Source organism: Benincasa hispida, chromosome 3 (assembly GCF_027475165.1).
Source record: "Benincasa hispida cultivar pf3 chromosome 3, pf3_genome.v1.1, whole genome shotgun sequence".
Classification (NCBI taxonomy): domain Eukaryota; kingdom Viridiplantae; phylum Streptophyta; class Magnoliopsida; order Cucurbitales; family Cucurbitaceae; genus Benincasa; species Benincasa hispida.
In genome coordinates this window covers 66,856,936-66,929,024 of record NC_143480.1, presented here as the reverse complement: position 1 = coordinate 66,929,024, position 72,089 = coordinate 66,856,936, and the positions used below count along the sequence as shown (strand labels likewise).

The 72,089-nt window shown below is 31.8% G+C and overlaps 2 protein-coding genes and 1 non-coding gene across 4 annotated transcripts; 1 reads left to right on the top strand and 2 right to left on the bottom strand.

Annotated features, from left to right (window-relative positions):
- Window positions 1-22,199: 22,199 nt before the first annotated feature.
- On the top strand, window positions 22,200-22,307 carry LOC120074868 (small nucleolar RNA R71). Its single transcript, XR_005481146.1, has one exon. It is a non-coding gene; the product is annotated as a small nucleolar RNA R71 (small nucleolar RNA).
- Window positions 22,308-26,052: 3,745 nt separating this feature from the next.
- Window positions 26,053-30,135, bottom strand: LOC120072815 (E3 ubiquitin-protein ligase At4g11680-like). The gene is made up of 4 exons (XM_039025327.2): window positions 29,416-30,135; window positions 28,229-28,348; window positions 27,380-27,674; window positions 26,053-26,587 (listed from the first exon to the last, which is right to left on the bottom strand). The coding sequence occupies exons 1-4, from the start codon at window positions 29,880-29,882 to the stop codon at window positions 26,426-26,428; spliced, it is 1,044 nt and encodes a 347-aa protein (XP_038881255.1). The 5' UTR covers window positions 29,883-30,135; the 3' UTR covers window positions 26,053-26,425.
- Window positions 30,136-38,529: 8,394 nt separating this feature from the next.
- PSRP5 (plastid-specific 50S ribosomal protein 5) lies at window positions 38,530-40,937 on the bottom strand. 2 transcript variants are annotated; one of them, XM_039025205.2, is made up of 3 exons: window positions 40,805-40,937; window positions 39,372-39,774; window positions 38,530-38,980 (listed from the first exon to the last, which is right to left on the bottom strand). In XM_039025205.2, exons 1-2 carry the CDS (start codon window positions 40,917-40,919, stop codon window positions 39,413-39,415), a joined length of 477 nt encoding a protein of 158 aa, XP_038881133.1. In that variant the 5' UTR covers window positions 40,920-40,937; the 3' UTR covers window positions 38,530-38,980; window positions 39,372-39,412. The 2 variants fall into 2 exon arrangements, with proteins under 2 accessions (XP_038881133.1, XP_038881134.1); XM_039025206.2 differs by having other exon boundaries at window positions 38,530-38,912.
- Between the last annotated feature and the right edge of the window lie 31,152 nt (window positions 40,938-72,089).

Genomic DNA, 72,089 nt, shown 5'->3' with positions numbered 1-72,089 from the left:
AATCCCACCTTAGGATAAATATTATTCATGCATCATTGTTGAGTTATATGTCTTTAAACTCGTAGTTTATAATATTAAACATGTTCTATTTGAAATAAAGATGTTATTGAAGTTTATTCAATAAATATGTTATTGAATATGTAAATTGCACTTCTAAAAGTCTAAATCCAAGAAACTAAGATCCATGGCTATTACATAAGTACGTGGACTTTATGTGGAGACATAAAGATGGATCAAGTTCGAGTAAATAGCCAAAATGGTCTATAGTATACGAATAAGATTGGGTACCTTATTCTGGTAATACTATAGGATGCGGCCCACTTTGTATTTAGTACAAACAATATGATCCTAAATCGTTCATGTGGAGGCGTCCTAGGCGAAGAGTTTGTATAAGACCGAACCAAGAAACAAGTCACTTTTACTTTATATCGTTGTTTACTGTTAAGAATGATTTTTTTCAAATCAATGACCTAGATAACTCGACCTTAATCCTAGTCTAACTATGAACTCCTGTTTATTCGAGATTATCCTTAGATTTGCATAGGTGAGAGTTGGCTCAACAGTGCCGGCTCAATAAACTTTCCATTTCGAGGATAAGACTAGGTAGATAGCTAGGGACATAGAGTGCAAGATGGAATTCGCTCATATCCGCTTTTAAGGATAGTGAAGAGGTTGTTCCCTTAAATGCTGACTCTAGGTCTTGAACAATGGGCCCCATCCTCTCATTGGTCCGAGAGAGACTCGGTTTGATATTTGAATCTCAAACTAATTGTTAGAGGATTAGTGGAACATAAGAAACAAGATGTAATCTCAGGGGTAAAACAGTTATTGACCCAATCGTTATTACGAACAACCTGTGAAGGATTAACTTACTAATTATGGTTATATCAAGTAGACACAATTATATCTACAGTGAGGAGAGTGCAACTATTGGGCTTTGGTGGAGTGACCTGGTAGTTAACGAATGTTAATTTGTTCAGTTTAAAGAGTTTAGCCGATTAATTTTGAGTCGTTGGAGCCAATGATCTTAGGTCCATTAGGTTCTCCTACTAGCTCACAAATGGAATAAACTTTAGAATAGAGTGATGAGTTTAATTTGAAACATTCAAATTTGATTTCAGGTAATTAGTAATTATATGTGATATAATTACACGTTTAATTATTGAATTAAATGAGATTGTAGAATCGGATAATATTTAAATATGATTTAAATATTAATTACATGAATGGGGATTCATGGTTGTGAAATTGGTATTTAATTAATTTAATATTTGATATTAAATTAATAAAATTATTTAATTAATTATTAATTTTATTTGAAAAATTATTTATTGAATTGATTAATGAACTTTCAATTTAATTAAAGAATTAAAAACTGAAATTTAATGTTAATTTTGAAAAACAAATTCAAAATTAATAAGAAAATGGATTTTGGAGAAATCCACTAAAAGTGGGATTTCCCCCTTACATGAACACCAAAATACCACTCACAATTCAAGTAGGAGCAGTCTATTTGAGATGCAATCAGATTGCATGAGGTGTGCGTACAAGATTCAAGCTTTAATGTTGAGAATGGAGGCCATGCAAAGTGGAATTAGGCTAAGATTTTAGTTGAAGAAGGGTTCTTCATCATGAGGAAAAAAGCCAGCGAGCTTCTCCTTTCAAAATTCTCTCAATTCAATTCATTTTGAGTCCCACAACTCAATCTAAGATCAAAAGAGAATAGTAGGGAAGATATATTGGTGGTCTACACCTTGTGCAGAGGAGATTAAGGCTGGATTTGAAGTTCTAAGTCTTCAAAGGTGAGTTTTTTTTTTATGAAACCCTCTTTTCTGATATGAACATGCTTACTTTGATGCTAAAAATGATGAATTAGAGTGCTTAATGATCCTGAGTTCTTCTGCTAATTGCTTGCTAGCTCTTTCATGATTATATTACAAATGCATGTTTAATATAGCTTCTTATTATATAACTGTTATATTATTAACGAAAAGCATGTCCATACCTCATTTATATAATAGTTATATAATGTGATAGCATCATTAGTAATATATCGATGCAACATTTATATTATAAATATTATAATATATAGTTTAGATGAATGGATGTTATTTAATTTTCATTACCTAATTATATAATTGTTATGTATGTTGTAATGAAAATGGAATGCATGTAACATGACACCACTTTAGTAAAAAATATAATTGTTATAATTTTAAAGTATGTTATTAGATGCATGTGTAGGTTTTAATTGTTTCGCTAAACTTTGTAGTTGTTATAAGTTAAATGAAATTAGAATTAAAATCTATAATAAAGAGTTACATGCTAACATAGTTTAAATAATTTTAAATAGTTTAAAATTGATTTCACCATTAGACCTATGTTAATAAATTTCTAATATGGTTAGAAATAAGTATAATCTTTTAATTCCATTTAATAGGATTAAATTAGGCTTGAATAAAAGATTAAAGTTATAACAAATTTACCTATAAGGAACCTTTGTCTTAGGATGGTTCTGTCTAGAGTGGGGTTTTTAATCTGACGGAAACGAAACACCCCTACGTGGAAACTGACCAGGAAGCTGAATTAGATAAATTTATCATAAGCGTGTAATGAATGATTAAGGTTTATTGATAGCTTGTAGAAATACAAGCCATTGCAACCTTTTACTTAGAATTATGAGGGTTGATGAGCAAAATATGCGTTAATATGACTAAGGATTCATGTGGAAAAATGAGCTTGCATCGTCGGCACTGAAAATTTTCGCTAACCCTATATCGTGCATTATTTTGCGTCAAAATATCTTTTTGTAGCTATGCAAGAATCGATCGCATGCGTTGATCCCAAACCATCACAAAGTTGATCGCATGCGTTAATCTTCATGAAGACTAGTTCGTCGCATGGAATGTTGCAACTATAGAGTAATAACTGTGATAGAAGGTTGATCGCAAGGTGGGTGGAATGCGTTGATACTTTAGAAGAAACAATCATGAACGCATACCTTGGGAGTATCAAAGAGATAAGATGATGCTGACATTTCACCTACTGCATCAGAAATGGCATTGATTCAGAGTGGGATTACCAATGATGTTAGGAATTTGAGCTCTATAAATAGAGCCTTGGAGCCCAAATTCAAAGTATCCGAGACTTCTGCCTTAGGCAGATTCCTATGATAAAAAACGAGAGTATGAGCAAGACATTCTTTGAGAGTTTTTCACTTCCACAACTTCCTCTGAGTGACGACCGGAGCTTTGTTAAAGATAGATCTCGAGAGAGACTACTCCACCGCCCATCTATTGCACCACCGACAGCCTTGACACACATCTGATGGAAGCAAGAGATTACGTATATCTAGCCCTCCACCTCTCCCCTTATCTCTATATTGTATTACATTTTGGCTTAAGACATTAATACATTTTATAATCAATGCATCTCTTTAGTTTCTTCAACGCCATTTTCATCATCTTCTTTTTTTTTTATCATCTTTTACTTTCATCGCAATGAGTTATGTGTAGATTACAAGAGTTATTACATACTCAATCATGCGGCATAAGGATGTGACACATGTAGCAAACCATCGAGAGGTGTGCGTTGCACGAGTATAGTGAGTCAATCCTCTTTGCCTAGTGCGAAGCTATCGCAATGCTTATCTATGAGCTGAGTAGCTATAACCAACTACTCGAGAGAATAAGTAGTGAAACTCACTAAGTAAAGTAAGCAGTGTTTCTAGAGATAGGAATAATCTTATGCTCAACGCAACCATGCATTGTATAGATATAAGCATGTGGCTGACCACCGAGAGGTGTGCGATGCGTTTGTGTGGTGAGCTGGGATTACCCTTACAAACAAACTTAAGGACTCGGTGAATTTTCTTTTCTCCACAACTCTACTTCTCTATGCATCTTATTACGTGTTAACAGTTGCCGCATCTTTATCAATTCTCATAGTCAAACTTCAATTGTTCAGTCTGTTTAGCTAGGAGTAGGAATAGCACATAGCTAGTCAACTTCTTTATTTTTTATTTTTATTCACCGCCTAAAACACATGACTCTACAAACATCATTTAGTTGCAAGTCCCCATGTTCGACCTCGGATCATCCCGAGAAACTTGTGATCTCAATATACTTGGTGAGAGAGCAAGAAAACTTGTGATAGGGACACATGGTCATCGCATACAAGGTTAACGCATAATGCATATTCTTCATATTAACGCATGACCATCAACGCATATCATATAAGAACAATTTATCCCCAACATTTATTAAAGTGTTTAATAAACAAAAATCATTATTATTCCACTATCCAATGTACAAGTTATATTGGGCAAAGTAAATAATCACTTAGATAAATTAATTAGTTGAACTTACCTAAGAAACCTTAAGTTTTAAAATACTCAGTGGGAGGAAAAAGATGTATATGATATGTCAATTTTTTACTCACATTCTCCCTTAAAATTCACATTGTGAGACTCATTCTTGGCCTTGAAGCACTCTAGGAGCGTCCCCCTTCGGATGGTATTTGCATGGGTTAATATCAAGGTGAATGGAAAGAGTATTTATAGTAAATAGGAAAGGGATATGTGTTAACATGTCCTACAATCACCTTCATTGGTTTGCATCATGAGACCTTCTTGTATGGCCTTGAGGCACCCAGGAACGTCTCTTTTTGGATGGTTTATGCATTAGGTCAATATTAGGATGAACTCTAGAAATGGATAGAATCGCTTTAGTTTTTGTCCTAATTGGTTTTTCCCTTCAATTGGCTCATTAGGGCAGAAGTCTAGGGTCTAAAATAGAGGATCATACTTATAAGAAATTGTTAAGCAATTAATGATTTCTTGACCAAATCAATGGTGACTAATTGTTATAAGAATAAAAATTATTCTAGTGTAATGATTGCTTAAGAGTGTCTTAGTTCAACGAAAGGGTGAATGACCACCCTTAGGTGGCTTTTGGCTTTTGTCCTAAATCATTGAAGTATCATTACAAAATTAGATGTTAAATGGGGTTCATTAAAATTTTGCTAAAATTGATTGGATTTATTAGAGTTATGCTAAAATCTAATATAGATCAATTTGTTTCATTTCAGCAATATGTCAAATATTATTTTTCCAATGTTTGCCTCTACCAACTTGACCAAAGCTAAATATACAAATTGGAAAATTTTAATTAAAACTTGTGGCTGACAACCTTAACTTCGTCTTGACTGAGGAATATCCTCTAGTCTCTGATGGACTCGAATCCCGAACAGAAGCATATGAACGCCTTACATCCCACAAATCGATTTTTACATAAACAAAATCAGTGTACTAAAATAGAATATGTGTATAATAAACATGTGAAACAACATGCTTTAGAGAAAGGAAAGAACCATTCTTACTTTTGTTCATTGCCAAGCTCCTAGAACGATCCTCTCAATATTCCAACAAACGACTCCTCCAACGATCTTGAAGACGAATGTCTCCTCGAACAATCTTGAACACGACCACGAGAATAACCTTATTATTCTCAATGATTCCAATAGAAGGATAGGTGGTATCCAACTATTGGAAGAGGGTGAGGAGGAAAAAACTTTTGGAGAGTAGAAAGGATTTCTTGGCTTAGGGAAAAATTTGCACAATGAATCCTTTTTCCAAAAGGGTCATAAGGAAAACTTTATATAGAGAATGGTCAACCCTCTTCTCCAAGTCTTTTTCCAATTTTTCCTTGTGCACAATTAATTAAATAACACTTATTTAATTAATTAGAACATTAATTAAATAACTATTTATACATTAAATTCAATTTAAAGTATATATATTTAATTATTATAAACATCATATGTCTATGTGCAACACCTCTCTATTTATTAATTAATTTTTTGTGAATCTAATTCACTTGAATTAATTATTTGAATCTCAATCAAATGTTTCTTTCCAACTTAATTTGAATTATAGATCACATCCTTAATCAATTACATATTAATCATATTAATATACAATTTTCTCAAATTGATTTGAACAATTCAAATCATTCCTCTTTAATATCCTTTAGTGAGCTAACAAGGGGACTTGGTGGACCTATAGATCAGAAGCTTCAACGATATGAGATTAATTGGTTAAATTCATTAACCAAGTTAATTAATATTCGTTAATTGTAGGTACACTTCACTAAAGATGCACAGCTGTACTCTTTTCACTACAAATATATTTATGTGTCCACGGATGTAGATCATTAACAGCAAGTTAATCCTTTACGAATGTTCGTAACTCCAACTAGGTTAAATTACCATTTTACCCTTGGGTTACCTCTAACTCCTTAAGTATCAATGCTCCTCTAATGAACAACTTGTTTATGGTCCAACTAATAAACAGAAACTCCTCTCAAGCCAATGAGAGGGTAGGCTCTTTGTTCAAGTCCTGAAGACACCACTTAAGGAAACACTCATCTACTTACATTGAAGACGGGAAGGAGTGAACTTCATCTTGTATTATTATGGTCTCAACTCTCCACTCGATCTTATCCCCAAAATGATAGGCTTATTGAGTCGAAAAACTGGCCACTCTCACCCATACAAATCAAAGGACAATCTCTCGTGATCAGAAGTTCATAATATACTCAGGATAAAGACTAAGTTGCCTAGGTCATCCTAGTGAAATAGAAACCTAACTAGTCAATGGTGTTACATCTAGTGGTTACTATTTCGCGGTCCGGTCTTATGCAAACTCATTACAAGGATACCCCCACTCACATGTCACCTACACAAACACATCAGATTATTGCATTTGTATCAAATACAAAAAGGGTCGTATACATTGTGTTACCAAGATGAAGTACCTATCCTTATACCTATACTATAGACCCTTTAGGTTGTATCTTGAACATTGATTCTTGTATGTCTCCACATACAATTCAAGACTCATAAGGCAGCTTTGGATGTTAGTTTATTGGATTTAGGGTTATTAAGATAAAATAGAAAACAATACAATAACATTTATTGAATTAACATCTATAACTCTTTATTGATGACTTAATTAATAACACTTACTATCTACGAGTTTTAGGGCATAAAACCCAATAGTCCTAACCCTTGATGCAACACGAAATGTTTGTGATGCATACGTTAGGTGGACAAAAGCCAATCATAAGGCCTAAGTTTACATTTTGGCTACCATACCTGATGTCTTAGCCAAAATATTTAAGAGCATGGTCACTGCACTTCAAATCATGCAATCAATGCATAAATTGTTTGAGCAAGAGTCCTCACAATTCAAGTAGGATGTGGTAGATTTTGACAAAACCAATAATGTCAGCTCCTTAAATGAACTCCAGTCCATATTGAATGTCAAGGGACTGATAGAGAAGGAAAATTTTGCCCATTCTAGTGAAGTTTATCAAAGAGGTTCGACCTCTGAGATAAAACTTGGAGTTTATGATAAGAGGTATCAAGTTGATCCCACTACTCTCCAGAAAAGGAAGAAATCCAATGATAGTAAATCTGATTTACTTGTCTTGGAGACGTGCTTAGTAGAGAATGATGATTCTGCTTGGAAAGTTGATTCAGGGGCTACTAATCACGTATGTTCTTCCTATCAGGAATTTAATTCTTGTAGGCAATTGGAAGCTAGAGAGATGACTCTTCGAGTTAGTATTGGTGAGGTCATTTCAACTATTGCCATAGACAGACTCAAGTTATTTTTGGACAAAAAACTATATATGTTATTAGATGGCATATATGTAGTTCATAATATAAAGAGGAATCTAATCTCTATTTCTTGGTTGATTAAACAAGTATTCTCTTTCCTTTTCTGAAAATAAAGTGTTTATTTTTAAGAATAGAATGAGATAGGTTTTGTTTCAGTAGAAAGTAACCTGTATGTACTAAGGTTGTTAGTTACAAAGGTTGTCTTTAATACTGAAATGTTCAGAATGGCAAAAAACTACTAAGAGACCAAGAGTTTCACCTAAAGAAAATGTCCACCTTTGCCATCTAAGGTTAGGTCACATTAATCTCAATAGGATTGAGAAATTGGTTAAAAGTGGAATTCTAAATGGTTTCGAAGAAAACTCCTTACTTGTATGTGAGTTATACTTGAAGGCAAAATGACAAAATGACCTTTTACTAGAAAAGGTTATAGAGCCAAAGAGACCTTGGAGCTTATACATTCAGACCTTTGTAGTCCGATGAATGTAAAAGAAAAAGGAGGGTATAAATATTTCATCTCTTTCATTGATAATTATTCAAGATATGGGTATTTATACCTAATACAATACAAGTCTGAAGCACTTGAAAAGTTCGAGTACAAGACTGAGGTTGAAAACTTGTTAGGTAAAAAGATAAAAACACTATGATCTGATCATGGTGGAGAGTATATGGAAGATACCAGAACTATTTAATAAAACATGGAATTACATTCTAACTCTCAGCCCCTAGTACACCTCAATAGAATGGTGTATCAGAAAGGAGAAATAGAACCCTATTAGACATGGTTCCGTCTAGGATGAGCTATGCTCAACTTTCTGACTTGTTCCGAGGATATGCAGTGAAAATTGTAGTTTATATCTTGAACAATGTTCCCTCAAAGAGTGTTTCTAAAACACCTTTTGAGTTTTTGGGGAGGTCGTAAAGGTAGTTTACGCCATTTCAGGATTTGAGGATGTCTAGCTCATGTGCTAGTGACAATCCTAAAAAGTTGGAACCTCGTTCGAAAGTATGCTTGTTTATAGGCTACCATAAGGAAATGAGAAGTGGGTACTTCTTTGATCCAAATGAAAATAAAGTGTTTGTATCGATAAACACTACTTTTTTTTAAGAAGATCACATGAGGGACCACAAACCACGAAGCAAAATAAATTTAGGTGAGATTTCTAATGATTCTATTGAGACTTCGACAAGGGTTGTTGAAGAGGCTAGTACATCAACAAGGGTTGTTAATGTCGGTTCATCTAATCAAGCACATCCACATCCATCTCAAGAGTTGAGATTGTCTCGACATAGTGGGAGGGTTATGAACCCATCTATTCGCTACATAGGTTTAACATAAGCCCATAACATCATATCTGATGATGAAGTTAAGGCTCCATTAGCTTGTAAGCAAGCAATGGATGATTTTGACAAGGATGAATAGACTAAAGCCATGAATCAAGAAATGAAGTCTATGTACTTCAATTATGTCTGGGAGCTTGTAGATCAACCTAATGCGGTAAAACCTATAGGTTTCAAGTGGATCTACAAAAAAAAAAAAAAAAAAAAAAAAGGTGTACATGGAAAAGTACAAATCTTTACAGCTAGACTAGTGGCAAAACGTTACCTAGGTTAAGGGAGTGGACTATGAAGAAATTTTATCACCTGTTGTCATGTTAAAGTCTATTTGAATTCTCTTGTTCATATCCACATATTATGACTATAAGATATGGCAAATAGATGTCAAGATTGCCTTTTTGAATGGTAATCTTGAAGAGGCCATCTACATGAATCAACCAGAGGGATTCATTAAGCAAGATTAAGAGAAAAAGACTTGCAAGCTTAATTAGTCCATTTATGGACTGAAACAAGTATCTCAATTTTGAAATATAAGATTTGATATTGCAATCAAATCTTATGGCTTTGATCAAAACGTTGATAAACCTTGCGTTTACAAAAAAAAAAAATCATCAACAATGCAGTAGCTTTCCTTGTGTTGTATGTGGATGATATCCTAGTCATTGGGAATGATGTAGGCTTTCTGACAGGCGTAAAGAAATGACTAGCCATCCAAGTCCAAATGAAAGATTTGGGTGAGGCGCAGTTTGTTCTAAGGATCCAAATTCTCAAGGATCGTAAGAACAAAATGTTGGCCTTGTCTCAAGCATTCTATATTGACAAAATGCTTGTCAAATAATTGATGCACAATTCCAAGAAGGGTTTATTACCTTTCAGGCATGGAATTTTTTTGTCTAAGAAATAGTGTTCTAAGACTCCTCAAGAGGTTGAGGAAATGAGACGAATTCCCTATGCATCGACTATTAGCAGCCTTACGTATGCAATGTTATGTACCAGACTTGACATTTACTATGCAGTAGAGATTGTCAGTAGATATCAATCCAATCCAGGATTAGGTCAATGGACAACGGTAAAAGCAATCCTCAAGTATATATAAAGAATGAATGATTATATGCTTGTGTATGGACCTAAGGATTTGATTCTTATAGGATACATGGACTCTGACTTTTAGACTGATCGAGATTCTAGGAAATCCACATCAGGGTCAGTGTTTACTTTGAATAAAGAATCTATAGTTTGGCGAAGTATCAAGCAAGGATGCATCGCGAACTCTAATATGGAAGCTAAATATGTAGTTGCTTCTGGAGCTGCTAAAGAGGCTATTTGGCTAGAAGTTCCTTACTGATTTGGAAGTCATTCCAAATATGTCTTTGCCAATCACACTCTATTGTGATAATAGTGGTGTTGTGGAAAATTCTAAGAAATCTAGGAGTCATAAAATAGGCAAGCACATTGAAAAAAAATATCACTTGATTTGAGAGATTGTGCAACGAGGTGACGTGATTGTCATGACGATTGCTCCGGAGCACAACGTTGCTGATCCATTTACAAAGTTTGTCACAGTTAAAGTATTCAAGGGCCATCTCTGGGTCTACGGGATATGCTACATATTGTTTAGGACAAGTGGGAGATATTAATAGGGTATAGTCTATGCCTTAGTTTATTGTATTTTTTGTACTTTATTTGTATTATACACTTCACTTGCTTAGCTTTAGGTAGGACAAGTAGGAGACTATTGGGATTGGTGTCCTAATCTTTTATATTCTCATAGTTTGTAAACTTTTGTAAACAATTTGTTGTTAATAAAATAATTGTTATTTTATGTGCATTCACTAATTGAATAAAAATCCTAGATTATTTTATCTAATTTAAATATGTATATAGAGACATATAGGTAGATCATGTCTAAATGATAACCTAAATGGTCTAAAGTAGATGGACAAGGCTGGGTACCTTATCCTGGTGCCACTACAGATACGATCTACTTTGTAGTTATTACAAATGTTGTAAAGTGTTACAAATGACCTGATCCTGATCATTCATGTGGAGGCATGTGAGTGGAGGTATCCTATACAAAAAGTTGGTATAAGACTAGACCATGAAATGAATAGTCTCTCTTTATAACACCGTTGCTAAAAGAGACTTACATTTCACTAGGATAACCATAGGTGACTTGATCTGAATCATGAGTGAGTTGTGAACTTCCTGCCTATGAGGGTGGTCATTTGATTTTCATGGATAAGAGTGGCCAATTTTACCGACTTAATATGCCTACCATTTTGGGGATTCATCTAATTGGAGAGCTAGGAACGTAGCTACACCAGAAGAAATTCAATCTTTCCCTATCGATAGGGTAAATAGAGAAATTGCTCCCTTAAAGGCTGATTCTGAGGCTTGTACAATGTGGCACCACACCCTCTCTTTATCAGAGAGGGGTTCAATTATATGGAATTAATTGTTCATTAGATAGATCAGTGGTACTTAAAAAGTTAGAAATAACTACAGGGGCAAAATGGTAATTTGGCCCAGTTATACTTACGAGCAATTTGTGAAGGGTCAATGTACTATTGATTGGTTATATCCAATGAACACAAAAGTATATCTATAGTGAGAATAGTGTAGTTGTTGGTCTTTAGTAGAATGATCGGTTGTCAATGGTGGTTGATTATTTAATTAAAGAGTTTAATTATTTAATCAAGTACCATTAATGCTTCAATCCATAGGTCCATAAGGTCCCCTCATTAGCTCAATTAGGATTAATGAAAATTGAATTAATTTTGAATTAGTTTGATTTTTTCAAATTAATTAATTATATAAGATATAATCAATATAGTACATATGATACATTATAAGTTCAATCTGAATTGTTCAAATTAATTAAAGGGAATTAATTATATAATATATAATTAATATAATGTATATGATTCATTATAAGTTTTAATGAGAAAAATAAATATTTGAAAATGATTCAAATATTAATTATATGAAAATGATTCATACAAAAACTATAGGTTAAAACTAATATGAATGTTATTCCTATTAATTTTATAGGTTATATGAGAGATTAATAAACTATAATAATCGTAAGTTTTCTCTTAATTTTCTCCTATTTAAGCATGCTAAATTTTATGAATTTATCTTGTAAAATAGTTTTCTTTCTTCTCTGCATTTTAGGTTTTGTATCGAATTGGAATTTCAATCGTGTCGTTTACACACTTCCGCATAGGGTTCCATCACTTCGGTATATTACTTTGAACAAGCTCTTGGGTATGAAAAATTTCAAATGGCGTTGTTAGCAATGAATTAATTAATTGTTAATGAACTAAGTATATATATATTCAAATTATGTATACATATACATACCAATATTCCCGATGAGAATGTCGTGAACTTATGGGCGCATATCACGAGCTGAGCAAGTAGTTTTCTCCACAAGAAGATGAATATGCTCTCAAGCACCTAAAATGAGAGTTGAACACACTAGTAACCAAAACGTACTACATGTGACGATATAAAACTTGTATAACCAAATTAGTCCTTACATCACACTCGACTTATTCACTATCCTTCGTTAACTCACAAAACAGTTCTTTTGTAGTTTTTCCTGTCCTTAACAAAGTCCCCATGTCGGGTACGTGAGGACCCACAGCCTTGCTCGTTAGCCATTGTAAGAAGGTGTTGAACATTACCTCTAGCACTAGACGGGCTGCATCGTAGCTAACCAATCAACTTTTCCAGAAGAATAAGCACCTGGATCGTAGTACTTTCTTTTCAACTTCAATCATTTCACTTCAATCGGAGGGGTATAGGGCTTAACCTCTTTCCTCTTCCTATCTATATGTCTTGGAACTTCAATGACCTTCTCGAGTTTTTTCTCCAACTTAATCTTCAACTTTTTTTTAGGCAGGATCAAATGTAACTAGATATGATCATTGGTAAAGGATGGATATGGTATTGGTGGCTGAATGGTTTTCACACCTAAGTGTCCTGTGTGGACTAGGTTGTTGTGACCTCAATGGTAGGCTCGATGAGAGTGGTGGTGTGAGTGTGGCATCGGCGGTAATAGGCTCAATGAGAGTGGTGACGGTGGGAGTCGTGGTGGTTATAGCCACGATATAGCCACAATGGCAGTGGTGGTGATTTGCTCAGATGTATGCTCAATTGGAGTGGTGCTAGTAAGGGTGACATCGATGATAGGGTCAATGGGAGCGGTGGTGGTGAGGGTGAGAGTTGTAGTGGTTATAGGCAGGATGGCAGTGGTGATGATCGACTCAGAGGTAGGCTTGATAGGAGTGGTGTTGGTGAAGATGGCCTTGGTAATAGGGTCGATGGGAGTGGTGCTAGAGAGGATGGCATAGTGGTAATAGACTCAATAGTAGGATTCTTCTTGACATGTTGTTCATCCACACCATTGTGCCCATCACATGGCTCATCCTTTCATGATTATCACGTTGTTTGTGACCGCCACCATGATCGTATTTTTTGAACAACATCTTATTCTTCATAATTAGACCATTTCATTAATATGAAATGCATAAGATACACAGACTAAGTGACTCATTCATAAATCGTGAAATATTTTAGTGATTGCCTGAAGTTGTACCTTTACCTCCCCCAAATCAGACTTTATATCCTCTAATGTAGTCTCCACTATTGAGACCCTCTCGTCTAAGATTTGCAAGTAGTTTCTACCTTGAACTCTCGTCCTGTTTGAGTTGATAGTTTGCTCTGGTACATTGTGATCTGATTTATGTGTCTAGAACTCCTCTTCGTAGCAAGACTTATGCTTGAATTGGAAAGGAATATGGTCCCCCTCATGAGGCTCATGTTTCTCAAAGACCTCATCATGGCCAATGTTTTCTCATTCTCTTTCTGAGCTTCATAACATTGAAAACATCAAACCTTCCTCGTCGAGCTTGAAATGCAATTGTTGTTCGTTAACTCGAGTGTCCCTAAACTACCTCTCCGCGTCAAACATTGTAAGAGATGAGGTGATCGCCAACGACATGTCAAACATATTTTAAATACTGTTAAACAATTTTAAGTACTAAATCTATTGCCTACAATGTAAAGAGGTGTTTGCTACTCACCGCACGGGAGTTGAAGACATCTTTCTGCAATAGCTTTTTGGATAATGAAAGAGAGCATGACCACCTTAGAAATCGAGGCACTGCATTATTGTTAAGTTGGACTGCAACTCTCCCATAAATAATGGATATAATCCCATGCCCAAATCTATAGAACTATTTTAGTTTAGTAGAAAATAATGAGAATTCATTAGACATTTTATGATAAAAAAATGTAAAAATTGATATTTGGAATGCGTGAGGAAATTCTGGTAGATTGTACTTTAACACATAATTTTTATTTGTCCCGTCTTCTCCTTGTACGAGCTGACCTTGTCCTTTATGCTTTTTTTTTTCCAGACCATTGAAGGTTCTCCCCCTTAAAATATGTACCCAATTTAAGTTGTTGAAATATTTGAGGTCCTCCACATCATCCAACAACGATTTATCAATGCTACTTTTTGTCATGTCTTTTCCTATCAATCTCAACTCATAATAATACACAAGACTAACTTTCGCTGCGTCCAAGTCATTTTTGAACTCTAACGCCTTATAATATTCTTCAAACTTGGTGGGATGCACTATGATGTGCAATGGTTACGTGCAAGCGAACGCGATCAAGTTATAATATATTAAAATAGCTTAAGAGGTTGAGTATCGTCCTCAGGGATCAAACAAACAGTAATTACTTAACTATTAAGAATCGTATCAATTTTAGCTAGGAAATTGGAAAGTCAAATTGAGTTATGTTTTGAGTAAATAACAGTAAAACAAGACAAAAAAATGTAATTTCAGAACTAAGAGTGTTCTAGGGTGTCGGTTTTCATTACATATTTCATGAACAATACTTAGGTCAATCATGATATTAAGCATACCATTTATCTAAGTATAGAAGCTAAATTTTGAATCATTGTCTTTCGAAAATAATTCTTTCTTATGCGATCCTAAACGATAACTAACGTCGTGATATCAAATTAAAACTCATGGCATTAAACATTGTCGTCGTCAACTTTTATTACTCCCCTAACTATGTACGTGATAGGTTAATAACGATTTAATATTACAAGTCCGATTAAACATACAATCTATCGAATTGAACATTCAATCTAACATTTATTGATGGCCAATCAAAATCAATTAAAACAGTAACATTAAAAGATAAATAGCTATGAAATTCTATGAAATTCCTAAATATTAACTCAAATCCATAAGTAAATCCAACAACACCCTAAAACAAAGAGTCTAGCCACTCATGGTTCTCACAAACATACTCTCATATAAAATTAATAGCATTTAAGTAGAGAAAAAGAAAGAATCAAAGAAAACCTCGTCCAGATGATTCTCTGTTGGTAGAAATCGCCACTCTTCTTTTCATTAGCATGTCGGAAAGTTGAACGGTCTCATATTCAGTCTTCACTCTCTACTCTAGGGCAAGAACTATCTCTTTTTGGTCTCAAAATTATGTTTGAATGTCTTCCAGTTAGGTCAGACAAGTATCATCATGGATCAACATCAACAACATGCAACAAAGAAATCATAAAAACTCTCTAAGCTTAATCAAAATTTTTAAAATTTTCTTCAAATTTTCAATATAGCATGCATAGCAGGATAAGCCCAAATAAACATGTATAGTAGGATAAACAAACAAATACAAAAGTATGAAAAACACCTCTCACCTCAAACTTACAAATTTGCATGGCCCTCAATGCAAGAAATGAATAAAGTACAGAGAAACAAGCCTAGGAGCATGTGGGAGTCCACCAAGCAGGCTAGTGGAACGAGTACTTTGAGTTGCAAATACACCCTGAAAAATAAAATATGAGAACAAATGAATGACTCTGATTTAAAAAAAAAAAAAAAACAAAAACAAAAACAAAAAAAAAAAACAAAAGCAAAAACAGAAAAATAAATAAAAGCTACAAAAAGATTGGCTAGCCTCCCAACAAGCACTTGGTTTAACATCTCTTAGCTAGATAAAACCCATTTAATCACGTCGGATCCCATGGCGGTTTAAATCTCTCATTCATGCTTCCACATCCTAAGATCAAAGTATCATATTCATGCCTAAAAGAAAACTTACAATAACAACCAACTGGAGGGTCAACAATTATATTATCATTGCCACAAAATTCAACAAATTTATCATTTCTACTCATATGATATGACATAGGAGGTAATAATAAATCATGCTTAATAAGATTCTCAACTTTGCTATCTATCCTATGGCATGTACTTACCTCATTAGAGCTCTTGAGTGATGGATAAATGCCAAAAGTTACCTTGTTCTTATTGACTCTAAAAGTCAACTTACCTTCCTCAACATCATTTTTTTGCTCTCCCTATGGCTAAGAAAGATCTCCCCAAAATGATGGAATCTCATAGTCCTCCTCCATTTCCAGAACCACAAAGTCTGTAGGAAAAATAAATTGGCCCACTTTGACAAGCACATCTTCAACAATACCTCGTGGATATGCCAAAGATCTATCAGTCATTTGTAAGGAAATTTTGGTAGGCTTCACCTCCTTCAGTCTAAATTTCTCGTAAACAAACAAAGGCATAAGATTAATAGAAGCACCTAAATCACATAATGCTTTCTTAACAGATAGAGAGTCAATAGTGCAAGGGATAGTAAAACTCCTTGGATCTTTTAATTTTGGAGGAAGCTTCTTTTGTAAGATGGCACTACATTCCTCGGTCAAACTAATCATCTCATACTATTCAAATTTCTTTTTCTTTGACAAAATATCCTTCGTGAATTTGGCATAATTAGGTATGTGCTAAAGCTTCAATGAATGGAATGTTAATATGAAATTTCTTAAAAATATCTAGAAAATTACTCATCTAACTTCTTTTTTTGGAACCTCTGAGGATAAGGAATATTATTAGGCACAAAAGGTATAGGTGTAGAAGACTTATCTAAAGATGATTCTGGTTCACTTACTTTTTCCTTTGATTGCTCTTCCTTAGCAATTTCCTCAAGTTCTTGCAATTCACTAGATTCATCATTAAGCTCTTCCACTTCTTTTTCAAGCGATTCATAATCACCGTTATCTATCAAACGAGTGACCAGCATTTTTCCACTCCTTAATGTCAAGGCTTTACATCTTTTTTTTTTTTTTTTTTTTTTTTTGGATTCTTCTTAGGACAAGTGAAGAATTTACCTTTTTGCATTGTCTGAAGGAAAATGGCAATTTGACTAAGATGCACTTCCATGTTCTGAATTGCCTTCCTATGAGCTTGAATTGTGGTCTCTAAATTTGTAGTTATTTCTCTAGATTCCTTTACAAACTCCAACATTGCCTCCTCTACAGAATATTTTCTCTCTATATTTTATGGCCCTGCACCAGAGAATCCAAGTGGTGCTTGCAAAACATTTTTATTGTTAACATAAGAAAAATTTTCATGATTTCTTAAACTAGGATGATAGTGAGTAGGAATTTGTTGATGGCTCCTATAATGTCCTTTGTCAATATAATTGACCATCTCACTCTCCTGTCTACCCTAAACTTGTTGAGATTATGCTGCCATGGCTGCTTAAGAAGCTATTAGTGGTGAATTTAATGATTGTCCTCCTGCAACAAATTTAGACAAAGTGTGTAATTGGGTCGATTGGGCCTGAATAGCACTTACCTCATCAATTCTATACACTCTGGTGGTTTTGGTGGTGGAATCTCTGTCAGTTGGCCAATTATAACTCGTGGTGGTCATATCCTCCAGGATAGCATAAGCTTTGTTGATTATTTTCTTTATTATGAAATTTTGTATTGTACTTATTTTATTATATTTGTTGTATTTTATTCTTTCTTTATTTGTAATTATTTTATTCTTTCCTTATTTGTAATTGGGTATTTCTTCTATTTAAGAAACTTTTTCCTCCTAAGATTAATAAGAGAAAAAATAATGTTTTTTTTTATATGGTATCAGAGCAACAAAATTTTTGAAACCCTAAAAACCCAAAAAAAAACCCTATTTTTTTTCTTTTTGAAACCCTGGAGAAAACCCAGCCTTCTGTCGTCGCGATTTCGCAGTCTGCAATGTTACCGTGTCTGCACCGTCGACCGCCATTTCCACTGCCGACCGGTTGCCACTCAGTTATAATTTTCCTAGGGAAGAAATCTTGCAAAAATGTTATGATTTGCAAAAAAAACCTATTGACTCAGTTGAATGCTCCGCGTTGGTGACTGAAAATACTGCAATGAAGGCTTCTAATCAATCCAATAAGCCACATGAAAAGCCTCGTGTCTAGTGCAACCATTGCAATAAACCTCGACATACACGTGAAACTTGTTGGAAACTTCATGGAAAACCTGCGAATTGGAAAAGTTCTAAGCAACATGCCTCTAATGCTAATGTTGTTGACTCCAACCCATTTAATAAAGAGCAAATTGTCAAATTCTAAAGCTGCTACGGACCAATTCATCATCTAGTAATCTTAGTGTTTCCTTGGCACAATCAGGTACTTGTCCTCAAGCTCTCTCTTGCCTTAATTCATCTTCATGGATTATAGACTTTGGAGCTTCTGATCATATAACTAGCTCCTCTTGTTTATTTGAATCATATTCTCCTATGTATTGCAATGAAAAATTCTTGTCGATGGCAACTTCACCTCTATTGCATGAAAAGGAACTATTCCTTTGACTACAAAACCTATATTATGTTCTGTCCTTCATGTTCCAAAATTAGCTTGTAACTTGTTGTATGTTAGTAAACTCTCTAAGGATGCTAATTGTCGTGTTATCTTTTGTGAAACTCATTGTATCTTTCAGAATCAGGAATCGAGGGGGACGATTAGAAGTGCTAGGATGATTGATGGTCTCTATTACTTTGATGAAGTTTCTGCTAGTCATAAAAAAGTTCAAAGCTTGAGTAGTGTTTGTTCTTCTCCTGTTAAAGAAACCATCATACTTTGGTATCGTAGATTAAGGCATCCAAATTTCTCTTATTTAAAGTATCTGTTTCCCGATTTATTTAAAGGATTTGATTGTTCAGTTTTTCAATGTGAAAGTTTCATTTTTGCCAAACATCATCGATCCACCTATTTGCCTAAACCGTACAAGGATCCATCACCTTTTTCCTTAATTTATACTGATGTTTGGGGTCCGTCTAAAGTCTTAATTCATAGTGGTAAGCGTTGGTTTTTTACCTTTATAGATGACCATACTCGTTTAACTTAGCTTTATTTGTTAACAAAAAAATCAGAGGTAAAAGAGGTTTTTGTTCGGTTTTACAATATGATAGAGACTCAATTTCAAACTAAAATTTGAATTCTTCATTCTGATAACGACACTTAATATTTCAATGAGCAATTAACCAATGTTTTGCCAAAAAAAATGGCATTTTTCATCAAGCTACGTGTAGTAACACACCTCGGTAGAATGACATTGCTGAGTGAAAGAATAGACACTTACTTGAAGTTGCTCGTGCCCTTATGTTCTTTATGAATGTTCCAAAATATTTGTGGGGTGATATCGTTCTTACAGCTGCATATCTGATCAATCGAATGTCGTCTAAGGTTTTGAATTTTAAAACTCCTCTTAATCACTTCAATGAGTTTTTTCCTAATAATCGGTTGTCTTCTGATTTACCAATTAAATTGTTTGGGTGTACTGCTTATGTCCATACTTCCCCTCTTACTCGAACTAAGCTTGATCCTCAAGTCACTAAATGCATTTTTGTAGGCTATGTTTCTCATAAGAAAGCTTACAAATGTTTTGACCCTTTGACCCACAAGTATTTTGAGAGTATGGATGTGTCTTTTTTGGAAAATCAATCTTTTTTTGGCCCAAATTTTTTTCAGGGGGAGATATCTAACCTTGAAGATAATTTTTGGGATACTTTATCTCTCCCAAACATCAGTGGTCCTACAATTATGAGCTCTAGTCCTTTGATACCAAGTATGGAGAGTTCTTCTTTAGGGGGAGAAACACTACAAAATAACTCTACAAGTCGAAATCCTAAACTTCGGGTTTATACTAGAAGAAACTTGACTCAAAGAGTTCGAGATTAGACAATTGACTTATCACAGGACCAATCAAATACTCTAATGAATGATCCTGAAGATCAAGGTATTAGACACTCTACTCCTATTTATTCTAGTTCTTCATCTCTTTCTAATCCTTTACCTGATGTTTCTGATCTTGATATTCCAATTGCCCATAGGAAAGGTACTCTAAATGCACCAAATATCCCATTGAAAACTATCTTTCTTATCATATATTGTTCGACTGTCATAAAGCCTTCACATCCAAAATAACCAACCATTTGTTCCAAGGAATATATAAGAAGCCCTAAATGATTTGAATTGAAAATTAGCAGTGATGGAAGAGTTCAATGCACTGAAATAAAATTGCACATGAGACATAGTCGAACTACCAAAAGATAAGAAGACGGTGGGATGCAAATGGGTGTTCACTGTAAAATGTAAAGCTGATGGTAGTATTGAAAGGTACAAGGCCAGATTGGTTGCCAAGGAGTTCACTCAGACCTATGGCATTGATTATCAAGAAACATTTGCTCCAGTAGCTAAAATTAATTAAAATCTTGTTGTCTGTGGCAGTTAATATTGGTTGGCCTCTTTATCAACTTGATGTGAAGAATGCTTTTCTCAATGGGGATCTTAAAGAAGAGGTTTTTATGGACTTGCCACCTAATTTTTAGGTGGATCTCGGGATTAACAAAGTATGCAAGTTAAAGAAATCATTATATGGGCTTAAACAGTCTCCCAGAGCATGGTTTGAATGGTTTGGAAAGGCCGTCACAAGCTATGTATTCAGTTAAAATCAAGCTGACCATATTATGTTCTATAAACATACTGGAACTGGTAAGTTGGTTTTGTTATTTTGATAGTGTATGTTGATGATATCATTCTTACAGGTAATGATGAGATAGGACTGAATATCTTGAAGAAAAATCTTGCTAATGATTTTCAAATCAAGGACCTGGGAACCTCAAAGTATTTCCTAGGAATGAAGTTTGCCAGATCCAAAAATGGCATTCTTGTCAACCAGAGGAGGTATATTCTTGACCTACTAAATGAGATAGGTTTACTTGGTTGCAAGATAGCATAAACTCCCATTGAGCAAAATTTAAAATTGGTTGTTGCAATTGAAAAATAAGTAAAAGAAAAGGAAAAGTACCAGAGGCTTGTAGGGAGACTCATATACCTCTCTCACACACGTCCTGACATTGCTTTCGCAATTAGTGTAGTAAGTCAATTCATGCATGCTCCCTGGTCAGTTCACTTTGAAGCAGTTTATAGAATTTTGAGATATTTGAAAGGTACTTCAGGAAAAGGTATATTATTCACGAAGCATGACCACCTAAACATTAAGGTTTACACTAATGCTGATTGGGAAGGAAGCACGACTGATAGAAGATCTACTTCGGGGTGTCGCTCTTTTGTTGGAGGAAATCTAGTAACTTGGCGAAGTAAAAAACAAAGTGTAGTTGCAAGAAGTAGTGTTGAAGTAGAATTTAGGGCATTAGCCCATGGTATTTGTGAGGGTATATGGATAAGAAGACTATTGGAAGAATTGAATTCCTCTCAAACAATGCCCATACGCAACTATTGTGATAACAAGTCAGCAATTTTCATTGCCCACAATCCAGTCCTTCATGATAGAACCAAACATATTGAAGTTGATAAACACTTCATAAAGGAAAAGATTGATGTAGGAATAATATGCATTCCCTTTCTCCCGACAGTAGAGCAAATCGTAGATGTGTTAACTAAAGGTCTTCCAAAGTGGCAATTCAACAAGTTGATTGACAAGCTGACTATGGATGATATCTTCAAACCAGCTTGAGGGGGAGTGTTGATTATTTCCTTTATTGTGAAATTTTATATTGTACTTATTGTATTATATTTGTTGTATTTTATTCTTTTCTTATTTGTAATTATTTTATTCTTTCCTTATTTGTAATTGGGTATTTCTTCTATTTAAGAAACCCTTTCCTCCTAAGATTAATAAGAGAAAAAATAATGTTTTTTTTTTTTTTGCAAGCCTCAGTAGTAATTTTTCCAAAGATAGATCCCTCAGCAGTAGCATCTAGAATGGATTTAGTGTTACCATTCAACCCATTGTAGAAAAATTGGATTTGCAACCAATTGGGACATCCATGTTGTGGGTATCTCCTTATTAAGTCCTTGTATCTCTCCCAACATTCATAAAGTTGTTCATCAGGCTGTTGAGAAAAAGCTACAATCTCATATCTCAATTTGGAAGATTTGGTGGGCAGAAAGTACTTGATCATAAATACGTAAGCTAGTTCATCCCATGTTTCAATGCTCTCTGATGGAATTAATTCAAGTTAATCCTTAGCTCGATCCTACAAAGAGAGAGGAAATAATCTCAGTCTTATGCCATCATTAAAAACTCCATTAATTTTTACCATCCCACAAATTTCAAGGAATGGTCTCAGGTGCTTGTGAGGATCTTCAACAGAGCATCCTCTAAAAACAATGTCCTTTGCCATTTGAATCAACCCCGGTGTCAACTCAAAATTATTTTCATTTATAGGTGCATTCACGGTCCCGGGCTGAGCTATGAAAAGGGGGGGTTGGAAATAATCCCTAATGGCTTTCTTCGCTTCTTCAGCCATCACTTCTTCCACTTCTTGCTTGACTCCAAGGTTTCTCCTAAATGTACGTTCAATCTCAAGATCAAGAGAAAAATGAGGTGTGTCCTTATCATGGGATATGTACAAAAAAAAACTCCAACAAAGATAACACAAAAATAAGCCCTAGTCTAAAATTTCTCCAATTCTTGAATAGTAAGAAAAAAAACCGTTACTTTGATCTCCGACAATGGTGCCAAAAATTTGATGTGCAGTGGTTATGCACAAGCAAACGCAGTCAATTTATAGTATATTAAAATGGCTTAAGAGACTGAGTATCATCCTCAAGGATCAAACAAACAATAATTACTTAACTATTCATAACCATATCGATTTTAGCTGGGAAATTGGAAAGTCAAATTGAGTGATGTTTGAGTAAATAGCAGTAAAAAAAGACAACCAAATGTAATTTCAAAATTAAGAGTGTTCTAAGGTGTCGGTTTTCATTGAACAATACTTAGGTCAATCACGAAATTAAGCACACCATTTATCTAAGCCTAGAAACTAAATTTTGTATCATTGTCTTTCGAAAATAATTCTTTCTTATACGATCCTCAATGATAACTAAAGTCGTGAGATCAAATTAAAACTCATGGCATTAAATATTGTCGTCATCAACTTTTACTACTCCCCTAACACGTACATGATAGGTTAAAAGCAATTTAGTGTTACAAGTCCGATTAAACATACAATCTACCAAATTGAACTTTCAATCTAACATTTATTGATGGCCAATCAAAATCAATTAAAACAGTAACATTAAAAGATAAATAGTTACGTAATTTCATGAAGTTCCTAAATATTAACTCAAATCCATATGTAAATTCAACACCACCATAATTCTCCGTTAGCACGTTGAGAAGTTGAACGGTCTCACTTCACTCTTTACTCTTAGGAAAAAAAAACTCTCTTTTTGGTCTCAAAATTAGGTTTGAATGTCTTCCAATTATATCAGAATCCCCCCCCCCCCCCTTTCCCTCAGTGTTTAGAATCGTTAAATTAATCAGAGCGTTGAAATTTGGCACAAAATCCTTGCCAAAATTATCAGTTTTTTTTCAAATAAGGAAAGCCAGCGTCGCGACGCTTCAACACAGCATTGCAACGCTAGTCTGATTCTACCAAAGTGTTGCAACGCTCAGGCTTAGCATTGCAACATTGCATCCTTTAATGCAGCTACTGCCTTCTTACATTAAACACCGCTTCACGTCATAGCGTTGCAATGCTCCCCTGCCTTTTAATACATAGCATTTTTCCTCCCTTTTCTTTACTCCCTTTAGTCCATTGCTTGGTTTTGACTCCTTTAAGCCTAATTTAATCCTTTTTTGCTTATTTTGAGTATAATTCACTTCTCGATCATAAATCCTGGAAATCACTAGCAAACACGTCAAATCTAATAAAACACATTAAAAATAGTCCTAAAAAGGCAAATAACGCACATTTTATATGCGTTTCACACTTCCATCACCATTAAATTATTGAAATACTTCAATTGTAGTGATTCCGTTACTTCAACTCTATGAACCAGTTTAGTAGGTTGACCGCCACAATCCTGTCATCAATAGAAAATCATCCTTCGAAAATTCAACTATCTTTTCCCATCCAAGTCAAAGCTCATAAAATTAGGCCCTACTACTTTCCACCTCCCTCAATAAAATATGGTAGACTAGCGGGTAGTTGAAGATTATGTCCATATCTATGAATTTTTCAAACACAATCCTCGTAAACAATTGAAGCTGCCTCTCTGTAAGTTTTCCTTTGATTATCTTATTTGCGATCCCAATGTGAGATGATAGGCTCGTAGCCTATTCAAGATACCGATCCTCTATAACAATCTTCAAATTAGCCATTTATATTTGCAGGTAAAAGAAAAAAATGTTATTAGAGAAAAAAAAAAGAACAAAAACACATTATATTGTATTCTATAAAACACTCGTCCCAAACTCTCGTTTCGAACTCTCGCTGTCTCATTTATTCCACTCGTTCTTTCTCTTCATTCTTACTCTCCCTTCTCCCTCTCCCTTCTTCCTTTCCGTACTTCCTTTCATTTCTTCCTAAACTCTAAACCTAAGGACGACTATATTTATGATATCAAATGAAAGCGAAAACCTAAATCACACTTTGTATCAGTGTTACCTTAACTTCTAGAGGTGTAGAAAGAAGCAAGCAAGTAATTGCCTTTACAAATGGAGAAAGGAGCGAATGCGTAGTTGATGGTGTTGTTGTTGTTCGATTGTACAGGTTTAATGGACCGAATTATATGCATGCAAGTAACCAAGTAGAAGAAAACACGAGAGAGAGAAATAAAATTTGAGGAAGAGGAAAGAAGATGAAGCAAGAGGAATAAGGGAGTCAGACTGAAAATTAAAATTTAAAACATCGATTTCTGTCCAATGAAGAAGGAGAGGAATAAACAAGGGAAATACGAGAGAAATATGCGAGAATCTAGGTTGCGTGTATGCTAGCAGATGTTTCAGGGTCTAAAAGGATATTTCATACGTGACTGATGTCATCAGGAGGTCAAATTTCGAGAATTTTTTAAAGGTGGGCCGAACTTTGAGGTAGCCCATCCATACAAATTTTTCAATCATTAACCGACCCATAAATCTAAAATTATGAAAAGGTGAGATTTTTTTTTTAGAACAAAAGGGTGGATTGAATCATAACTGGCATCAAATCTAATTCCATTTAGGGAAAAAAACCATAAAATCTAAGGATATAATGGATATATGTTGTAGAAGAAAAGATAACTCAGAATCCCTGTGAGACTTTAAAAGGATCTTATAAAATTTGTATATGAAAATCAAAATATATCTACAAAATTGCATTTCCATTTTGCTCCTTTTAATATAGTATAGATTCTTTTTCTTTTTCTTTTCAAAATTAGATTAAATTTGCAAATTTTTTTCTCAAAATATTATAGATGAAACATGACAAATTTAGAAATAATTGTAGAGGTCCCATAGTGAATTGAAATGAAATCACTTCTTTCAAAAATGCAAAGTAAAAAGATTCTCTTTAACTAAAAATATGTCAATGCCTCAAATGGACAATTGGGAAAAAGCATCAATAAATATAAAACCATTGTCATTTGGTTGGGAATGATGTAATTGCAAGAAAATTCTAATTCTATTGGCCAAGATAGTGGAACCTGAATACAAACACTTTCTTAAACTAAAAAAGAGATTTTGAAAAAGAAAGTACTCTGAAAAACAAATTTAAAGATAAGTTATTATAAGCAGCCATTTGCACAATCTACCGTCAAAAATCATCTTTCAATATCTCAACCATCCATATCTAAATGCATTGCTGACTGAACTTTTAAAAAGTTGTTTTTCTCAACAATATCATATGAGCTTAATATTGAGCAAGCAAATGGCTCCTTTGCCTTCATTAACTGAATGTTAATATCAACTAAGTAGTCTTCTTAGTAACATATAAGTTAGTAGCTATGCATCAAATTCTATTCACAGTATTCCCCACTAATCTGGTCTCCTAAGTAATCTGAAAAAGGAAAGAAAAAAGAAGCTATCTACAGTTTGGCCATTAAGGAAATCATTTCCTCTTTCCAAGAGAAAAAAGGCCACCCTTTTAACAAGACTTTACCCTCCCACCCCACCCTACCCACCCCCTGTCTCAATCTCAAACCAACATATGTTAAGAGACGATGCTGCAAAAGATTTCGTCTCAGCCTCAAGAATGCTCCGACTTGGTCGAAACATGAATCAGACCAAGGAATCACCTTGTCCGATGCTGAACTTGCAGAGGGGGCAGGTTGCATTTATTCGAAGCCATTTGACGATGCATCGAGTGTGGAAATGATGATTACAGGGAAGCATGCACAATTGTACTCCATGAACATACTGAGCAAGGCATATGCAGCATGCCTATAATTATAATACCATAGAGTTAATCAAATAGAAAAGAGTCGTACAAAGGCACTATGAAGGGGAAAAAAAGGTCGTTCTGAAACAGGGAATCATGACTTAGTTTGTGTCAGATAATAGCATTTTTAAAGAAAAAACTCCATGGAGAAAAAATATTGTAGCAATCCAGGTACCTTGTTTCGTTAAAAGACCTATATATATATAATATATATTTTATAACATCCTATATGCATGATATTAATTAACAGGTTGATAGGCATGTATGTAAAAAATAGGAAAATTCTGTTGAAACAATGATACAAAGCGTCTATTTCATGAGTTTGAAGATAAGAACCCATGGAGATTGATACGAGACAAGAACAACACAACACAGACATGATGATACGTCGTATTTTTAAAATCTAGGACAATGAAAATTGTACATTTTGAAAAATATATATCATTTTTATACCAAAAGAAAATTCAACGCCAAGGAGTTTATGCATGTATATGTTTAAAAAATTAGTTTGATGTATTTTTTATCCATGTCTAACAAATATTAAACCCATTTTGACTTTGTACAACTAGTTTTTAACAAAATTTATTGCATAAACAAGTGTCCGATACGTGTCGAATAAGTATTGAACACATGCTGGTCAAGACAAGCTAGCCAAACTAGAATGTCCTTGCAGCAAAAATGGTGCAAATAAATTATATCTTCACGAAATATTTGACTGGAAAATTTTCATTTGCCATGTTGGTTTCATAATAGAGAAAAATAAAACGAAAGTAAAAATAAGATTGTTTGCTCACCGAGTCCTCTGGATTTAGAGTGTGTTCAGTTGTATGACCACTGTAGCCAGGCTCCAATGTCATCCCAACTTCTTGTTTCTTGTCACTGTCAAACGACTCAAGTGGATTGTCTTGATGAAACCTGTACTTGGGAAGTGCCCTAATTTCATCTTCAGATGCACCTTCTAGGAAAGTCATGGTATAACCATATGCTAAAAATGGTACAATGCAGCAAACAGCAAAGAAACCAACAAATGCCATTCCAGTGCAAAAGATGATAAAGAACACATCAAACGCCAGGAAAACCACTGCCAACCTGCATTTAATACAATGAGTCTATCAGTCAAGTCTCATACTTAACGTCAAGTCAAACGAGAAGTTCATACACAAAAATGACATTGAAACAATAATAACAACAAAAACAAAAGGCTATCACCAAAAAACAATGCAGAACCAACGGGAGATATAACCACAGTTCCACAAGAAGAAACTGAAAGTAACTAAAATATAATACGAAAACACAACCTGAGCACTTTTTAAAGTGGTGACAGGAATTAGGGGGGAAAAACACATTTATCACAAAATATCGATAGTTTTCACTCGCACATTTACCAACGTTATATAAGAATCAAGATCACGACATGAACAGGCATTACTTATCCTCACGAAATAATTTGAAAAAACTAGTCAATCTAATTAAATTTTAAAAGCTGTGGTAGCTAGTAATCAAGAGTGGATACATTGCAAGCAAACCGGTACATATAATGTACATTCCTACTACATCGTTATCCTACTAAGTTCCTGATAAACCACAGACGTCATTAGCTAGAGAAAGCAGAGGGTTTTAAGACCCTAGGAGAAGTTATTTACCAGTAGAGTCGGGGAGAACCTTCCAGAAGAGCTTGCCCACCCATGACTATCCAGTAGAATCCAAACACCCACCAGATGTATGCTATCATTGTGTTCAATGCTTCCAATCTTTTCATAACTCTAGGGAAACAAAATAGAGGGGTAAAAAGAGAGTTAAACGATATTGGAAACAGAAAGATTGATGAAACATCCATATGTAATGTCACAAAAAGAAAAATAAGTAAACATGCAAATATCTTGACTGGAAATAAATTCCTGCTAATAAGTGTAAAATCCTGCAGAGGCATGGAAACCAAAACCTAATCCAATACATTTTTAATCAAAAATCAAGAAAAAAAAATTGGTTACCATAAATGAAAGATAAATTCCTAACCAAGTTCTTTAACATATATAATTTTTTTTTTTAGATTAGAAACATTTCATTGAATGAATGAAATAAGGAAACCCCAAAGCATCTATAGGTGACACAGTTTCTTACCTACCATATATAATCAAGTTCATTACATATATAATAAATCCCAGATTCTTTAGATAAGACAAAATTACATTCCAAATATAAATTATAAGTATACTACGCATAGTATCTACTTTAAAAGCAAAAACTTTAAATAAACATGTTCTTTCTACAAGAACCATAACTATACTATCAAATTTGTCACTAAGTTCACCCTTATTACTAATGGTTGAATTCAACAACAATGTTTCATTAGATACCAAAACTTTCCTACATTCTGAAAATACAATTTATGATTTGACATGGAAAAGAATACTCAACTCAACCGACGGTCAAAATATAGACACCCTTCGAAATTAAACTAGTAGAACTCCATTTATCAAGTTAGCGTAACATTGAAAGAAAACCAGAATATAACCAATCAACCAATTAAAAAGATCTACAACCCATGTGGAAAGATGATAACCACCATTCCAACAACTTGAGTAGTTTTTTCCTTCTTCTCCTAATAAATGGGATGACATCTGCGTAGAATCCAATACTTAATTATACTGATCATAAGCTATTTGATATGGCCACAAACTAGCAGAAAATCGTGACATCACAATCATTCTAAGAACCCGATAAGTGAATTCATTGGGAAACCGATATACAATCTAAAATTAGACAGAAAAGAGAAACCAATTCAAACCAAAAACCACCCCAACAAAATTTTTCCGCAAACAGAAGTTACCTTATACGATGATGAGAAAGGCGAAATTCATCCTGAGCTCCACGATTCTCAAACCCAAATCGATAGCGATTACTCCTTCTCAAGTAGGCAACGAACACAAAAAAGACATGGAAAAGGCACTGGACAGCATAACCCGAAAGCCAGAATCTCAAAGGAGCAGTAGGCTTCTCTTCAGCAGACAATACCAGCACTATCACAGACAGAAAAACGAAGAACAAATTCCAAAACAAGTCGAGTACCAAAATAGGCTTGATGAAGGAAGACCCATTCCGGAATAAAACCCGACGGTCATATTCATTATCGTCTTCCTCATCGTCAACTCGAGGATCGGCACAGTCACCAAATATAACGCCGCGATGTTCCATTATCAAATTGGCGGCGTCTTGAATCAACGGAAGCGCGAATCTCGAGCTGATAGTTCGCTGCCAGGACAAAAAACTGGTGCTCGATGGTCGACCGTCGTCCATGAAAAGCAAAACCTGACAAAGAGTGATCGAAGCGCCGGCGGAGGTGATCGGAGAGAGGGGAAAAAGCGCCGGTGAAGAAAGCGAGGAGTTGCAGTGAGAGTGCAAATGGAAGAGGAATACTCGAATAGCAGCTATAGCGTTGCTTCGAAACGATGTCGTTTCTATAGTGGCTATGAATTATGCCTTGTTTGGATGGTGGTTGTTTTTGTTCGGATAAGGGATAATGGGGAATTTAATTAAATTGGATTATCCTATCGTATACCATTAATTTATCCTAATTCCCATTAATAAACTTCAAATTTTGTAATTATAACTCCACTTCGGTTTCAATTTTAAACTTTTAATTTTAAATTTGAAAATTATCCATTCATCCATTAATCGGAATTTAACTTAAAAAAACAATGGAAAAATATATTCTTTCTTCTTAGATTTTGGTTCTAATTTCATTTAAATTATTTGTGGGTTTAATTTCGTTCATAAATTGTAAATTTATCCTTATATTTTAATTTCAATTCGATTCTTAGGTTTCAATATTTACACTTTTAATTTCAATTTTTCATAAAATATTTATTTTTTCCATAATATTAATATATATTAATTAATTTAGTAGAACTCAATGAGTTATAATTAATTAGATTGACCTAGAGGTACTAAGAACATATAAGAAAATGTCAGAGGACTAAGAAGTCAGGGGTTTAATCTATAGTGGCTATCTACCCAGGATTGAATATCCTATACATTTTCTTGACACAAAAATATTGTAGGGTCAGGTGGGTTCTCTCATGAGATTAGTCGAGATACACATAAACTAGCAGACACTCACGAATATAAAACAAATGAAAATCTTTAAAATTAAGAATAAATTGAAACAAAATTAATTCAAATTTCAAGGGTAAAATTGTAATCTTTTGAAACCTAGAGACTAAATTGAAAAACCAAAATTATAATATTTTAAAACCTGAGAACTAAATAAAAACTAGACTCAACACCTAAAAATAAAAAATTTATTTTTCCTTAAAAAACCAATTATGTTTGAACCTCTCTAGAATTGAGAATGAAAGTAATAAAAACAAAATTTTTAGTATAGTTCAACTCACGTATAAATATGTTAGCAATCAAGAGATCTGTTATTTGAATTCATCTATATTATATGGGAAGAACCATTACAGAAAAATGAACATAATTTAATCGATATAGTGTTTGTTGAGATTTGATTATTTCACTCTACCTATTGTAAATTAATAATAATAATAATAATAAACTATTATAGTGTTGAAATAAAAGAGGTAATCTATATTTTTTTTTTTTTTTGAAATTGTTTACCAATAGTTGAAATGATAATTGAATCGAATTAAATATGGAACGAAATTATTAAAAACTATAAAGTGATAAGAAGATAAAAGAATATACGGCCTGAAAATAAATGAGATTCCTTTAATTTGAAGGACTACTATTTTTCATTAGTAAATGCAACTTTATCCAATAATATTATAAATGTTATTTGACATTTATCAATTCATAATTTTGTTTGGGAAATTTTCAATATTGTATCAATTTAAAAACTAAATTAATAATTGTATTAATTTAATTTTCAAACTTTCGCAAATGTATTAATTAACACATTCTTTCAAACTTAGTTTAAGAAATATCATGTGAAATATATAATTGTTTTAAATTAAACTTCTAAATTGTTATAAGTAAAACAACCTAAAATTTTATTAAGATTACATTAGAAAATTGTCCATGCATTCAAATTTTTTTTCATGTATAGACTTTTTTGAATGTCGGATTAATAAAATGAAGGATAAGACTTGAGACAGATAAATTTCGAAGGAAATCTTAAGGGAGAGCCTCGAAATTGATTAACTTATGGAAGTTTAGAGGTTTTATTGTTAAAAATATAAGTCTCACACAATGTTTATTCATACAAAACATGATGAAAAGTGTAAATTGATACAATCCCAAAAATTTAGGAGTGTGAATGATATTTTTCTAATAGCTTTTAGGTTAAAATATCATTTCAGTCTCTAAATTTTAGAATTTGTTCAATTTTTGTCGTTATTAGTTTTCGATTTTTAATTTTAGTCCTAAACTAAAAAAAATGACATAAGAGCATAGCCGAAAAAAGAGGGGAGAGAGAAAAAATTGTCATAAATTCCAAAAAGGCATGTTTTTTTGCTGGAAAAAAATGCTAATTTTCGCATTTGGACAATTGCGACCGTTTTTATTAAATGTGACTGATGTATGACAGTTATTAATTTTCATTAAAAAAAAAAAAAAAAAGGTAATTATTTTATTATGAAAATAAAAAAGAAGTAATTTTTTTCTTTTAAAAAAGTCATACCCTGATTTGTCCTATTTGACGATTTTCCCTTATTCCTTTTGATGCAAGCCTTAGCCGTCTCACACACTCAACTTCCTTTATTCCTTTTGTTCATGCAGAGGTGGGTTTTCACTGAAGATCAATGGTACTATGGTGTGGGTTATGGCGCAAGTGCCACTGTTATCCCTGATATCAGACATTGAGGTGTAAGGTCACGTCGTGTTCTCTCTCTCTCGGCCATCTCATTTCTCTTCCCCAGGTCACGACCGCTGCACTCGCCATCGCCGTCGTGTGCTCAAGGTCAAGTTTTTGTTCCGAAGACCCATAATTTCCAAGTCAGTCAAATTTGTGATGGTTATTGGTCAATATATTCGTCCTTATTGCTCTTTGGATTTTTGTTTGCCTCTTATTATTGGAGAAATCTCTTATATATTTAGCTATCAATTTTGAACTTGGATTTTGGGATGTTGCTGATTTCATCTGTGTTTTCAGAATTCTTGATATAGAAATTTTGTTTTTCTATAGTCTGATTGCTGACTAGTGAGCGGTGTTTAGTACTTGTATGTTTAAATTTTCTGATATATTCAATCAATTGGTAAATAATTTTTGTCTATGCAGGTTATAGATTAAAGATTGAAAGTCAGGAAGATTGAATAATGTAATCGAACGTAGTTTAGTTTTGGGTTTGTCCATTTCTTCTGCTTTTTCTCTTTCTTGAGATATTTCCATTTCTTTTTGGTTGTTTCTACTGCCATATCTTTTGATTTTTCTAAATTTTCCCCAATTTTTCATCAACATGACATATGATGCATGAAAAGTGCAAAGTTCGAAAACACTTCTGTGATTATCCCACTGCAAAACAAAAATAGAATTCATCATTTTTTTGGATGATGTACAATCCATGAATTTCAAGACATGTCAAATAACTTGTATATTTGTTTTTTTTTTTTTTTTAATGTTTTTCTTTTATGTTGCTTTTTATGCCATAACTATTGGATTTTGGCAAAATATTAGAAGTACAGTTTGTACGTTGGTTAAATTGAAGAATGGGGATGAGTTTCAAGTCTATAAAAGGAGTCTATGCCTAAGTTTCAAGTCGTCCCAATTAGAAACACTCTAAGTTTAGTATGCTAGCTCTAATTAAATTCCTTTTGTAGTTTTGAATTGTTCGGTATGATTGTAACAACTTTTGACCCCTATTATGTAGAATTGATTTGAAAATAGTTATGTTTCATGTCCTCGACCTAACTTTGAAGATACTAAGCTATTATGTAAGATTTGTTGAGTATTATATTGTTATCATTGTCAATATTGATGTGTAGAGTTGTACTCTAGAATTATTTTTTATTTTCTTACTAGGTTTTGCAATAATGCATTGGAGCAGTGAAGCCACAAAGCAATTGATTGATTTGTAAGACGACTTTTTGTAGGGTTAATGGCAAAATTTTGGTTGCAAGGGTTCAAAGAAATAACAAACTATCAAGCCATATATGATATTGACAATATAAAAGTGTCCTAAATATGAAATTTTATGACGATAAAAATGTGTTGTGATAGAACATTGTTAACATAAAATGTTTGTCATGGTTCAAATATTCTTGACAATAAAGTGCCATATTTCAGATATTCTTGACAAGAAAAAAAAATGTAATTATATATTCATTTTTGACATTTTATAACTTTCATCAATACACATAATGTTATAGACATAAGCCAATTTGAATTCAATTGATGACAATGGTAACATGTCATAGTAAACTTGACGAAGACAATTTATGATTGTCAATAATTATTCATTGTTTACATTTATTTATTGTCATGAGAAGACCAATTATGATATTTTTTAAAAACTGTCACTGATGTTCATACCTTTATCGGCAATATAATGACCGAAAATAACTGGTGTTTTTTCTCCAAAAGAAAAACTTTATTTGATTAGCTTGTTCATTATAAATTTTGAAAATTTGTTCACATTGTGTTTCCTTACATGAAAAGTATTATTATTAATTAACCAAGTTAAAAAATATTAGATTTGAGGGACTAAATTTAAGATTAAGTACATAAAATAAAATTGAACATTTAAAAGTACCTGAACTAAAATTAAACAAATTCTAAAATAAAAAGATTAATTTTTATTTATAAAAAATTAATCAATAATCTTTTAAATTATCTATTTCTCAACCAAACCATCATTATTTTCTTTATTAGTTCTCTAATTTTGTTTGAACTTCACTAAGTCTAACGAAATCCAATTAGTTTGAGATTGTTTACCAAATTAATTGTTGTCCATCTTTTTTTTCAAACTAAACATATTAGACACATAATTCAAATTACTAGACACATAATTCAAATTACTGACTTCTTGATAAAAAAAAAATATGTTTTTAACCCATTGAAATTAGGGTCAAAATAACATTAACATCATCGTCATTAGTGCTACATATATGTTCATTTGTAATGTTAATTCCACTTTCTTTTCCCATTCAAATTCTTCAAGTTTGACATTCATAAAGTAAATGATTTTATGTACTATATGAAGATTTTTATATACTTGTAAATGGGTAATCAAATTACATTGCAATCAATTAATTGGTGTTAGTCAATATTTTTTTGGTGATCTCTATTGACTCAAGAAGTAAAGATTGACAACCACAACTTGGAGTGCATTATTCCATTCAAATTTAGATCAAACTAATACTTGAATTGGTCTCATAGTGGAATCATGATGGTTTATTTGCTAAATATATAATTATTTCTTGATTTAGCTATGTTTGAACGATGATTTTAAATGAATTAAAATATTAAAATATGTAGGTTAAATTATAAATTTAGTCCCTAAATATCTAATATGGCCCCTAAACTAATTTTCTTTGTAGTAGATCCATAAACTTTAAAATAAATCTAATAAATTCTTTGAACTTTCACTTTGTGTGCAATAGGTTTAATTTCTAACATTGATCAACCTTAAACCATGATAAAAAGAAAATCAATAAATGGCTTGTTTGGTAAGCAATTTGAAAAGAAGAGATTCAATGGAAACATAATTATATTTCAGGTTTTAGATATGTGTTTGGTAGCATGTTTAGAAATTAAATGTAATTTAGTTGTTCAAAATGAGTTTTGATAATGTACTGATAAAGCATAAAACTAACTATAGTTAATCATTAAATATTAGATTGAATATAAACTATTATTAATTAACTTATGAAGTTATTTTATGTTAATAGTTTTGTATAATTATTATTTTGTAAAATCAAACAAATTATAATACGTTATATAATATATTTTTTAACCTAAAAAAGTAATTAATTTTATAACATTTAATACTATATTCATCGATTTTTTCTTTTTTTCAATATGGTAAAATTTCAAATTCATAATCTCAAAAATCTGAAAAACATATATATATATAAAAGGGTCATTTTTTTTAAATTTTCTATAAAGACTATATATATATATAAATAAAGGGGTCATTTTTTTTTCTATAAAGATTATCCTTGTCTTTGTGTTATGTCTTGGATTGGAACAAATTATCATAATTCGTCTCTGCCTACGGATCAGGCGACATTTTCACAAATTTTCTGGTGAAATAGTTGCTAAGCCCCTTGGTCCCGAGTGTTTGAACCAATTCGAGTCTCTCGAGCTCTTTATATCAGCTAGTCTAGATCGATTCCTAAGAGGATTGGAAAATCTTTCTTTTTTAAGACAGGGGCTCGATGTAATTGAGCTCGACCAATAAGGAGAGAAGCTTTGGCAGCTTTACCGAGTTGACGAGGGGGAGGAGTGAAGTTGCTTGACCATATATATATTATATTCGAAATTTATACTCTTTGGATCAAATAATTTGGAAACAACTTTCAAAAACATAATCCAAATTGCTTATCAGAATTGTATTCACTGAATTCAATAAATTTAAAAAGCTAAATCAAAATCTGAATTTCCTACCAAACAAAAATTCAACTCTTTGAAGAGGAGTTAGGATTTTTTTTCCCACTCAATAAAGCAATCAATATTCAACAACTTTGTCAACATCATACTTCAACTATTATGGGACAATATACCATCAATGATTTAAATACTATTTTAATTCCTAAACTTTGAATCTTGTTTTATTTTGGCCTCTAGACTTTTAAAAAATGTTAGTTTTAGTCCTTAAAATTTTAAAAAAGTGTTTACTTTAGTCCCCACTATTAAAATTATGTTAATCTTTATCAGAAATGTGAAGGAGTTTGTATTTTTGGATGATTATACTCTAGATGTATTGAGCGAGATGAATGTGAAGTAAAATTACAACAACCAACACATCGTAATACTAAATGAGTAAAATTTTGAAATAAAAATGTCTTTTAAATTTTCCCGCTTTGTCACCTTCAAAATTGAAACTTTAGATTTTTTTAGCTTAAATAACTTAGTTGATAGCATAGTCATTAAAATAAAACACCTTTTTAAAATTTAAAGACTAAAAAGAACATTTTTGGAAGTTTAGGGACTAAAATAAAATGATATTAAAAATTTATGGACAAAAATGAATATTTTTAAAAATTTAGGGACTGAGATACAACATTAATCAAAGTTCAAGCACAAAAATAAGATTTAGACCTACCATCAATCAAAAGGTGGAGAATCGAATCACCCACCCTACCTATCGTTGAACTTAATATATATATATATATATATATATATGAACTAAATAATTTTCAACAACGTAATGGTGTTAAATGGAACAAAATATTGCGTAGTATTCTAAACTTGGCTTCATCTTTTTCTCAAAGAAAAGTAACAACTTGATTTTTTTTTTCTTTCTAATTTTCTTCTTTTTATTATTATTTTTTTAAAAATTATATAATAGCATATGAGTCAAATCGAAGTAGAAATTTTTTATTTCCCATGTGTAAAATAACAATAAACGAAGCAAAGAATCCTCAATTTTGATTTGGGACAGATTATTCTTTTCACCCATTGGTGTTGATTTAAAGAAAGACTCCAGTCAACAAGTTCCTGGAAAAAAAGAAAAAGGAAAAAGAAAAAAAAAAAAAACAAGGCTTTAAGAAAAAAAAAAAAAAATACAAAGATCACTTCTATTTCAAATATAAATTAAATCTGTGCAATCAAAACGATTAAAAAAAAACATTTGTATCCTGACATAGTTTAAATTTTTATCCTAAATCTGTACTCTCAACTTTTAATTTCATTTTCTCAAACAAAAACCATAAATAAAAATTTGCCTTTGCATAGACTTTCATATCAAAATCGTCAATGAAAATGTTTCCATGTGCATTAAAAAATTATATATGTCTAGAATTAGTAATTACCTATTTTAAACAAACAAAAATATCTTCTTAAAACAATGATGGAAAAGAAAATAGAACTTCAATTACATCTTACATGTAGAGATGTCCATTTTTTCGTTCTCTATATATACATGCATACAAAAATATGTATATTTTTTTTTTTAATAATTTTGAACTTTTGTGTATAATGATATTATATGAATAATTTGATATGTCAACCATTTTTAGACTATTATGTATGGATAATTGAGATCTTGTTTGATTACCATTTGATTTTTGGTTTTTTGTTTTTGAAAATCAAACATAGAAATTACTTTTACCTCCAAATTTCTTTATTTGTTATCTATTTATTTTTATTAATTGTTTAAAAAACCAAACCAAATTTTGAAAACTAAAAAAAGTAACTTTTAAAATCATGTTTCTGGTTTTGGAATTTGACTAAGAATTAAACCATTGTATTTAAGAAATATGTAAATCATTATAAGAAATAAAGAAGAAATAGACTTAATTTTCAAAAACCAAAAGCAAAAAATGAAATAGTTGGTCTAAATAACTTGATATGAAATTTAATTTAAAAAGGTAAAGAATTTTTCACAAAGAACTAACCATTTAAATGAGAATTCATAATCAAAACCAACTATTTAATAGTTTTTTTTTTATTATTAAATCTCCATTCCAATCTCACCCAATTAAACGATGAATTTTGTGGGGACGAAAAATGAAATGGGAAGCGAAGTGGGGACAAAAAAGCCTTCCCTGTCCATGCACACCTTACATTAGAGACTACATAAATATTTTTGGGATGACAAGTTAAAAACCTAATTAAGAGCTAAATTTAGAACAAATGTTTTAGACTAGTGCTTTTCAGAAGAGCACATTTTCTCCCTATAAATACTTCTGGGAAGAAGCCTTCATTTAAGTGTTTTATAGTATTTTGGAAAATGAAATTAATTACTTTCCCAATGTAACTAAACAATATGAATGTTTGTCAACATAAGTATAGTTCGACTGGTTAAGGCATGACCAAAAATCAGAAGTTCAAATCCCCACCTTCCGTGGTTAAATAATATGAAAATTTTGATGAGTAGTTTTAGTGGGTTATAAGTTATATTAAACTCTAAGAACTACCCATCTGTTGAGGGGTTCAAGTTCTCAAACACATTCAAAGGACAAAGCTTAGAGCAGAAATGCAAAGGAGCTCTAAATCCTATACAACAAGATATTCAAAACTGATTTGCTATCATGAGTCCCATCCTTTTCCACAAAGCATGTAAATGCAGATACTTCCTGTCCCGACATACTATTCAAAAATGCAGAAAATAAAATCCACTCACTAGTCCATCTGCATCAAAAGCCAGAAACTCTTTGTTTGTTGAAGTGTAAAGTTCCCTTAGCTTTCATCTATTCAACCAGTCACTGACAAAATAAGACAGACAAGTCGAGCTCAAACTCCACCCTCGATCCGAGCATTCATCTCGACGTGCCTTCTCATTTTATTTGGAAAAGAAATGAGAGACAAGAATACATCTTTTAGTACATTCAAAAGGAACAAAAGCCTCTTATGAACCAACTTCATCTTTGTCTAAGTTCCTAAGATGATGCATTTGTGCAAGGTTTTTTTAGCAAGATATATGATGGTGGTGATGAATGTTTCAAGAGATCGGGGGATCTACTGATAAAAATCTAAACCAAGTATTCAGTTTGTTGAACTGTACAGTTATCTTTCAACTCACCATTAGTCATTCAAAACTAAGCACAATTTGCACATTTCATTACTCACTGGATTCTTTCAGATTTATAAAGAAGCAAGTACATTTCCTTGAAAGTAGAAATTAGACAGAGTAAATTGGAAGCAACGAGGAGAAATGGGGTCACCTCTAAATCTGCAAGAATTGAATTGAAGGAGCTAAAGGCTATCAAACATTCTTCAGCTTCTTCATCTTTGATGGAGGCCATCGTCCCTTCTTCCTCAAATGGCGCTTCTGAACAAGCCGCTTCCTCCGTAGCCTAATCTTTTTTGCTAACTTCATCCTTGCCTTCTGCTCCAGCCTCTCTTGCAACTTTGATTCTAATGGAAGTTTATCAACCGGAACATCCTCCTTTTTAGCTTCTGCAGGGGGCTGCGATTCACTACTGTCAGTATCACCCATAGCATCAATCTCAGATGCAGCTTTGACAATTAACGACGCCATGTTTTCAACAAAAGAGGGCTTTCCAAGTCGAACTCCATTGAAGTGTTTTGGCTGAAATCCGATAGGTTTCATGAGCAACATAGGACCTGAAATGGAAACCACAATAAAGGAGTTGAAATTGGGCTGAGATACATAAAATGCAAGGAAATAATCATTCAAATTAAAAACCAAGAATATGTATTATTTTGGTCTCTGAGCTTTTAGAATTGTGTCTAATAGACCTCTTAATTTTAAAAAGTGTCGAATAGATCTTAAACCTGATATATGAGATGTTTTTAAAAGTTCAAAGTCACAAAGTTAATAGTTTAAGGCTGATATTTTTAAGACCTAATAGATATTTTTAAAGCCTGAGGATCTACCATCCACAATATTAAAAGTTTAGAGACCTATTAGTTAGCAAATAATTTTAAAAGTTTCGCGAACAAGCTTGTAATACCCTTTTTTTTTTTTATTAATATAACCCAACATTAAATAGCTTGTTTAGAGACCTTAACAAGCTTGTAATATAACCAAAGATTAAATACACTGTAATCTACTCCGAGGGCTTTTGATTGAGTTCATTTTTTAATATGTTATCTATCACATCGTGGGGTACTGGGGATCCTTGTAATGTCAATTTCTCCTGTTTGATATTACATGAATCAAATTAATATTCAACATATATAAAAGATGAAATTCACACAAAACAATCGCTCTTCGGTTTATTGATTCACATTCAACCTTATTTCATGACTACGAGACTGGAAACTATATATCAAATTGAGGATGATGAACAAGTAACAGAGCAATCAGCATATATAACACATCATACAGAACATAAAACACATTCAGGCAAGCGAGATCCGGGGCACATCAAATGAGAAGCCTAAAATCGCCAGTCTCAGCACACAGATACCAACTGTTTGACAAAATGCCTGACAAACAAATGACTGCGAGGAAATTCTTTCAAGAACAACAGCATAGTTTCTCGAGTTCGTGAAAATGAAATTACCCATTTGAATAAACACACAACAAACAACGAAGTAGAAAGAGATGAAGATACATAATTAGACAAAACATTCATTCGATCCCGTCGAACGAAGGCGCGGAAAGGAAGGTACACGAAGAAAGACTTACTGGGGGCGGCAGAAGTCGCTGGAAAACATGACGGCGACGGCGACGGCGGCGGAGAAAAGGGAAATGAATGGAGAGAGGTGGAGAGGGGATTGGAGCAGAGAAGAAAAGAAGCCATGATGTTTTTCTCTGAACTGGGAGCCCCTCGCTACTTTGGATAAGCTTTATTATCAAATTTTGAATTTTATTCCTTTTTTTGTACAAAAAGTCACTTTTGCCCTTAAATTTAGTTGAATAAGGTAAATTAAGTTTAATTCCTATGTTAAATTTTCGATTTTGTGTACAATAAATTTATACATTATAAAGTGTCAATAAATCTCTAAATTCATCCTTTTGTATTTAATAAGCTTTTGACCTTTTCAATTTTTTTCAATTTACTAATCTACACTTTTGTGTTTTAATAATAATACTATATGATAAGTCAAATACTTATTAAAAATAGACACAAAATTAAGAAGTTTGGAGGCTTATATAAATATTTCATTTTAGAGACTTAGTAACCTTAAAATTAAAATTTCAAGGATCTCTTAAACATGATTTCGAAAGTTTGAGAATTAAATAGTGATTTAACATCAATTTATCATTTTAGTTTGGTTGAATTGAATAGGGGTATTTATGGATTGGGTTGGGTCGGGTTGTAAGACTTTTTAGACTCAACCAAATTGTTCGGGTTATAAATTTTTTCAACCCAAATAACCCTTATGAAAAAATGAACTCAACCCAATCCAACAATCAAATATTTAGATTGGGTTGGTTCGGGTTAACCTGGTCATTTATTTAAAATTTTGTTCTAAAAAGAAGCAAAATGTAAATATATAAAAATCTAATTTAATTATTTTCATATATTGAATTAAGATTAACAACTCAATTTCAATTTATATAGTGAAAAATTTCTTTCTAAAGTACAAAGAAATTACTTTTAAGAGTTGTTGAAAAATAAATTATTCAAAAAAATATTGAAATTAAATAAAATTAAAATAAATATATGTATAAATAATTGTGGTATAAGTAATAAATAATATATTTTAAAGTTATAATAAATTCGGGTTGATTCGGGTTGGTGTGGGTTATATTAGGTGAACCCATGAACCAACCCAACGCATAAAATTTTCATTTACTTGAACCCAACCCAATCCAAACCGCACGGGTTGGGTTGGGTTGGGTTGGGTTGATCGATTTTTTCGAGTTATCGAGTTTTTTGAACACCCCTAAATTGAACTCTATATTTAAAATTTGGTTAAATTAATACTTAATCTATACAATCTAAATGGAGCTATGAAGGAATATTCGATTTCCTATTTTATCTTTTGTAGTGATTGGTTATAAGATTATATAACGTAAATTTATTTTAAAATCATTAAATATATATATATATATATATAGATTCACCGGTAAAGTTATAGATTTTGGTATCTATATATATATATATATATATATTCACGTGTAAATTTTGGATATTTGATAAATTTGTAAATTTTGGTATCATTAAAAAAATTCATAAATCACAAATCTAAATTAATTTTGTAAAATCAAATTAATATTTTAAAAATAAATTTCCTCTCTAAATATATAAGTTAAGCCTCCCATTTTCAACATGTATCGATTCTTCCTTTTCTTCTCTCTTCCTTAATTTTATGATGTATCTTTCTTATTTTGTTAAGTTTTTTTTTTCTTTTTTTTTTCAACTCGATAAAATTATGTTAGAAGATATCTTTTTTTCCCCTCTCTTTTTATTATCTTTTAATGTTTCATTGACTTTATTTTCTACTTTTTCTAGTTCTATAGGTAGACATTTTCTCCATTTTTCCTTATATTTGTGGCCCGTCTTTTCCGCACCTCTAAACATCTTTTTTTTTTTTTTTTTTTTTTAATTTAATTATTATTATTATCATTAACAATTGTAATTACATCATCTCTTCCTTTTTCCTCTTTATATTTATTTTTATCTCAGGATTGAGATTGAGATTTAAATCCATCTTTTAGATTGAGATTTAAATTGAATAGTCATCTTCTTATTTAAAAAAACAATAGAATTGAATAATAGTTATAGATATATTAGAAATAGATTTTAAATTCTACTTTTAATTTAAAATTTTATAATTATAAATGCAAATATTTTTGGCATCCACATTAAAGAGAATACTCTTTTTTTAAAAAAATTCCTTTTTTTTTTCTTGACATCACGTTAAAGAGAATATAACTTTAGCAAACTTTTTGAATTATTAATGATAGAAGTTGATAAACATGGATGGATTTCTATTAATATCTATCAATATCACTTATACTAGACTTCTATCCGTTCTAAAATTTTGCCATATTTTGATTTATTTTTCTATATTTAAAAATATCCCAAAAAAATAAATTGATTTTGGTCTCAATTTTTTCGAGATTTAATTTAAATATAAAATTTAATTAAAATTGAATCCAAATTTCCTCTAGTTGTTTTAAAGCATTATTACGTTAAAATCTTAAATTTTTTCATATCTATTTTAAAACAATAGTTTTATCATGTTAAAAATAGTTTTACCACGTTAAAAAAAGATTTTAGTCTTGATTTTATCTCTTGATATTTAATTTAAGATCAAATAAAATTAAAATTTGAATCTAAGTTTTTCCTATAAATTGTCTAAATTATACTCTCAATTTTCTAAGTCATCTCTCTTTTTTTTTTTTCTATTTTATTACGATTTTTCGTTGTCTTTTTATAACTCCATGCTTTTTCTCTCTCCCTCTCTTTTTTAATGTTTGAGATATTTACATTGTTTGTTTGGTTGTTTATTAGTTTGTTTTACTTTTTTTCGTACGTGGAGTCAATAATTTTTTTTTTTTGTTATCAACGTCGAGAGGATGACCAGACGAAGGTGGATGAAGCGGAATGTTCTTATATTTATTTTTCATTTAATTTAAACTTCTGTTTAGGTACAAACTAAAAGAAATAGTTATATAATAAACCGATAAAATAAAATAAAATAAATAAATCATGATACTATTTTTTTTCTTGTTGAGAATCACACATAAAAGAAAAAAAATTCAAAATTTTCCCTAATTTTGAACATCACACAGTAAAAAAAAACTAGCATAAAAGAAGAAAAAGAATACAAATTCAAAATTTTCCCTGATTTTGAGCATCAAACGTAAAAATAAAAGTCCCGAGAAAAATATTTCTTTTTTCTAAAAAATCACATTTTATATCCTAACTAATATCTCCTCCACCCTAAATACAAAGATTTTACTTACATAAAAAACTAATCACATTTTATCTTCTAACTAATATCTACTTAACATTTAATACATGAAAATTCTTGGATTCCAAATCTAAATCTCTCCTATAAACTAAATAGTTGAGTTAAAACTTTAGTTTAGATCCGGTATTTTTTAAAAAAAAAAAAAAAAATTGTTAACTTCCCCCCTAAGTTTTTATACATTTTTTTAAGAGTATTTTTTCAAAAATTTCTTGAGCATCATTGCCACATTTTTGTCTTTTTTTTTTTCCTTATTCATTAACCTTCTAAGTTTTTTTGTACTTAGATATGCAATACTATTTTCTACAATATTTTTTTGAGAACTAGAAGTATCTAGGTATTAGACCTTCATATTTTTTATTTGTTTAAAGTATGTTATTTTTTCTAATTATGTATTTTTTCCTTATCATTTAATGTCAGTATTTTTTTTAAGCTTTTGTGTGAGATTGAGATTTAAAAAATAAAGATAAAAAATATTTTTTTAAAGAAAGTTAAATAGGAGTTATAAATATATTAGAAATAGATTTTTATTTCTTATAAAAGTGATCAACTTTTATTTTAAATTTTCTTAAGTTTGTTTTTTCTCTTATTATCAACGATTTAAATTAAGATATAAAAATTCAATTAAAAAACTTTTAAATTTATATATATATATATATATATATATATATATATATATAATGATTATAAAATATTAGACTCTTATTTCAACTCATGAAACATGTGTAAACCACGTAGTTTTAACCATTAAAGATTAAACCAATAAATAGGATGATGACACTTTTTTTTTTTTTTAATAATCTCTAGTGGAGTGCAAGCGAGTTGTGTTCGGTCGAGTTTTCTTTAAAACCAACACAACCTGACCCGAATCGATCTTGTACGGACAAAACTCAACCCAACCTAATACACTTCGAGTTCGAACTGGGTTGGTTTAGGCGATCTAAATTTTTCCTTCCAAATTTGATGGGCCACTTTGAAGAACATGGTTTGGTTGTAGGGTTTCACTTTTCAAGTTTTTAGCACCAAGGTCGAATTTTTTAGTGGGTGTGAGAGTGAGAGAGAAAGAGAGAACAAGGGAAAAAAAAAGGAAAGATGTTCTTCCTCTTCCTCTTCTTCTTCCTTAACTTATTCTTCTTCTTTGCGATAGTGTGAGATAGAGATAAAAGAAAAGGGAGAGGTATATTAGAAAAAGAAGAATTGACTTGAGAGGGGGATTGAATGTGATGTAAGAGAGGAGGGATTGAAGAAACTTAATTTGGTTAACTTAAGAGATAACTGAAATTCTAAACCTCCACATAAGAACTTAAGAGTTAAAAGTCCAATTAGTTTAGGATAAACGAGTTGACAGATGTAGCTACACAATTTTAATCCCAAAATTCGTCTAATTTTATAATGTGGGACGTTACATATATACTCTGGCCTTGTCATTAGTTTTAACCCATCTTTCATATGCATCACCGGAACATTTTCATTGCATTTTGAGTAGGGACTTGAGAACATTCCTCAATTAAGACAAACTCCAGGTCATCTATGACCAACATAATGCTAATCGTATTCTTTCAAGTTGTGTAATTGTCTCCAGTTTTTTTGTTAAAACTAAGCAATAAAATTACGACGCTAGTCATTTTTAATATTGCTAAAAGAAACATAAATTTATATTAGACAACTTGCATTACTCTTTAAAACAAATATCCAATCAATTTTAGAAAAGATAATTATGAATCTAATTTCATTTAATTTGCAATGATACTTCAGTGATTTAGAACAACTGTCACTTCAGAGTGAAGAGTTACTCCCTCACTGAACGGAGACCTTCTCAACCAATTATTACACCAAAATGACTCTTATTCCTATAATATTACCATTCATTTAGTCAAGGAACTATTAACTTGCTTAATATTTTCTTGTAAGTGTAACCCTTTATTTTAGATTCTATAGTTTCGCCCCAATAAGTCTGTCTCAAGGAATGACAATATTGGTACAAAAACTATACCAACCCTATCCATTTTTTAAGTTTGCCTGGTATTGACTCCATGCAAACACCTTCCTAAGGGGGAAGCTCCCAGGGTGCAATGAGGGTGAGCATGAAATCTCACATTGCAAACTAATAAAGGAGATTGTAGATATGTTGACATATGTCCTTCTCCAACTAACTATAAATATTCTCTCCATTCACTTTGACATTGACTCATGCAAATACCTTCCTATGGGAGGATTGTCCTAGGACGCCACAAGGCCAAGCATGAGTCTCACAATGTGAACTTAACTGGAGAGCGTGAGGAAAATTTGACATATCATATACATTTTATTACTTTTATCCCACTAAGTATTTTAAAACCTAGGTTTATTACTTAGGAAAATTCAGCTAATTAATTTATCTAATTGTTCATAATTGGCCCAATATAACATTTATATCACATAGTTTAACAATATGTTTTAGTTTATTAAACACTTTAATAAACTAACATCATAATTGCATGCTTATATAATTTTGACTAGTTCACCTTCCAGGTTGGTTCCCAGATAGGGGTATTTCCTTACGACCAGCTTAAATACCCGAGCCTAAACCAATTACGGAGTCAGAAATTTTGTAAAGGGGCACTATGTAATTAAAAAACTGTAAAAAATGTTAAAAAAAAATATTCATAGCTCGATCGATTAACTAATTTAGTACATATTACAACTGTTTTCTACAAGTTTTCATGTTTTGAAGTCGATCCAAATTTCTCGAATAGAAAAATATGATTATGAGGCTGACAAATACTTTATTGTAATTATGCTCTACGAAGTTGATCCTAAATAATATAGTTATATTTAGAAATTTTAGTTTCTAAACCAAGATCTGCATGTAGTTCTCCTAAATTGATTTCTATATAAGATCTATCAAAATCAGAGGTATGTTTTCTTTTTTAAAGTGATGATTCTATGGTCTCTATTGTTATTTTATTTTAAAATATCTCTTCATATTGATATAAATTTAAAAGTACTATGATTTATTACATAGATTTAAAAGTATGAAAATTAAAAAGATTGAGAATTATTTGAAACAAAATTAAAAAGATTGAGAATTATTTAAAACTTACTTGTGAATAATATGATATGTATATCCTGACGAGAAACAAGAAAATCATCGTGTAGCTTTAACTCTGAAATTAATTCGAATAAATATATACTAAGTAATAAAAATCTGGAAATTAGATAAAAAAAAAAAAAAAGTTAATGATACCTTTTCAATAGAATGTTTTTTTAGATTTGAGAGTGAAAATTTAAGTTGAAAAAATTGTTGCTGATATTTTCTTCTTTTAAATTTTTGGTGAGGTGACATGAAAATTTAAGTTAAAGGTTGTTTTTTTTTTTTTAACAAAACCTAAATTTCTTGTTTTTTATTATCTTATTCTTTTAAAAAATTAATTTTTTTAATTATCCTAAATTTCTTTTTAAGGCAGGTAAAAGTGCTACCAGAATTCAATTTTAAAATAAATTAAAATTTGAACCCACAATCAAAAGCATCAGTATGTGACCTCATGACCACTACACCACTTCAACTTCTAGGAAAATATTGGTTATGTATATATATATATAGTTAAATATTACTTTTTGTATTAAAAATGCAAAACCTGACCCCTACGTAGCTTGGCTGGTGACCTAGTGACCTAGACAGAGCATTCCTTGGTCAAAGGTTGTTTATAGTCAATATTTTATAAATTTAATATTTTATTATTTTCATTTTAATCCTATTAAAAGAAAAACCTTTAAAAGCTCTTAATACTCTTAAAAATTTTAATTTCATTTTAAACTCTTAAAAAACAATTAAAACCTTATGTTTGTATGCAACTTTTTATTATAGATTTTAATTTTTAAGTGATTAATCATATAACAATTATATATTATTGAGATTTAAACCTATAGCATGCATCTAATGACATTACAAATATAACAATTATATTTAATTTATGTAATGTCATGCTTCCATTTTCATTAACATAAAAATATAACACTTATATTATTATTAATGAAAAAACTATATAATAAGCATGTTTTTAAGCATACATTAAATCATACACTATAATTCTTATATTATAAACATACAAATTATAAAGTTATTATCATGCATATAATTTTCATTAAATATAACTCCCATATTACAAATGAAAACTATATATATTAATTTTCATGCATTCATATATTTAGGAAAATTCCTAAACATTAAATACAACAATTATAATTAAATATGATATATGACATGCATGATTTAGGGTGTGATTTTAATTTATATGACATACTATATGCAACTTATAAATTAAAATAATATAATACATACATCCAATGCATTGTTAAAAAAAAAAACTAACAATAGATTCAATTTCGACATTCTTAGAATAAAAAAATAAAATAAAATTATAATAATTTTAAAAATCTTAACTTCATGGTAAATATTTTATCATGATATTCTCAAATTAGGATTCAAAACTCTAATTTTCGGCCAACTTCCACATCATTCACGTCAAGGAAAAACTACTTTGTCTAGGGGAATTCTATGACGGAGTTACAATGACAGTCAGACAATTAGAAGCCTTTAATACCGCAAAAATGATGATGGAGGATAATACCCTGCATAGAATCTTCTCGGGTCTGCACTTTGAATTCTATTTTTTCCCTCTGTTTTTGGCCTTTTTCACAGCAACAAAATGTCACAAACGACACAGACTTACATAATCAATTTACAAAATAAATGCCCAAAACAATAGGCCCTTACGCTGATTAAATCAAAGTAAAATACTGTAAATTTAATGCCAAAATCCATAAGCACCTATTATGCAAAACCTCGTACTTCATATACCATATATATAAAATGCACCCACCAAACTTTTCTATGTAAATTCTAGAATGAAATTGAAAGCAAAACCTGGATCTTATACACTAATCGAAGGGATTGAATCCCTGCGAAAATGAATGAACGCTTTTGCTAAAATACATATAGCATAGAAAAAAAAAAGGAAAAAAAAAGGATTAAACATGCTTTTCAGGTTAAAGGGAGAAGAACTATTTCCTTTACGTTTTCTCCAATTCCTTGTCAAGAATTCAAACTTCTTCCAACACCAAGTGGCACTGCCACAAAAGTTACCTTGCTATTCTCTAGGGACTAGGAAGGCTTATGGAAATCATCTTGTTTTGGAGGAGGAAGAAAATACAGAGAAACTTGAGAGAGGAGAGAGATCTCACAAGGAGGATTATTTCTTAAGTGAAGAAATTTAGGAAGAAAAACTTTTCTTCCCCTTTTTTATTTCACGTATAGAGAATCAAGAGATATAATTGTGAGGGAAGTTAACTCCCTTTACCTCCCTCCAATCCCCTGCTATAACTGTAGGGGAGTTGATTTAATATAATTAAATTAAATTAAAATTAAAATATTTAATTAATCTAACTAATTAATTAGACTTAATTAACTAATAACAACTTAATTAATTTTTTATTTTTGTGTATAATAAATTTATACATTTTAAAGTGTCAATAAATCTCTAAATTCATCCTTTTGTATTTAATAAACTTCTGACCTTTTCAAATTTTTTCAATTAACTAATCTATACTTTTGTGTTTAATAATAATACTATATGATAAGTCAAATACTTATTAAAAATTGACACAAAATTAAGAAGTTTAGAAGCTTATATAAATATTTCATTTCAGAGACCTAATAAGAACCTCTTAAATATGATTTCGAAAGTTTAAGAACTAAAAAGTGATTTAACATCAATTTATAATTTATCATTTTAGTTTTGTTAAATTGACCTCTATATTTGAAAATGGGTGAAATTAACTTAATCTATACAATCTAAGAGGAGTTATGGAGGAACATTCAATTTTCCATTTTACCCTTTGTAGTAATTGGTTATAAGATTATATACCATAGTTTTATATTAAAACTTAATATATATATATATATATATTTATATATATATATTTATATTTACATGTAAAGTTGTAGATTTTGGTATTATACATATATATTCACGTGTAAATTTTGGATATTTGATAAATTTGTAAATTTTGGTATCATTAAAAAAAATCACAAATCACAAATCTAAATTAATTTTGTAAAATCAATGGGGTCTTTTTAAAAATAAAAAATATTTAAAAATATTTACACTTTATAGCAAAAAGTTCCAAAAGTACAAAATACAGAGGGGACCTTATGGACTTGTAGATCGAGATCGAAGCTCCAATACTTGAATAATTAATTAAAATTCTTTAATTAAATTATTCAACGTCCATTAACTGTTGGTCACTCAACTAAAGACTGACAGCTGCACTTTTCGCACTATAGATATATTTCTATGTCCATTGGATATATCCAATCAATGGTGCAATAACCCTTCACAAATTGTTTGTAAGTACAACTAAACCAAAATTATTGTTTTGCCCCTGTAGTTACATCTAACTTCTTAAGTACCACTAATCCCTCTAATGAACAATAAGTCATAGTCCAACTATGACAAAAACTCTCTCAGGTCAATAAAGGATGTGGTGCCATATTGTTCAAGCCCCGAAATTAGCTCTTAAGGGAGCAATTTATCTACTTACCCCGACATCAAGGAAGGAGTGAATTTCGTCTTGTGTAGCTATGTTCCCAGCTCCCCAATCAAACGAATCCCCAAAATGGTAGGCTTATTGAGTCGGTGATCTGGCCACTCTCACCCATACAAATCAAAGGACCGCCTTCATAGGCAAGAGTTCACAAGTCACCCAAGATTCAGGTTATGTCATCTATGGTCATCCTGGTGAAATGTAAGTCTTTATTATGAATGGTGTTATATAATGAGACTAGTCATTTCATGGTCTGGTTTTTTACAAACCCCTTTGTATATGAAAGAAATCAAACACAAGGATTTCAATAAATAGCGGAAAAATCATTCCAAATTACAATTGTATATAAACTTTACAATTACAATCACAAACATAAACATAATATGAAAAAAATACATAAATTATAGCATGTTATACAAATGATCAAGGACAAGAGCAACACACTTTAGTCAACTCATTACAAAGCTCCTTGATCACGAACGCTCGATCACAACAACACAGCAACATATGAACGCTCATCCAATACGACTGCTACACTGCATGATCACTGCGCACTCAAAATCAACGATCGCCTAGGTCACGAACACCCCGAACAACACGAACGGCCTCCACAAAACCTCGAAAATGTTGAGTTGAGTATGACACCACCAAGAAGGCTATCTTGGTATTCTCGGTGTGAGAATCCAAAGGGTGGACTCTATGTGGACTTGGTTTGAGGCAGGATACTGAAGGAAACATAATTGTGTAAACGATTGAGCAAGTGGGAGATGGAAGAACCTATCGTATAGGTCGATGCCTAATCGTTTAGGAAAAACTAAGCGATCGTTTAGCAAAAGCTATGCGATCATTTAGCTCATCGCTTAGCTGAGTGTCTGTCGCCTACTAACACTCCACAATTGTTTAGCTAACTCTAAGTTTTCGCTTAGTAAATCTTATTTACTTGACAACTTCCATGAGATTTTTTTCTGAGAGAGGAAATTTCAAAACAACAATTTTCAACATTACTAAAATTAGGAAAACATTTTTCCTTTTATCTCATGATTACCATGAAACCACCAATAACCTCACACTCAATTGGTTATTAGAGAAAAAGAGTTAATTATCCAATAATTAATATTATTATAAATATAAATGATAACTACCTTACCATATTATATTTATAACTTATAGTTTTAATATTTCATCTCATGAAACATAAAAACCATAGCTCTTTTTCCATTCCATGGTACTTAATGTAAATCCATTTATATTAATCCTCCACTAGATGTATCTCATACATCATACCGATCATATCATATATAATCGAATTACCTCTTGTCAATTTGAACATTTCAAATGAACACCAAGAACTGATCCTCAACTGAATCCATTGAGCTACCAAGGGGACCTTATGGACCTGTAGCTCGAAGCTCCAACGGTACATGAATAACTAACTAAACTCTTTAGTCACGGGATCCACCATCCGTTAATTGCCAGGCACTCCACTAAAGACTGACAGCTGAACTCTCCTTACCACAAATATATTATGTGTCAATCTTAACCAATCAACAGTGCAACAACCCTTCATAGATCGCTCGTAAGTACAGCTTGACCAATAACCCTTATGCTCCTGTAGTTACATCTAACTCCTTAAGTTCCACTGATTCCTCTAATGAACATAAGTCATAGTTCTACTATGACTGAGTCCTCTCTTCCGAAGAGAAGTTATGGCCATTATGTTCAAGCCCCGGAATCGGCCCTTAAGGGAGCAATCTCTCTACTTACCCCTGCTTCGGGGAAGGAGTAAATTTCATCTAGTTTCCAGTTCCCAAATCAGACAAGTCCCAAAAAGGTAGGCATGTTGAGTTGGCAATCTAGCCACTCTCACCCATACTAATCAAAGGACCACCTTCAAAGGTAAGAGTTCCCAAAACACTCAGGATTGAGGTCGTGTCACCTATGGTCGTTTAGGTGAGATGTAAGTCTATAGTATCAATGGCATTATATACAGAATCTAGTCATCTCGTGGTCTAGTCTTATACAAACTTTTTGTATAGGAACCCATGATCGCATGTCTCCACATGAATGGTCAGGATCTACCATCTGTATTAGTTTACAATACTTGCAAACCTCTACAAAGCAGGCCGTATCCGTAATGTCACAAGGATCAGGTATCCCACCTTAATTCTTATACTGCAGACCTATTTAGGTTATCACTTAAGTCATGATCCACTTGTATATCACATATACATTCTTAAGTTTACATAAGATAACCATGGAGCTTTGTTTATTGGATATGAGTAAATGCCAGAATGAAATAACAGTTATTTTATTCATAAAACAATGTGCATAATTACAAATAACGAGACTCTGGGAGAATTAGGACACCAATCCCAACAGTATAGAATACCCCCGCTCACATGTCTCTACATGAATGATCAGGATCAAATCATTTGTAGTACTTTACAACAATTATCAAGGATAAGGTACCCACTCTTATCAATCTACTACAGACCATTTAGGTTATCACTTAAACATGATCCACCTGTCTTTGATGATCAAATAACTTCGATTCAAGTCTTATTAAGCTTTTTAACAGACTTTCATTAAATTTGCATGCATGTAACAAATCTTTCTAATTCACCTTTCCGGGTAGGTTCCCAGGTAGGAGTGCAATGTTTCCATCGACTTAAGTACCCCAGCCTAGCCATAACCAACCTTAAACAAAAGGTCCCTTATATTTGTTACATATTTAGTCTTTTATTAGGCATCAATTTAATCTTATTAAACTGATTTAAAAGATTAAATTTAGATTTCTAATCTCATTAGAAACGTGATCTTAGGTCTATCTCAATCAAATTTTAAAACACTTTTAAAAATTGATTATAGCCTAAGGTTTGCATGCAACTCTTTATTATTGATTTTAATTCTAATTTCATTTATTATAACACTTATAAGTAAATGAAACAATTAAAACCAAACATTGCAAGCTAGACATACATAAGTTATTTATAACATTTATAAATTAACCTAAGGTAGTGTCATGCTTCATGCAATGTTCATTCATTACTAATATATAACTTTTATATAATTAAGTAATGAACTAAGCTATAGCATACATTCCATACAACCATTAAACCTTATATTATAACATTTACAATATAAATGATGCATGGATATGCTATAATGCATGCATGCATATAGTATAACTCTTATATTATATGATGCATGAGCATACTTTTGGTAATTTAAATCATGTATACTAATATATTATAATACTTATAATATAAAATGATACATGAATATAAATGCATAACCTATGGTGGGTTTTAAAACTATATGACATACATTATGGTATATAAAATAAACATACATCACGCGTATATTTAACTAAAGTTGATGGACCAGGATAGACAATCTCAAAACAGGAAAAATAAAGGCTAACTTATTACAAAAACGAGTCCACCGGTTCGGAATAAGTGAATTGGGCCTCGAACCGCTCCACCAAGAACCCTTATAGCTGATCGTGTAGCAAACTCCTGATCATCGAGCAACGAGACGTCGAGTATAAACGATCGTTTATATGCGATCGTGTACCTTTTGACTATGCGATGAGCATGAAAGTTTATGCGATCGTGTAGCATGCATCGAGTATTGTATACTATGTGATCGTGTAACCAATGACTATGCGATGAGCATGATAGTTTACACGATCGTTTAGCACGCAAGCTTACGTCGAGTTCATATACCGCACGATCGTCTACCCAACAAGTGCCAACGCGATCATGTATCCAATGCAACACGATCGTGTAGCAAACTCTATACGATCATGTAGCATTAACTATGCGATCGTTTAGCCAATGCTACACGATCGTGTAGTAAACTCTACACGATCGCATAACAAAATCTAAACGATCGTTTAGATCCAAATACACAATGCGGCAACCATCGTTTCATCTTCTTCTTCGAAACGCACTGCAACCTTCTTCTGAAGCCTCACGAGCGACTTAAAACTAAAGAATATAGACTCGATTATAATTTATTGTCCAAAAACGCAGGGGCCCTTACAAATTAACTTTGTAATTTAAACAGAAAGCCATAAAACAGAGACTTCTATCCCTAAAACATCCATCAACAACCATCCACAAAGATTTATCGTATAAATGTAATGCAGAATTTAAAACCCATAACCACTGTAAACGATTTCAATACAGAAATGGAATTTAAATCAGAATTACAACCTGGCTCAGATACCAATTGAAGGAACTCATTTTACAGGGAGATCTCTCAGTGGAAGTGGATCGTCCAAATTCGATTTTGATTGAAAACTAAATTTACAGTAAGCATACAAGATATGCATTCATAAAAAAATTACAGCATGCTTGAAAGAAGAAAATGAGCATGCTTGAAAGAAGAAAAGGATTCAAGAGATATTACCTTTGAAGAAGCTTTCTTTGTGTAAATCTCTCGAATGGTCACGAACTTGAACACAACAATCCTTGAATACTTTCTTCAAGAACTTCATGAACCAAAAATAGACACTACGACAGTGAACCTTTGGTATTCTCAGGGTGATAACCCAGGAGTGGTGGGCTCTGACTATTTTGGTTAGGAGGGTTTTGTTTGAGTTTAGAGGAGGAAGAAGATTGAAGCACAGAACAATTTTGCAGTATCTATCGTATAGAAAACTTCAATCATCTAACAAAATTTCTCAATCGTGTAGTCTGCCTTGTCATATAGCCTTGTTAGCAAGAAGAAGAAAAAAATAGTTTCTCTTTATTCCTTTTTGCTACAAAATTATTTAACCACCCACTAAAGTGGTTGGAGAGAAAATAGAAATTTATTATTCAAAATAATAAAATAATATAAACAAATATAATAACTAACTTATTATATTATATTTATATTAAACTATATGTTATAGCAAATATAACACATAACCTATAGTTTTAATATTGTATCATATACAATATAAAGTATAGTTTCTTTTCTCTATTTTATGGCATTTAATATAAATCATATGTATATTAAATTTAACAACTATGAATCGCATTCATAGAAAATATATTTGAATCTCAATCAAATATTTATTTCCTCCAATTAAACAATAATGTATCAATAACATTATAACAATTATAACATATATAATTGAATCAATTTAATTATATCATATATAATTAAATTTCCTCTTATTAATTTGAACAATTCAAATTAACCCAAACATTGATTCTCAACTAAATCCTTTTGAGCTACCAAGGGGACCTTATAGACCTGTAGCTTGAAGCGGTACGTGAATAATTAATTAAACTCTTTAATTACATTATCTACCATCCGTTAACTGTCGGACATTCCACTAAAGACCGACAGCTACATTCTTCTCACTACAGATATATTTCTGTGTCCATTGGCTATAACCAATCAACAGTACGATAACACTTCAAAAATTGCTTGTAAGTACAACTAGGCCAAATAAGTGTTTTTCCCCTGTAGTTACATCTAACTTCTTAAGTACCACTGATCTCTCTAATGAACAATAGATCATAGTCCCTCTATGATTAAACCCCTCTCGGGCCAAGAGAGGGTGTGACACCACATTATTCAAGACCCTGAATCAGTTCTTAAGAGAGCAATTTATCTACTTATCTTTGCTTCGGGGAAGGAGTGAATTCCATCTTGTGTAGCTGTGTTCCTAGCTCCCCAATCAGATGAATCCCCAAAATAGTAGGCTTGTTGAGTCGGCGATCTGGCCACTCTCACCCATACAAATCAAAGGACCGCCTTCATAGATAAAAGTCCACAACTCACTCAGGATTAAGGTCATGTTACTTATGGTTATCCTGGTGAAATGAAAGTCTCTATTATGAACGCCGTTATATAATGAGACTAAACATTTCGTGGTCTGATTTTATACAAACTCCTTTGTATAGAGTATCCCCACTCGCATGTCTAATACATGAATGATCAGGATCGGATCATTTGTAGCACTTTATAACAATTGTAACATCTACAAAGCAGGTCATACTCATAGTATCACCAAGATAAGGTACCCAACCTTATCCATATACTACAAACCATTTAGGTTATCATTTAAACATGATCCACCTGTATATCTCCACATACATGTTTAAGTCACAACGATAACCTTGGATATAAAGTTTATTGGTTTGTGGTTAATGTAACTAAAATATCACATATGTTATAGACAATGAATAAAAACATCATATATTATTAATCATATAAGAGTTTGTTCATACAATGTTTACAATCTATAGAACCCTACGAGATCTAGGGCATCAACCCCAACATATTGTTCATTAGAGAGATCAGTGGTACTAAAGAAGTTAGATGTAACTACAGGGGCAAAACGGTAATTTAGCCCAACTGTACTTACGAGCAATTTCTGAAGGGTCATCGTAATGTTGGTTGGTTATAGCTAATGGACACAGAAATATATCTGTAGTGAGAAGAGTGCAATTATCGGTCTTTAGTAAAGTGTCTGATAGTTAACAGATGGTGGATAATATAATTAAAGAGTTTAATTAATTATTCACGTATTTAATTACATTATCCACGTATCGTTGGAGCTTTAAGCTACAGGTCCATGAGGTCCCCTTGGTAGCTCAAAAGGATTTAGTTGAGAATCAGTTTTTAGGTTAATTTGAATTGTTTAAATTAATAAGAGGGATTTAATTATATATGATATAATTAAATTGATTCAATTATATATGATATAATTGTTATAATGTATTTGATATATTATAGTTTAATAGGAGGAAATAACTATTTGAATGAGATTCAAATATATTTTGTGATTCATAGTTGTTAAATTTAATATAAATATGATTTATATTAAATGCCATAAAATAGAGAAAAGAAACTATAGTTTATATTGTATTTGATACAATATTAAAACTATAGGTTATATGTTATATTTGATATAACATATAGTTTAATATAAAGATAATATGATAAGTTAGTTATCATATTTATTTATATTATTTTATTATTTTGAATAATAACTTCTCTCTTTTCTCTCCAACCACCTTGGTGGGTGATTATTGATTTTATGGCAAGAGGAATAAAAGAAAAGTGTTTATCTTCTTCCTCTACGTATAAACACTACGCATTGGCTGAACGATTAAGTTTACAGAAAAGTTCTGTGTGCTTCAATCTTCTTCTTCCTCCAAACTCAAACAATCCATCCTAACCAAAATAGTCAGTCCACCACTACTGGATTCTCACCCTGAGAATATTAAAGGCTCATTGTGGTTGTGTCTTTGTTTGGTTCGAGAAGTTCTTGAAGAACGTCTTCAAGAGTTGCTGAGTTCGTGACTGTTCGAGGGAGTTACACGAAGAAAAGTTTTTCAAGGGTAATGTATCTTGAACTCTTTATTTCTTGTTCAAGTATGTTGTAATTTATTTTGAATGCATATCTTGTATGTTTACTGTAAGTTTAGTTTTCAATAATTAATAGAATTTGGACGATCCGCTTCCGCTCAGGGATCTCTTCAATACGAGTTCCTTCAATTTATATGTTTCAGGTACCTTAAATCCTTCAAGGATTTTCATATAAATGTCATTATCAAGATATCCATATAAATATGTTTTGATAACATCCATAAGATACATGTCCAAAATTTCATACACAGTCAGAACAATTAAAAATCTTAGTGTAATTGCATCCACCATTAAAGAATATGTCTCATCACAATCAATACCATGTCTTTGTGAAAAGCCTTCCGTAACCAATCTTGCTTTATATCTTATGACCTTATTATTTTCATTTTTTTTTCACAAATACCCATTTATATCTCACAGGTTTGACTTTTTCTGATGTTTGAACTATGTTGGCATTCTGGTCCTTAATCTCAAATTAATTAATTAATTAATATTTTGATGATAATAAATCTGCTTTTATTCATTAACACTTTTAGATTTTTAAGTGTGCATTATGTAGAGCTCAAAATAATGAATCTAACGCAATTTGAATTGCCCAAACCGAAGTCCAAACAAAGAAGATATGGCCGAAACAAGCGTAATGAAAAAATCCCGAGTTGATGACGTGGTAGAATTTTTCTTATCAAGATGGACCAATTGAAAGGTGCCACTTGGAAGCAATGGAGAAGTGACACATGATAAGTTTTTAATTTTTGGATTGGTTTCTTAAAAAATGAATTTAATATAATATAATGTTTGTGTCTAAAGGCTAGTTTTGGACACATGATGGACATTTGCTTTTTGTTAGATTTAAAGGAAATGTTATTAAAAAAGGATATATATATTATTACATTATTTTTTGTTTGTGTCAAATGACTAGTTGAGTTTAAATCTCCACCAGTCAATTTTCTTTTACCAACATCCAATGACCCAAATTGAATTTGGTTTTCACCTATTCCATCTCTTTTTAAACTTTTCATTTTCTCAATCCTCCATAACTCATCAAGTCACCATTGTTACTCTATCTAAGCTTCAATTTTCTTTTTTCATCTTATTCTTGAGAGAGATTTACATATGGTGAGGATTGATTTATTGTGAGCTTAACATTTGTAATTCCACTCTACTAGAAGAGTTGTAAAGTGTTCTTCAACATTTACAAACATTTTATGAGGGTTGCTCTTGATTCCTATTAGTGGAAATGATTGACTTTTCTCTTGAACTCGCAAAAAAAGCAGTGTAGCAATTGGATTCTAATTCGTGGAAAGTGTCGGATCCTTATTCAAAATCTTGCTTGGAAAGGTGGATGGATGTAAGTTGAGTTTGACCAAACCACTAAAAAAATTTCAATGTTAATTCTTTGTCCCTATAATATTTTAATTTTGCAATTAATGTGTTATTATAATTTATTACAAATTAATTGCTACAATTTATTCTTGAATTTGTTTATGTCAATCTCTTGATTATTTTGGGTTGATATTATATGCTTGAAATTCTTGTTTGAATTAACTGTAGCAAAAAGTTTATTGATTTATTTAATTTGGGCTCACATTAGTAGAAAGTTTTTATTAGTTTAAATTAACTTTATTTACCCCATTGTCATACTATCCTAAAATTGGTATCAGAGCGAGCTAGGTCTCTCTTACTATTAATCAAATTTTTTAAAATCAAAAGCTTGGTCACTTGGTATATATTGGTTGAGTTATCTACTCAAACAATTAGTAATAAAGAGGTTGCTGTTTTAGTAAAATTATTTTTCAAATATTATTTTGGAACTTAAATATATTATTAATATTTTGAAAAGTTATTTGAAAGCTTAATTGGGGTGCTATGGCAACTTTAGATCATTGTGTTGATAGATCTCTGTTCTTTGATCGTAATAGAAATTATGATGTTTGGAAAAATAAATTGAAATATTTGTGCTTGCTATGGATTTCAATATTTTATACGTTTGTGAACATGATTTGTCAAATCTCAAATTGAATAATGAGTTGCTCACTTTTAACGCCAAGACTATAAATATCATAAACTATGCATTAGATAGAAATATATGTGATACGACTTTACATTTTAAATATGCATATAATATTTGGAATTTTCTTGACAATGTGTATAACGTTGAAAATTCTCCTTGTACTACTAATGATTTATTTGATGTGAATGAGAATGGCAATTCTCAAAATCAATAAAATTTCTGTGACGGGATAAAGGAAAGATGTAAAATTCATCCTTGTGCTTAATGGCTCATTCGGATAAAAATTTCGATGATGAAAGTGATGAAAATGAGGTAATTCAAAAACCCCCTTCTTATGACGAACTATATGATGCATTTGAAAATCTGCAATGTGTGTGATCTTGAAAAGTTAACTCTAGGTATTTAAAATTATCAAAGAAGTATAAGGTATAATCTATTGAGAATAAATCTTTGATAAATGAAAATACATACTTGAAAAATAGAGTTAATAATGTATTGTTGCATGATTCTTGTTGTGATCGTGAAAAATGTTTTGAATGACAAAATTATTTTCTTGGAAAAGAGAATGATGATCTCAAATCTTTGTCTTGTGAATTGAAACTCAAAGTGAATGACTTGAAAATAAAAATGAGAAATTTGAATTTGTTTTTTTGGAATTAAATGTTCAAATTGTTAGTTTAAAAAATAGAATTAATGATTTGAAAACTAACAATATAGCATTAGAAAATGAGAATAGTTCTTTTGTTGATAAAATTAAATTCCTTGAATGCGATAATCATGAGAAAAATGATCTTTTGCATATACTTAAAGAAAAAGTTTAACATCCCGAATTTTCAATAATTTTAAATTAATTATCTTAAATTAATGGATTTTAATTTTCCTTTAGTTTTGATTTTTTTTGAGCCAATTAGATGGTTTTGGATGATAATTAATTTAAACTAGTTTGAAAAGAGTCTTGAATTTTAGAAATTGAGGAAAGATTTGGAGTTTGATTGGATTAAATATTTGAGAAAATAATGAATCTAAAATTAAAATAAGAAGGTTTGAAATTTTGACTTTAATTTGATAAAAGAGTTTATTCTTTGAAGGATTTGGAAGTTAGAAAGGAGATGGAAGAAGATGGAAGAAGATTTGGGATTAGGATAAATTTCAAATATATATAATTTATATGTTTATATCATAGCAAATAGGAGTGTTCATGGTTTGGGTTGAAAGACTTTGTAGATCTAACTCAGTTGTTCGGATTGTAATTTCTTCAACCCAAATAATCTTTATTAAAAAATGAATCCAACCTAACCCAACCCTGAAATATTTGGGTTGGGTTGGTTCGGGTTAATCAGGTCATTTGTTTAAAATTTTGTTCTAAAAAGAAGCCCAACGTAAATATGTAAAAATTTTATTTAATTATTTTCATATATTAAATTAACATTAACAACTCAATTTCAATTTATATAGTAAAAATTTTCTTCCTAGGGTGCAAAGAAACTAATTTTAAGAGTTGTTGAAGAATAAATTATTAAATAATATTAGAATTAAATAAAATTAAAATCAATATATGTATAAATAATTGTATTATATGTAATAAAAAATATATTTTAAAGAATAATAAATTCGGATTGATTTGGATTATATTAGGTGAACCCATGAATCAACCCAACTCATAATATTTTTATTTATTTGAACCCAACCTAATAAAATGAGTTGATAATCCAACCAAAACCGCACGAATTGAGTTGGATTGATAGGTTTTTTCGAGTCATCCGATTTTTTTTAACACTCCTAGCAAAAGGAAAAAAAAAAAAAAAAATTAAAGTTTGAAATTTTTTTTAGACTCACGCAAACCTCTACCCCAATTCAGAATTCACACACTCTCTCTCTAAAATCTCACACACAATCCATTCCCTTCAAACTCTGTCTCTACATTCAATACCCGCGCCGCTCAAGCACAAGTCGACGACAACCTCAACACCTCCGACCGCCGTCCACCGCCACGACGTCGCCGCAGATCGCCGTTGGTAGGCGATCTTTCTTCCACAACTCTCTCCCTTTCTCTCTGTCTCTCTATATCTCCCTTGTTCACGCTGCGATTTGAGATACCCATGCCCCGTCGCTCATCATTCTTAGTTTTTCATCGCTCCCAGCTCACCTCTGCGCCTCCGGTCAGTGTTGTCGACTTCCATTATGTGTGCTAGAAAGTGGTTTTGGCGTGTTTTTTCTCTGGAAGGATATGCCCATTGAATTTTGGACTAAGTTTGACATATCCTCAATGTATTGATGTTAGAATTGGTTTTGGGGATCATTGGCTCGCTGTCCATTAGATTAGAGGTTGTTTCAGAAAGATTTTGGTGAATAGCCAGACCTTGGAAATCTCTTTGGTAACATTAGTGTCGCTGGAATTTGGGTTTTTAACTTTTAATTAAATGTTGCATAGGTTGGGTTTATTGTTTGGCATTTAGAAGTAATTGGATCAAACTACAAGTTGGGTAAATGATTTGAGGAATTTTAAGATGATTTTATGTATGGAATTAAGTCTAAAAGTTCAAATTGATTTTTGGTTCAAGTAGTAGTGTTTGACTCAAGATTTCTCGAAGTTAAAAGGGGAAATTAAATTATTTACGCTAGCTTTTGAGGGAAGTGATTTACACCGGTTTGCCCTTGAACTCCAAGTTGATGTTAAGACTATGAATACATTGAAATCATGTTTGTATTGTGATGGAATGTTTTGCCATGATTGACTAATAGATGGTTGTTGAGACTATTCTGGAAACTTATGAGTTATGTTACTATGATTATTATAGTATGGTATGGCTTATTATGAATTTGGACATTGTATGTTACATGATAGACTGATGGTGACTGTTAATTAGCACTCTAACACTCTTATCGAACTGTGTACATACTCTGTGTATGTTTCGGCGTCCTTATGGGATCGCCACTTTTGCTTATGATTTTGTGACTCTTCGGAGTCACTTCCTATGAAAGTGTGTCATTCAGGTACGCCTCTTATACCCATGCCTATTCCTATGTCTATGTTTAGGATGCACACTTTTGTCTTGATAGGAAGGGTAACATGTGCACCTAGTGGGTTACTTACTGGGTATTTTTATACTCACTTTTATCTACGCTTTTTTTCAGGTAAAGAAAAAGATAGAACGACGAATGACAAGAAGAATCTGTGACCCAGCTACTAGGACTTGTCATACGCTTCTATCTATGTTTTAATTTTCTCATGTTTTCATGTTTAATTTAGAAGTTAAACATTTAAATCCAAAAAGTTGTTTTGAGTTTTATGCATGCATGTAGTAATGGTTCATTGTCCATCTAGAAAGCCGATTCGTTATAGTTGGTATTAGAGCCTAAGTTTTAGGTTCTGTAGACTGACTTATATCATAAGTCTAAAATGTCCCTTATGGCTCATTAACGGATTCTTCGTCATCGTTAGGTATATCTAGTAAGTAAAGTTTTCATGAAAAGTAGTGCATAAAAATATTTGTTTAGTTTATGCACTAATTATATTCTATTGATCGTTTAACAACTTGAAAGAAACGAGTATGAAATTATTATTCAGTTATGGCGTTACGGAAAAAAAAAATATGAGGTCACTTGTTACTAGTTTATCTCATGGAAGGATTTAGAAAGAAACATATATTTTAGTTCAAATATCTTAAGGTGTGATAGAACTATGCGGCATTATAGTAGTGAAGACAGATAAGGATGTACTTGTTTAAGCAAGAAAACGAAGTTGCATGTTTACATGAGAATCGATTAAAGAAATTATGGTATTTTTAAGTAGAAAGTGAAAGTGGTGGTGCTAAAAGAAACTTTATCGCAATAAAGTACTTGCTTACATTGAAATTAAGGTAGTTTTCTTAATCATGGAAAAGAGAAAAAAAAAAGTATCTTAAGAGACCCAAGTTTTAGGTTGCTAGTTATTGAAGTCATTGACTTTTGAGTGAAGCTTTGAGTAAATCTTTTGATATAATATAATCACTCTTGTGAAGTTAGGGTGGATGGACTAAACAAAGTACCCAAGATTTGAAGTGGAAAAATATTGTGGCTTTTTAATTGAAAAGTTACATCATATTATTGTGGGTGCTACTCATGTCATTGTTAGGGTGAGAAGGTTTGAAATTGATCGGTTGAACTAAGAGAAAGACTTTTGGAGTTTAAAGCAAAAGTAAGTGATGAAGGTTAATTCTACACAAGATGAAAACTTTGAGTTGGAAAGGTAAGATTTATAGAGGAGTTTAGTAGAGTTATCCTTAGTATGGATTTTATGTTACACTTGGAAAAAGGAAAAGCACCTTGGACAAATTAGTCTTAACAAAGATAAGTGCGAGCAAAATAAAAGTACATAGGAAAAATTTTATTATTTTGGGAAGATAGGGAAAATCAATGTTCTGAGATTACAAGTACATAAGTTTGGTTTGACCTTCTAAGATAGGAATTTGGTGTTTGCAAGCCTTTAGAATTGGTATGAGCAATCTAGTTACTACTTGGGACTTTGGATCTTATTATGTGTCGGTGATGTGTTTTAGATGGACTCATGCTCTATAGTATCCAAGGGCTTCAGGAACCTTATTATGAAATAGATTTCTAGGCTCGTTCGTAGGAGTTTCTAAACAATGAGATGTGATTGTCTTAGGACTAAATAGTAACATGAGGATTGTCTCAATTAAGTTTTGCAGTTTTGACAGTAGAAATCCTTGTGTCGAGTTTTAATGATTATAAGACTCAATTGGAAAAAGTTGTTTCTTAAACATGTAGCTACTAAAAGGGGCATCACGTCCTAATGTAGAAGCAATTTCTAGTTGGTCAGAATTGCTCTACTATGTATATTGAGTTTATTATGTATATGGGCAGTTGCTTTGTCGCATATATGAAAATTTTTCTATGCCAGACAACCAATTCTAATACATGTTTTTAGTAAGTAAGATCTCTTCAAGTTTATGGCGTTTCTTAGAATGACTGTGTTAAGGTATCGTTGATTTCAACATCTTGAGTTTTATACTTATAGATGGAAGGCATTATTGTCGGAATTAATGTCCTAAATCGAGTGTATCTTGTAGTTTGTAAAGACAAATTATATATCTAATAAAATAAGAGGTATTAATATTTTGACTACATTAAATCAATCTAATAAACTAAGATCTAAGGTTATTTTATGAAACTTAAACATGTATGTAGAGACATATAGGTGGATCATGTTTAAGTGATAACCTAAACGGTCTATGGTAGATGAATTAGACTGGGTATCTTATCCTTGTGACACTACAGATGCGGCTTGCTTTGTAGATATTATAATTATTGTAAAGTGCTACAAATGATCTGATCCTAATCGTTCATGTGGAGACATGCGAGCGAGGGTATTCTATATAAAGAGTTTATATAAGACCAAACCTCGAAATGTATATAATGTCATTGCTAGAAGAGATTTAAATTTTACTAGGATGACCATGGGTGATTTGATCTTAATCTGAGTGAGTTGTAAACTCCTGTCTAGGAGGGCAATCCTTTGATTTATATGGGTGAAAATGGCCTTGTTAGCCGACTCAACAAGCCTACCATTTTTGGGGACTTGTCCGAGTATGGAGCTAAGAACACAACTACACAAGATGGAATTCACTCCTTTCCCGACCTTATGGAAAGTAAATAAATTGCTCCTTTAATAGTTTATTTCAGGTCTTGAACATTGAAGCCTTAACCGTTCACTGGCTCGAGAGCTGTTAGTTTATAGTTGGACTATAAACTATTTATTCATTAGAGAGATTAATGGCATTTAAGGATTAAGATGTAACTACAGGGGTAAAATGATATTGTGACCAGCTATAGTTATGAGCAATTTGTGAAGGGTTGACTCACTGTTGATTGGTTATATCCGTGGACACAGAAATAAATCTACAATGTGAAGAGTGCAACTATCGATAGTTAATAAAAATTGATTAATTTAATTAAAGAGTTTAATTAATTAATCTTATATCATTGGAGTTTTTAATTTGTAGGTCTATAAGATTCCCTTACTAGTTCACTAAAAGATATATAGGAGGAATGGTTTGAATTATTCAAATCAATTGCATATTAATGAGATAAATATAATATGGTTAATTATAGATGTGATCTATAATTAAGAAAGAAAAATATATGAATAAGATTCAATTATTAAAGAGATGTATGCATATAAATATGTGATAATTGTATGTTGATTAATTCTATATTAAATATGATTCAATATAGTCATTTAATTGATTAATTAATGGTTAACTATTTAATTAATTAATTTTTTAGAAATAGAGATAAATAAACATGTGATGTTTATTTATCTATTAATTAATTATATATATTAAATTTGATTTAATATATATGGTTATTTACTTACTAGATTAATTAATTAAATAAAAATTATTTAATTAAATTAAAACTAGAGTAGAAATAGAAAAGACTAGGAGAAAGGGGTCACCCCTCCTCTTTATAAATAGGTCTTCATGACTCATGTTTGGGACATAGTTGAATTGAGAATTATGAATCCTAGTCTCTACTACTTCTCTCAAAATCTTTCTTCTTTTCATTACCATTTCTTCTTCCTCTTCCAAGTCTTGGAGACCATACATTCAATTATTGGGATCCTAGAGAATAACAAGGTTTCACTTACGATGGTGTCTCTTAATCATTGAAGAAATGTTCCGGAAAAGCGGAGGTAATCATGAAGAATTTGGGAATCTACAGAGGTAAGTTTTTGCTCTTCCCTCTTTTCTTCTCTTAAGTACATGCTAATCTTAATTGTTTATCTATTATGTTATTATTTTTATACCGTATTTTGTTTATGTAAAATTTAAAACAAAATTGCAAGGCAGTCACAAGCTTCTGCTTGGGATTCAATCCCTTCAATTGATATCAGAGCCCAGTTTGTGCAATTTTGATTTTCAATTTTTTAGAAACAAAATCATAATAGAATGGTGAATTGCTTTTATAATATATGCATGAGATGTACGTGATTTTAATTGTGGTTTGTTGGTTGACTATTTAGACTTTTGGTTTCTAGATTTACAGTTTTAATTGATAAGATCAATATAAAAACCAGTGTTTATAGGTATTTTTTTTTACTGTAAGTCTGGAAAAAAGTTACTATGAAAAGAACCTAGGAAAACAAAGGCAAAACAAGAAAAAATAGAGAGAAACAATGCTGTGTAGTCGGTTTTTCAAGGACAACTCTTACAAATTTGTTGATAACTGGATTTCTAACTGTTGGATCATGCTGAAATTTGGTCAGTATGTTTAGGACACCTTGGGTCTCATTTTGAATGGCTGAATCGTCATTTTGAGCCTTGGTTTTTCTATTGTCGCCACTGAACAAAAGCAGTTTTTTTTGTCTTTTTCCGTTTTCTTTTAGGATTTTCTAAAGTCTAGGGTTTTAGGTTTTCTTTTATTTTCTAGGAATGCCAACAGCTGGTCGACTTTGCTATTTTGTTAATTTAATTATGCATGAAATGTATGATTTAAATTATTTTTGAATGGTAAATAAAGTATGTCATTTAGATTCAAAATCCTACTTTAGGATAAACATGTTCATGCATCATGTCAAAATGTAAGTGTTATATTTTTGGGATGCATGATTAAATTAGCATGCTCATGCATTTTAGTATAAGTATTATATTATTTTAGATGTATGGTATATTAAGCATGTTCATGCATCATACTAGGTTATAATTGTTGTAATGTATGAGACAAGATATATGTGTGCTTAATAATTGTTAGATATAAGTGTTGTATTTTTCAAAAATAAATTTTGCATTGAACATGACATTACTTAGATAAATATAAATATTATACTTAATCAATGTCTTTGAATGCAATTATAGATTTTTAATGGTTATAATTATAATGAAATTAGAATTAAGATATAATAAAGAGTTGCATGCAAATATAGGTCCAATTTAATTTTAAATGATTTAAAATTAATTCACCTAGACTTATATTAAACTCGTTTCTAATGAGATTGGAAATAGGTTAATCTTTTAATTCATTTAATAGGATTAAAATGAATTTCAATAAGAGATTATATTTATAAAATAATTGTCCATAAGGGACAAAACTTCTATCTAGGCTAAGGTATTAAAGCTGATGGAAACAAAACATCTCTAACTGCAAATCGATCTGGAAGGTGAATTAGGCAAATATTTTATGAGCATGCAATAAGTGATTTACTTCATTAAAAAGTTTAACAAATGAAGTCACATATTGTTGAAATATTCAATATATGTGTTATATTGAGCAAATTAATAAAGACTTAGTTAAAATTAATTAGTCGTTCTTTTTACTAAGTTAATAAACCCATTTTTGTAAAATACTCAATGGGAGGAAAAAGATATATATGATATGTCAATTTTTTCCACTCACGTTCTCCCTAAAAGTTCACACCGTGAAACTCATGCTTGGCCTTGTGGCATCCTGGGAGCATCCCTCTTCATTGGTTTGCATCGTGAGACCTTCTTGCACGGCCTCGAGGCATCCTGGGAGTGTCCCCCTTCGGATGGTTTGTGCAATAGGTCAATATTAGGGGCAAACTTCAGACATGGTTTCTGGATAGGATCGCTTTAATTTTTGCCCCAATCAGTTTTTCCCTTCGGTTGGCTCATAAGGATGGAATTCTAGGGTCTAAGATCAAAGGGCACACTTATAAGAAATTGTTAAGCAAGTTAATAATTTCCTGACTGAATCAATGGTGACTAATCATTATAGGAATAAGAGTTATTCTAGTATAATGATGGGTTAAGAAGTGTCTCATTTCAGGGAAGAGGTGATTGACCACACTTCGATGGCTTTTATCCTCAATCACTGAAGCATCATTGTAAAATGGAATAATTTGAGTTCATTATTAGTTTTTATTAAATTGATTGGATTAAAATGATTTTTTACATAACTGTCTAAAATAAATAATTTTTTTTGTATTAGCAAAAATGACTAGCACTTCAATGAACCTTCTTAATGCTGAAATATTGATTGAATTCAATTATACAACTTGGAAAGAGTTGATTAAAACTATTCATGGTTAACGACCTTAACTTCATCTTGAATGAGGAATGTCTTCCAGTTCCAACCCTTGAGTAATACGAAATGTTCGTGATGCATACAAAAGGTGGACGAAAACCAATCTTGAGGTTCGAGTTCACATTTTGGCAAGCATACCTGACGCCTTAGCCAAAAGATTTGAGAGCGTGGTTACTCATTTCAGATTATGCAATCAATGCAAGTGTTGTTTGAGTGAGTGTCATCACAATTCAAGCAGAATAAGGTTGATATAGACGAAACCAATAATGTCAACTTCCTATTTGAACTACAATCTGTATTGAATATTAAGGGACAAATAGAGGAGGCAAAAGTTGCTAACTCTAGCAAAGTTTATCAAAGATGTTTGACCTCGGAGGAAAAACTTGGAGTTCATAATAAGGGTGTTCAAATTGATCCCACTGCTCTCCAGAGTAGGACGAGATCCAATGACAGTAAATCTGATTTATTTGTTCTGGAGTCATGCTTAGTAGAGAATAATGATTCTGACTGGATAGTTGATTTATGGGCTACTAATCACGTATGTTCTTCCTATCAAGGACTTAATTCCTAGAGACAATTGAAAGTTGAGGAGATAGCTCTTCGAGTTGGTATCGATGAGGTCGTTTCTACTATTGCCATAGGCAGGCTTAAGTTACTTTTGGACAAGAAACGATATATATTATTAGATAAAGTATATGTAGTTTCTAATTTGAAAAGGAATTTAATCTCTGTATCTTGTTTGATTGAGCAAAATTGTTCTCTTTTTTCTCTGGAAGTAAAGTGTTTATTTTAAAAAACGGAATGGAGATAGGATTTTCTTCAAAAGAAAGTAACTTATATGTACTAAGGCCGTTAGTTACAAAGACTGTCCTAAATACTGAAATGTTCATAACGGTATCCTAAAGAAAATGCCCACCTTTGACATCTAAGGTTAGGTCACATTAATCTCAATAGGATTTAGAGATTAGTGAAAAGTGGACTTCTAAATAGTTTAGAAGAAAATTCTTTACCTGTATGTGAGTCATGCGTTGAAGGCAAGATGAAAAAATGGCCTTTTACTAGAAAAGGTTATAGAGCCAAAGAAGCCTTGGAACTTATACATTCAGACCTCTATGGTTCAATGAATGTAAAAGCAAGAGAAGGATATGAATATTTCATCTCTTTTATATATGATTATTCAAGATACGGGTATCTATACCTAATGCAACATAAGTCTGAATCACTTGAAAAGTTCAAGAAATATAAGATTGAGGTTGAAAACTTGTTAGGTAAAAAGATAAAAACACTACGATTTGATCGTGGTGGGGAGTATACGGACTTAAGATTCTAGAACTATATGATAGAACATGGAATAATGTCCCAACTTTCAACCCCTGGTATACCTCAGCAGAATGGTATATCGAAAAGGAGAAATAGAACTATGTTAAACATGGTTCAGTCTATGATGAGTTATGCTCAATTTCCTGACTCGTTTTGGAGATTTGTAGTGGAGATTGCTGTTTACATTTTGAACAACATTCCATCAAAAAGTGTTTCTGAAACACCTTTGGAGTTGTGAATAGACCATAAAGGTAGTTTACGTCACTTTAGAATTTGGGGATGTCTAGCCCTTGTGCTTATAACAAATCCCAAAAAATTGGAATCTCGTTCGAAAATATGCCTATTTGTAGGCTACCCTAAGGAAACGAGATGTGGGTATTTCTTTGATCCAAATGAAAATAAAGTGTTTGTATCGACAAATGCTACATTCTTAGAGGAATACCACATGAGGGAACAGAAACCACGAAGCAAAATAGTTTTAAGAATTTTTTTTTTTAAAATACTACTAAAACTTCAACAAGAGTTGAAGAGGCTAGTACATCAAAAAGAGTTGTTGATGTCAGTTCGTCTAGTTAAATTAATCCATCTCAAGAGTTGAGATTGCCTCAACGTAGTAGGAGAATTGTGAACCCACCTTTCACTACGTAGGTTTAACAGAAGCCCAAAACATCATTAATGATGATGTTGAGGATCTGTTGTCTTACAAGAAGACAATGGAAGATGTTGACAAAGATGAATGGATTAAGACCATGAATCTAGAAATGGAGTCTATGTACTCTAATTCTGTCTGGGAACTTGTAGATCAACCTGATAGGGTAAAACCTATAAGTTGCTAGTGGATCTATAAGAGAAAAAGAGATGTAGATGGAAGGTGCAAACCTTCAAGACTAGATTAGTAGCAAAGGGTTATACCCAGATTGAGGGGGTGGACTATAAAGAAACCTTTTCTCCTGTTGCTATGATAAAATCTTTCCAGATTCTCTTGTCTGTTTCCACATATTATGACTAAGAGATATGACAAATGGATGTCAAGACTACCTTTCTGAATGGTAATCTTGAAGAGATAGTCTATATGACTCAACCAGAAGAAGTCATAGTACAGGATCAAGAGCAAAAAGTTTGCAAGCTCAATCGATCAATCTATGGATTGAAATAGGCATCTAGATCTTGGAACATGAGATTGACATTGTAGTCAAAACCTATGGCTTTAACCAAAATGTTGATAAACCTCGTGTTTACAAGAATATCATTAACGGTTCAGTAGTTTTCTTGGTGTTATATATGGATGATATCTTACTCATTGGGAATAATGTAGGTTTTTTTTTACCAAAATTAAGGAATGGTTAGCTATTCAATTCCAAATGAAAGATTTGGTTGAAGCTTAATATATTCTAGGGATCTAAATTATAAGGGATCATAAGAACAAAAAGCTAGCCTTGTCTCAGGCATCGTATATTAACAAAATTCTTGTCAAGTATTTGATACAGAATTCCAAGAAAGATTTACTACCTTTAGGCATGAAATTGTTCTTTCTAAGGAACAATGTCCTAAGTCACGTCGGGAGGTTGAGGAGATGAGACAGATTCCTTATACATATACGGTAGGTAGTCTTATGCATGCCATGTTGTGTACTAGGCTCGAAACTGCTATGCAGTGGGAATGGTCAATAGATATCAGTCCAATCCAGAATTTGATCACTGAACAGCGG

Coding starts and splice junctions, on each gene's coding strand:
- LOC120072815 (XM_039025327.2), bottom strand. CDS start 29,882: ATGGACGACGGTCGACCATCGAGCACCAGTTTTTTGTCCTGGCAGCGA. Junction 28,349..29,415: donor CTTTCTCATCATCGTATAAG/GTAACTTCTGTT, acceptor TTGTTTCCCTAG/AGTTATGAAAAGATTGGAAG. Junction 27,675..28,228: donor GGTTCTCCCCGACTCTACTG/GTAAATAACTTC, acceptor TATTAAATGCAG/GTTGGCAGTGGTTTTCCTGG.
- PSRP5 (XM_039025205.2), bottom strand. CDS start 40,919: ATGGCTTCTTTTCTTCTCTGCTCCAATCCCCTCTCCACCTCTCTCCAT. Junction 39,775..40,804: donor AGCGACTTCTGCCGCCCCCA/GTAAGTCTTTCT, acceptor TTTCCATTTCAG/GTCCTATGTTGCTCATGAAA.